Source organism: Schistosoma mansoni (genome assembly GCF_000237925.1).
Source record: "Schistosoma mansoni, WGS project CABG00000000 data, chromosome 3 unplaced supercontig 0105, strain Puerto Rico, whole genome shotgun sequence".
NCBI classification, from domain to species: domain Eukaryota; kingdom Metazoa; phylum Platyhelminthes; class Trematoda; order Strigeidida; family Schistosomatidae; genus Schistosoma; species Schistosoma mansoni.
This window is the reverse complement of record NW_017386009.1, coordinates 1,035,238-1,098,379: the sequence shown is the minus strand read 5'-3', so window position 1 is coordinate 1,098,379 and position 63,142 is coordinate 1,035,238. Positions and strand designations below refer to the sequence as shown.

The following is a 63,142-nucleotide window of genomic DNA, read 5'->3' as shown; positions in this document are numbered from 1 at the left end:
TCCTTGTGGGAAGGCAGGATCGCTGTCATGCTGGTTGTCTGAAGGAAACAGCTTACTGCCGTCACACCTCTGTACAGTGAGCAGTACGACTTCGCCTTCGGACCTTGGGTTTGCTACTTTTAGTCTTACCGCTCGTCAACCGACCTGTCTGGAATGGTAGGACGTTGAGGAGCGATTGTTCCATCCAGCTCGATTGGTTCATTGTAATAGGCAAGCCCGACCACCACGTCAAGGTAGCAGCAACGGTCGGGAATTGTCAAATTAACGACAAATGAGTGATAATAAGTCACTTTAATAATGTTTTGTGGTCAGTTAGAGTAGCGAAACGTCTGGAAACTTATAATCGAAACGAAGGTGAAATTTTTATAATTGATTAATTACCACAACTGGTTACGTAAAAGTAAGCGATGTATTCTGGTGTAGAAATAGGCTGGACGAAAGCTAGGCGCGAGCGAACCAAAACATGGTATCAATTCATGAAGTCACTGACGGTTGAACTTATCTATGTTGACAGGTATAGACTATCTGGTTGTGGTCCGCGTTATTATCGTAACCAATGGTTAGAGACTTTGAATGACATAGCTCAAAATTGTTTGCAATGGTTCAGGTGCATCCATTCTCTGTCTTTCACCGAATTCCTCATAACTTTATTTGTTCTTGTTTCACTTATTACTCGATTTTTATTCATTTAAACACAAACCTTGGTACAAGGAGCCACTAAATATATATGCGCCACACAAATCATTCCATTTGTTTAAGGGCCGGAATACTGCCGGAATCGAGGCAAGCAGTTTTCTTAAGGGGCCACTCCCCGAACCTTTGACCTAGAGGTCTAATCCACAAGGTAGTGGAGAATCGTAGGGAGATGCAGTCCCATGGTAGCCGGTGATCAATAATTGGTTCATACGCCTTTTGTTTCCTCAGGATCCTGGAGCTCATGTGGACCATTGTTTTTGAATCAGGGTTTTCCAACTCCCTAGTTGGGTCCTCCATATCCGCCAACCTGGTTGAAGTGCCGGACATTTGCTTTTCGTCCTCTCAATTCCGTAAACAACAATTATGCCACGAGAAGGCAGCGACTAGGACTTCCCTGTCAGATGCTATATACGCGTGGCCATGTGAGAGCATTTCGAGAGAGAGGGAGAGCGGACTCTCCTCACTCTCGGCCGTATCAGGGCATTTGGAAGCATGCACAAAAATATGACAATAGAAACTAATTCTGAGAAGAAAAAAAGAACTAATAAAAGAATCTGAATTTTAAAAGACGCTGCTTGTTGTGGTCTTGAATTGATACCTCAGTAACTCAGTTGTAAGTTACTCAATTTTGAACGTTTCATTTAGATATATGGATATTACATAACTTTCTAACATTATTCCGTTCTTATCGATCCTGTGAATGACATCAGTCCTTAACAAAACCTTCTTTACAAATTCTTCACAAAACTATTCAAAAAATATTAGTTTGTACGGGTTCTATTTTGGTAAATTGTTATTGTAGCATTTAAGAGCCAAATAGTTTTGCTAACCTTCAAATATACACAACTGAAATACTGCTCAAAGCTGAGTAAATAAATCAAATTACACTGAATAACTGTGATAGAAATCAAAACAGCTAGTCACTGATTCTCTCAGTACTACTTGTTTGATGAAAGGTACTTGGTTCGAGTCCCAGAGTGAACATCAACTCTGAGATGCAGGTAAATCCAGCTGACAAGTCCCAAATAGGATGAAACGCGCGTCCTGGATTTCATTGCTAGCCACTATGCATCTTTCCTTACTAGCTGGTCACTGAGTTTATATATATAAAGTGGCTAAATAAATTTACAATACAAGCACAATAGTATACAATTTTCCACTGAAAAATGGAAATTAGTTATTGTCAATTATCAATCTACGCATATATATCCTCAACAGTTTCCAACAACTGGTGTTAACATTCAACCAGCTGCTGTTCCTATGCCTGGTTCATCATATGCTGCAGGATTTCAAGTAAGTTTGGTTGTATAAGATCTACTTAAAACACTATTTTTAGACAACTAATCCAATGCAAACCGCTGTTCATCGTTCACCTACTGTAGCTTATGGTGCTCCTCAAGTTGTCAATATGGTAAATCCTTTGGTACCTCCATGTCAACGACCCAATACTTTTCTTCCACAAACTACGAATATGCCTCCCTCACAACCAAATAATATATCTGGTACATTCGAATCTAGATTTCTTCCGAATATTCCTCGAATTCCTGTTCTCACGTCTACAACAACATCGTCACTGTCACAATTTCCTATACCTGTTAACAGTCGATTCTCACAACCTAATAACTTTATTCAAACTTCCATTCGATCAACTAATCCTTTAGTTTCACCAAATTATTCATCAACGAATTCTAACCAGTTTCCTCCTCAGTCTGTTTGGCCATATCAATCAATCAATAATAATCTGACTTATCAAAATCCTCCTCAAAACTATTCAAAAACATTACCTACAGAAAATTTCAACATGGTCGGTATTCGATATCGTCAATCTAATTCACCTTTTCCAAATACATTATCATATCAGAACCCAATGCCTCATATAAATAATTCCTCTGTGAATCCTGGGCAAATTTCGATTGCATCACAACACTCCTATACGACTCTGCCTAATCACAGCCAGTCCATACATCCTGTTTCACAATGTAACACTAATGCAACAACACAGTCATTACTACCAACAAATGTAACTCAGACTTATATAAATTCACAGTATCCTGATAGTAACAGTAATAATTCGACTGAAAAAACATCAAATCAAATTAAACCATTCAATTCAGAATCATCTCTAACAGTCCTGGATACCGATGATGATGCTTATTTGTCATCTAGGTTGAAATCAATATCCCCTATTGAACCACAAGTTTTAACTAAAGTGAATTTTTAATTTGTTTATTTTAATTGGATGATTTATATCAATAAGTGCATAGGTTTCATTCATCACATGCTTGTTCATATTTTAAGCAGTGAAGCAATTACATTACTTACGCCTGTTACTCCCAATGGAGCATAGGCCGCCGACCAGCATTCTCCAACCCACTCTGTCCTGGGCCTTCCTTTTATTTCTATCCAGTTTTTGTTCATTCTTCTCATGTCTGTCTCTATTTCTTGGCGTAATGTGTTCTTCGGTCTTCCTCTTCTTCTTTGACCTTCACAATTCCATGTGAGGGCTTGTTTTGTGACACAGTCGGGTGCTTTCCTCAATGTGTGTCCTATCCACTTCCAGCACTTCTTCCCCATTTCTTCCTCTGTTGAATGGAATCTGGTTTGTTGTCTCCCACAGTAGGTTGTTGCTGATAGTGTCTGGCCAACGGATCCGAAGTATCTTGCATAGAAAACTGTTGATAAACACTTGTATCTTCTGGATAATGGCTTTCGTAGTTCTCCAATTTTCCGCCCCATACAGTAGAACTGTCTTGACATTCGTATTGAAAATTCTGATCATGGTGTTGGTTGACAATTGTTTTGAGCTCCAGATGTTTTCCAGTTGTAAATGTGCTGCTCTTGCTTTGCCGATCTATGTCTTCACATTTTCATCAGATCCACCGTGTTCATCAATGATGCTGCCCAGATATGTAAAGGTTTCCACATCCTCCAAAGCTTCTCCGTCAAGTGTAATTCGATTGATGCATGTTGTATTGTAGAAGCAATTACATACTATGAGAAAATTAAGCATCAGTCATTTATACGAATATTCGTCAATATTAGAACGAATAGTTTCACATCAGTCAATCAGTTAGTCAGTTATTCTTTTGTTATTACCTTGTGTCAGCTGAAAAGCATTTACTTTGATGCAAAAATCCACGTCATTAACGTGTTCGTTTGAATCTTGAGATTTCAATGATAGCGGTATTAACATTAGGCAATATAGATAGCTAATCATTCTGTGTTTTTTTTCTCTAAAGGATGATTTAGATGCGAAACTGAGAGAAGAACGTTTACGCGAGACCTATTCGGGCAATTCAAATTCTCCGTCATTATCGACCTCTACATCAAATCTTATCAAATCGTCGTCATCATCATCATCTAATTTTACAACTGTCAATGAAAATAAAAATTCCTCTTTAAATCCAATCCAATCTGATCCACTTGCATCTTCAATTGTTACACCGAATTCTATTAATTGTCAACCAGTCCTATCAAAATTTCCACCACCGGAATTATTATCTGATCCACTTGTGTTAAATCAATTTATTACATCGGCTGAATTGCTTCTTACATGGTTAGAAAATCCTAATGAATTAATTTCTACCGGAGATAGCGATATCCCAGTAACTTCATCAAATTTTACTACTACTACTACTACTACTACTACTAATACTAATACTAATACTACTAATACTAATACTACTACTATAACTCGATTAAATAAAGCATGGCAAAAAGTACAAACACTTGCTAATTCATTTACAACATCTATTTACTTCAATGGTAAACGACCAACACATGCAATTGCACTATGTTGTCCATCCAAAAATCGTAATCAAAATTATGTTCCTTACGATAATAATCGTGTCATATTAAAATCATTAAAAAATGATTATATTAATGCAAGTTATATTGATTTTCAATATCATTTAGGTGATTGGTGTCCAAGGTATATTATTGCACAAGCTCCAATGATTAAAACAATTATTGATTTTTGGACAATGATACTTGAACAAAATTGTGAAATTGTAGTTACATTAATACCATCTCGTATGAATTGTACTACTACTACTACTACTAATAATAATAATAATAAGTCATTTTATTCCTCGATTTCATCTGGTGAAGGAACTTTTAATGATAATGATGAACATGATCCATTACGTATTCCAGTATATTTGCCAGATAATAAAACTGGTGCTAAATTATCATTACCTGGAAGTAATTTAGAAATTCGATTACAATCTATTAAACAATCTTCTATTGAAGGGAATACCATGCTACAAGATGATCATAGGGATATTCAGATGAATGATTCAAATCGTCATTTCAATTCTTCAACACAATATCATCATCATCCATGGACTGAACGAATTATTACTGTACAAGATTTCAATACAAAAACAACACGTAGTCTAGTACATTTCACCTATCATCATCCATTTCCTTTGAATATACCTTCATCAGATGATCATAATACCAACAATTCAATGAATGATCCAAATATTGTACAATTAGTTACATTCATTCATCATGTACATAATTATTATAAACAACAACGTAATTTAATTCATCCAATAGTAGTTGTTTGTGAATATGGTGCTGAATTAAGTGGTATATTTATTACTGCATCCGTTGGTATATTACATGCAGATATATTAGGTAGTATGAGTGATGTATTTACTATAGCTGGTTATTTATGTCAACAACGTTATGGTGTATTAAATAATTCATATCAATTATATAATGCTGCACGTCTAATTGGTTATTCTGCTATTGAGACATTAGCTAAAAAAGATATTGTGATTGGTCCAAGACATCGATCATCTTCAACACTGACGACAACGACAACAACAACAATGAATAACTCGGAAGCAAATAGTTCAATCACGAATTCAACACAATTCAATATAAATAATCCATTGGATAATCTTTTTTCAAAACAATTTTTAAAATTAGATGATTTAATTTCAGTAGTTGATAAATGGTCCACGTCTAATAAATCTGGATTGACTACTTCTTATGGTGTAGAAAATGACGACTCAAATCAAGCTACATTAAAGGTAAATGGTACTTACTTATTTGTAAGAAAAAGTGTTTGATTAAGTAGCTGGACAATTTCATATCTAATTAAGCTGTCATTATAAAGTATTGTGAAGATTGTTCAATTTGGGGTTTCACATCATTAACTTCAAGTCTGAGCCATGTTAGCAGATGTAGACTACCTGGTTGGGGTCCGCGTAACTATCGTAACCAATGGTTAGAGACTCTGGGTGACATGGCTCAGAATCGATCACAATGGCGTAGGTGTATACACTCTTTATCTTCCCTTAAACCTTGAGATTAAAATTGATTCATAACTTTTTTCCTTCCTATACTATATCCTTATATACAACCTATCTTTTATATACTACCACCACTAAATTAACTATTTCTATGAATCCGGTGTTGATCTTGTTGTGCTAACGAGGTATGTCAACTTGGACCGATGCATAAATGTGCCTGGTCCTACGTTGTCACTGACTGACTGACATCGTTGGGTAACTTTGGTTAAACAACTGTAAAAAAACCAAAAAGCTCTGTACTGCTGTTTCTTTCCAGTTAGGGAGTTTTCAGAAGTGTGGATTACATCATTTCGTGCGTGAGACAACTAACACCAACAACAATGGTTGGTGTTCATCCAGTATCTGGAATTGGTCCGCAAATGGCCTGGTACAGCCGAGGATGAAGAGAGTTCACTCTCCTCGAAATACTGTCACATGACTACGCGTATACAGCCACTGTTAGAGAAGTCCCACCCACTGCCTTCTCATGGCATTACTGTTGTTTACGAAATTGAGAGGACAAAAAGCAAATGCCCGGTGCTTTAACCGGGTTGGTGGACACGGAAAATCCACCTAGGGGAGTTGGAAAACCTTGGTTCCAAACCAATAGTGCACATGGGCTCTAGGATCCTGAGGAAACAAATGGCGTATGAATCAATCGTTGGTCACTGGCTACCATGGGATTGCATCTCCTCACGATGCTCCACTACCTTGTGGATTAGACCTCTTTATTTATTTATTTAAACACATAAATATTAATTATCAGAAGGGTTTTTTCGGAGATTTAGTATGTTTCATAGTTGAAAGCATGAGTCAATTGAAGATAAACCACCATGGAAAACCTGGAAACCTTGGACGACCGTTTCGTCCTATTATGGGACTCCTCAGCAATGCGCATCCACGAACCCGCGCTCGCGACATTCGAACCCAGGACCTACCAGTCTCGAGCTGGAGCCCTTAATCGATAGACCACTGAGCTGGCATCCAATGGTGTTAATGTCTAACTTCAACTGATCCACGAAGTTGAGCAACCATTCACCAATTGTCTTCAGTGAGTTCCAATCTCACGACAGACGTGGTTTGCACTCCACTGGTCACTGCTTCTCACTAGAGCTCCTGGATGTACTTCCCGAAGTCCCATAATAGGACGAAACGGCCGTCCAGTGTTTCCAGGTTTTCCATGGTGGTCTAGCTTCAATTGACTCATGCTTTCAACTATGAAACATAAATATTAGTACAAAAGTCAAAGGCTCTGGGTATGGTCCCCTAAGAAGACCACTTGCTTCAGTCTTGGTATCCGGGAAGTATCATACACAAATCAAGTGACTTGTGTAGCGTATATGTATTCGGTGCCTCTTTTTGCCAATATTTATAAATAAATAATCTGAAAATTGTCTGAAGTTAGGAATGGTAACTGTTGAATTCAGTGTTATGAAAGGGCTAATCTGTCGCCGCGAGGAATGACGTTCCTTAGTCTTATCCACAGTGGCATCAAGAATGTTGATGGTTGAGGTGTCCTATACCAGGACGAAATATTTGTTCAGTACTTCAACAATTATCTAACCAAAGTCAGTCCATGATATTAGCTATATGTATTGAATGCATTGTATTGTATTTCGTCTATTTCACTCAGTTTTTTTCTTATTACTTCATTATCTTCTATTTGATAGAATGAAATGCCTGTTAATGATGAACAACAACAACAACAACAACAGCCAATCGATAAATCCAATGTAAATCCTTCAACTATTATATCATTATCAGATCATCAGCCTAATTTACTATCACAATCTTCAGAAATCAATAAACAAACAGATAACTCTAAACTACCTGAACATTTAATAAATTTAAATAATTTAACTAAAAATGCTACATATAATAAACGTTATACTCGTCAAGATTTTGAAGATCTTTTCAATTCTTCTCCTTCTTCTTCTTCAACAACAACAACTACTACTACTGAATTACATCATCATGAATCAGAATTGAATTCAAATGATCCATTAAATAAACTAGATCCATTATGGAATTCTAAATTCATTGAACATTCAGTGAATTCTTAATAGGCTTATTTTTCTTTATTTGGAAACAAACATTTAATTTAAAAAAAAATCTGTTTCTTTTTTTTTTATCTCTCTCTTTCATCCTTCCGTCTCATATTGATTTTGTTCATTTGTATTATTATTATTATTATTATTATGATTTAAAAGATGATTTATTTTTTATCGATTTTCATACCTTTTTTCTTTATTGATTTATTTGTTTTGGTGTTATAACGTGTGAGTGCGTTCCCCTAGTTGTTATATCGTTTGGTTCGCCTATTAGAGAACAGTGATTTATTGATTGCTCAATGATACACAAAAGTTGTATGAGCAGTCTTGAGTATTCGTCAGTTTTGTTATCTGCCTAGCCCAGCCAGTTAAGTCTAGAACATCAATAACAGTCCCTGCAATATGAATCATTATTCTCAAACATACTGGGTTTATATACCAAACAAACAGACCACATTGTACCATAAAATAGAAACTAACATTTGTACAAGATTTAGCCAAATGTGGCTGTGAATACTGGGGAACAGTAATTAATAGACTAGGTATAACTCAAGAATGGCAAATCATGTAATAATAGTCAATCAGTTAAAATAAAGTTTATAATAAAAGGAACATGAATATGAATAGTTTAGTTATTTAGCAATTATACAATAGGAAATATACAAATCATATTGCTCTATAAGTAATTCTCTAAGTCACTGATATATATATCACTGGTTGAACGCTATATTCGGATCCTAAGCTAGTCTCGTAACCCCTAAGCTAGAACTACACAGCGACTTGAACACGAGAGAAAAGGCACAAAATATGCGGGAAGCACTTTACTCCAAAGGTTCATTTGTTTACAGAAAATATATAGGTATTTTATAGTATTTTAGAAGTCCTTAGGTTTTCCTGAAAATTCTAGAATGCTACTAAACATATTAGCAGTGTAGTTATCAGCCAATCAGAATCTCTACATGTGACTTTTCATTTTTTTGATATTTCTAGCAAAACTTCTAATTAAACGCTGATTGGATAAACTGCTTCTTAATGTTTCCTGAGCTTGTCATGTAGATTGCGAGAAATTTTCACGATCATCCCAACCACTTATAATTCTCTTCGGGATACAACATTTGGCTAATGAGAAAAATTTTCACATCAACTTGATAATGATAGTACATATGAGATGATTATTAAGAAAATTCAATACAATAGGTTAACAACAATTTGTTTGTCCTTTGAAAGAATTGATAGAGGAATTATTGATATATTCAATGTAATATGAAATCAGTCACAAAGTGGAACTTCGTATGTACCTACATCAGTTCCAGATGCCATACCACATTAACACAGAGATGCAGCTGTCGATTCAAATCCCATAGTGGTAGAAGTAGTAAGAGCATAAGCAGTAATCAGAAAGATTAGGGTTTGAAGATGTTATTTAAGAAGTTTAATCCAGTGAAATAAATTTCTAAAGAGAAAAAAGATAGAGACATGAGGAATTCAGATTAGAATTTGAGAGAACACAAAGAGTGGATGCACATTCGCCATTGCAAACGATTTTGAGTCATGTCATTCAAGGTCTCTAACCATCGTTTGCTATCAACTCGCAAATCCCAACCAGGTAGTCTACACCTACCAACTTGACTCAGTCCACTTGTCTGTGACTTCATGGATTTGTGCCACGTTTTGGTCTGGCTACCCCTAGCTTTTTCCAACCTACTCCTACACCATAAAACATCGCTCGTCGGGGCAGTCGGTGGTTGGGCATACATAACACGTGTTCCAACCATCTCAACAAATAAAGTTTCACTACTTCATCAATCGATTTGCCATCCTTACCTAGTACTTTTTTCTTAACAACTACATTACTTACCCGGTGGTCCCAGGATAAATGAGCAATGCTTCGAAGACACCTATGATCGAATACTAGTAGCCTACGAATATCCTCTACTCCTATCAGCTATGTTTCACCGCCGTAAAGTAGGACGGAACGAACTGTTGCACAGTAAACCCGTCCTTTTGTTGCTAGACGGATATCTCGCCTACGCCATAAATGACGGAAGTTGATGAAAGCTAGTCGAGTTTTCTGTAGCCGTGCTGAGATTTTGTCACACACCAGACCACAATGGCTGCTGAAACTTCCAAGATAAGTGAAGCTATCAACACGCTCAACTATTTCACTCATTATCATTAGTTCAGGTGCCGATGCAACCCAATCTTGAAGTAACATTTTGCACTTCGAGGGGGAGAATCGATAATGTAAAATCAAAAACGTATTGATGAATAGTAGTAGTTGTAGTAGTACAAGAAACTGTTGAGAACGCTATTCTAAAGCTGATCAAATAAAATATTTTTTCTTAAGAATTTAAGGGGTTATTATCGTTTCTTAATATCTAATCTATCTGAAAACGTGTTTCAAGTTATTCTTGTCTAGAGAACTTGTTGTTTAATTTGTCAAGTCAATAGGTATTGTTCTAATAGAAATAGTGCTCAAAATGCAGATCAATAAGAAACAGATTCTTTTTTTCATTTATTCATAATAAACTGTGAATAATGCTAATTAAAGATTCACTGAACAGTAGATACTCTATTAGGCATCCGGATCAATATCCTTATATAGATATTTCTCTGATATAGCCGTTTTGTTGATCCTACAGGTATATTGTTAAGATTGTATGGAATGGCTGATGTATCCAAAGGGAAGCTGGTTTGACTTCACTTGTATACGTTGATCGATCATAAATTCTTTAAGTTTACGATGCGCTGGGTATCTATGATTTATGCTAAATGAACTGTTAGCAACCCATAATATTTTGAAATAAAGCAATACATGCAGGGAAAAAAATCAGTGAAAACTGTTACAAGTGACAATTGATCGATCACTGGAGGGGGGTGATCAATCAATTGTGATTACATCTCATTCCTACAGGAGGTCGGTCGCGGCCCGAATAGCTCAGTAGTAACGTCTCTGACTGTAAAGCTGAGTGACAAGGGATCAAATGCATCAGAGATGTTTTTCAATTGCCTCGAAGCATTCCTAAGTATTAAATCAATGTCCCCAGTTAAAGGGGGTGTCTTGAATTACCGTCATTACGATAAGGAAAGAAATAATTAAATTGATTTCACGGTGATATGTTGTGCTCTTCATGCAAATCAAGATTTGATACAAACACGCATTTCATAACTCTTTAAAATATTTGATACGTTTTTCACTTAATTATGTGATGTGAATTGTAATTAGCAGGCAATGGTGGGTGTTCTGGTGTTCGCTAACTCTTTCGCTTAGTTGTCTGGTAGTATGCCTAATATGTGTTTCTTCATACGTGCAGCTGAATTCGTAGATTAACATAAAATTGGTATAACCAGGTCACTTGTCTGCATTCCTTTTGACCAAAGACCACATTAAAATCGAATGTAAGATACACTTCTTATAATGAAAATGTAACTGCTCTAACAGATTCATATAAATTTATGTAGTCAGTTGGTGTTTATGAGTAGATAGTACCCATCGATCCTTGATTTTATCGAATTACACGTTTTATACAAGACTGTCAGGTTGAAGAATTAATTTTCATCAATCCAGGTTTACTGTGAAGTTGAGCGTGTTGACCGCTTCACTTATCTTGGAAGTCTCAGCGGCCATTGTGGTCTGGTGTGTGACAAAATCTCAGCACGGCTACAGATGGCTCGTCTAGCTTTCGCCAACTTGCGTCATTTATGGCGTAGGCGAGATATCCGTCTAGCAATCAAAGGACGGGTTTACTGCGCAACAGTTCGTTCCGTCCTACTTTATGACAGTGAAACATGGCCGATAGTCAGTCAGTCAGTCAGCTACAACGTAGGACCAGGCACATATATGCATCGGTCCAAGTTGCCATACCTCGTTAGCACAACAAGATCAACACCGGATTCATAGAAATAGTTAATTTAGTGGTGGTACATAAAGAAAGATTGTATATAAGGATATATAGTATAGGAAGGAAGAACGTTATGAATCAATTTTAATCTCAAGGTTTAAGGGAAGATAAAGAGTGTATACACCTACGCCATTGTGATCGATTCTGAACCATGTCACACAGAGTCTCCAACCATTGGTTACGGTAGTCACACGGACACCAACCAAATTGTCTGCATCTACCAACATGGCTCAGATTAGAAGTTGATGTCTTCAAGCACTGATGCCACGTTTTGGTTTGGCCACCCTTAACTCTCTTCCGACCATCACCAATACTAATCAGCATAGCGCGTCGTGGTAATCGGTGTTCAGGCATACGTAACAACACGCGGCCCAACCATCTCATTCGATGAAGATTCATCACCTCATCAACTGATTTACCATCATTCCCTAATACCCTGCGTCTAACCTCATTATTACTTACCCGGTTATCCCAGCAGATGCGAGCAATATTTCTAAGGCATCTGTGGTCAAATACTAGTAATCTACGAGTATCTTCTACTCTTAATGGCCATGTTTCACAGCCGTAAAGTAGAACAGAGCGAACTGCTGCGCAGTATACTCGTCCCTTAATTGATAGACGGATATCTCGTCTTCGCCATAGGTGACGTAAGTTGGCAAAAGCCAAACGAGCTTTTTGAATCCGTGCTGAGATTTCGTCAGACACCAACCCATTAGGACTGATCAGACTTCCAAGATAAGTGAAGTTGTCGACGCGTTCGACTACTTCACTCCCTATCCTTAGTTCAGGTGTTGACGCAGGCCAGTCCTGGAGTAACAATTTACATTTGGATGGGGAGAAACGCATCCCAAACACCCTGGCATTATTACTCAGTGCTAACAGAAGACTCTGCATTTTGTCAGCGTCTTCACCAAACAGGACTATGTCATCTGCGTATTCCAAGTCGCTTAGTGGTCCCCCTGGTAGAAGATCAATTCCTGAAAATTCAGTCGACGAGAGTGTTGTTTCCAGCAACAGGTCTATAATGAAGTTAAACAAAAATGGGGATAGTGGACAGCCTTGACGGACACCACTTGAGGTTGTAAAATCATATGACAGTTCGCCATAAGCTCTTACTCGACTAATAGTGTTCGAGTAAAGAGCCTTCAAAAGGTTTATGTACTTCTCAGGTACACCTTTCAATGACAGACACTGCCACAGAACCTCTCGGTCTACAGAGTCAAATGCTGCTTTCAAGTCAAGAAAAACTATCATTGTCGGACGCCGATAAGCGTGTCTGTGCTCTAAAACTTGACGAATGGTGAATATGTGGTCGATACAGCCACGACCAGGTTTGAAGCCAGCCTGATTTTCTCGTGTTTGCAGTTCACGAGTCTTAGTTAGGCGCCTGATAATTATTGAGGCTAGTATTTTAGATGCTGTGTTAGTCAGACTAATCCCTCTATGGTTATCACAGGATGATTTTGACCGCTTTTTATATATTGGGACAATCAGTGATTGTGACCAGTCGGATGGGATTACATCCGTCTCCCAGATTTTAGCCAGAATATTAGTCAACCTAATCGCTAAAATTGGACCACCATATTTAAAGACCTCTGGAGCCAATCCATCTGGACCAGCTGCTCTTCCTCGTTTCAGATTACTTATAGCCTTTTGAACTTCAAGTAGGGTTGGGGGGCCTACTTTAATGTTCCATTCAGGTTTTCTGGGAATAGTGGGTAGTTACATGGCCGATAAAAGTAGAGGATATTTGTAGGCTACTAGTATTCGATCATAGGTGTCTTCGAAGCATTGCTCATTTATCCTGGGACCACCGGGTAAGTAATGTAGTTGTTAGGAAACCGGTACTAGGTAAGGATGGCAAATCGATTGATGAAGTAGTGAAACTTTATTTGTTGAGATGGTTGGAACACGTGTTATGTATGCCCAACCACCGACTGCCCCGACGAACGATGTTTTATGGTGTAGGAGAAGGTTGAAAGAAAGCTGGAGGCGGTCAGACCGAATTCATGAAGTTACTGACAGGTGAACTGAGTCATGTTGGTAGGTGTAGACTACCTGGTTGGGATTTGCGAGTTGATAGCAAACGATGGTTAGAGACCTTGAATGACATGACTCAAAATCGTTTGCAATGGCGAATGTGTATCCACTCTTTGTGTTCTCCCAAATTCTAATCTGAATTCCTCATGTCTCTATCTATTTTCTCTTTACAGATTTATTTCACTGGATTATACTCCTTGAATAACATCTTCAACCCTAAATCTTTCTGATTATTGCTTATGCTCTTACTACTTCTACCACTATGAGATTTGAATCGACAATTGTATCTCTGTGTTAATATGGTATGGCAACTCGAACTGATGTACGTACGTACGAAGTCCTACGTTGTGACTGACTGACTGACAGTTTTACTGTCACTACGAGGTCGTCACCTCTGAATTTGAGTTGAATTTAAATATCTAAAAATTTACTGGATGCTTAACAATCAAGTGACCCAGCTCAATGAGTAAATCACCCTTAACTTTAGTTAAAGAGATTAAAGGCTGATCTTTGAGGAAAGAATCATTTATTAACAATTTCACACTGACAAAGTTTATTACACTGACAGATCAATTTTGATTTAACCGCAAATTTTTATGATTGCTTCATTGATCGTTTCAGCTGTATAACCATCTGCACAATAATTGTAAAGAGTAGAAAAGTGCCCTCCAACTTCTGGAGCCTGAAATCAATCCAAACAGATAAAATCGTTTAATGTTTAATTAGATATGTTGTGTTTAGTTTGAATATGCTAACAGGAGATACTGAAAATCTTATATTCATTTAGTATTGTTTGTTTGAATCTCCCCATCGATGTGTTAGGACTGCAACTGGTCAGTCTCTAATTGGCATATGTGCATATTGTGCGTATTGCCTCGATATAGCCTTAATTCACAAGCATGGTAAGCAGAGATGGATAACGCGATGGCGTTTGAAGCGAAAGGTACTGGGTTCGAGTCCCAGAGTGAATATCAACACTGAGATGCAGGTACATTCAGCTGACGAGTCTGAAATAGGATGATAAGCGCGTCCTGGATTCCACTGCTAGCCATTATCCATCTATGATTACCATGAGTATCTTATAGTTTTCTGAGTATATAATCATTCAAATTAAATGATGAAATACACAGTTGTCATGAAGTTCGTTGATGTAACTTGTAGAAGACGTGTGTTAAGATGAACTCCAAAACGAGTAAAAACAAATAATCCAATAAGAGCAGATAACAAACATCCATCCTCATTCATTGCTTAGCGTATAGTTGAAACAGGTCATGAGATTGACTTCAACACAGAATTCCTGTACGTAGGTTGTTCTGAGTCTTGGACGTACGGAAATTCAATCTCTTCGTGTTTGTTCAGAAACAATTAGTACTTTCGCAAACCCATCCTAACCCTAAAGCTGTCACACGCAGTGCTCAACATAAATATGTCATCCCTATACACTGAATCAAACAGATCTCAGATCAGGAGAATCGTATTTGAGGCAAAATTCATTATCGTATAACTTTTGCTGCCAATTTAAATGAAATAGATAACAACAAACATTTTGTCGTACATGTAACTCAAAGTTCTCATTCCTCCGAAAATTATTTCGGTCAGCTGTGGTTTCACTTCAGACTCTATATTCAGTAGTTCTTCGTTTCAAACAAACCTACCTGAAATCTCTGAGTGTTTACAATCCAGTAAAGCTGACATCATTTTAAATCACAATCAGTTTTCATACTAGTTCTCTTCTGAATACGCTTGTCACTAGCATTAACAGAATGACATTCTATGTCTCTCAATCGACATTGTTTAAACATTAGAGATCTCTCTTGTGGTAACATTCGAATAAAAGTCGCAAATGGCAGACCACAAGTGATACACTCATGGCTATGTCAACCTACTTAGAAAAGTGTACGCTTCTCAGTGAAATATAAAGGGGCCATCAACATATCAAAGTGAGTTTGTCATTACAGATGACACTATATAAATGAGATGTAATGTATTTGAAAGATTGATCCACTCGAATGAAAGTATTTACCTGTTGTAGTGTGAAACATTTACTTTTGAACTGTTCATAGACTGATTCTGTACAATCCAATGTTTGATCGATAGTTGCCTTGGTATTTGGTATTTCTTCATTATTCATTACTTTCACTATTAATTTCATAGTATCCTCAATGAGATCTCTTCTCTGTCAAAGATCACATTAAAATGATGTTAAAAAGTAGGTAGATAAATATACATCTAACACACATAATATACGAGGAGAATTTGTGAATGGTATGAGTGAGTTGTTCTAAACATCTTTTCACTTCAAATGAGCACCTATGAAAGAAGCGGATCAATATTAGCATCTTGTAAACGTCAAACAGGTGAAGGTAGAATGTTCAGTGTTTTGGTTTACATCACTGGATGATCTCTGTAACATAGCTTTTTCAAGAAATGAAGCAATGGAAAGTTTTTGCGTTCCACTATGGACTTCTCAACAGTGTGGATAGATGGACCCATTGACAGTCGAACCCGTAATCTTCATGTCTCTGTGTGAGCACTTAACCTTTGGAGCACTGACTTCTCATCTAATAGTTTTCCTGTCTAATTAGGATCAGTTCATGATGTAAACAGTGATATTCAACAGTCTCTACAGACCACCTATGATGAAAATATCCGTTAGCGATCAACAGATACTATGAAATAGATGAAGATAAGTTCAACAACCCTAAATGGCTTTTATACAAATCGTGTTGGTGAGAAGAGAATGATAATGATTGACGACGAGCTTTATTACTGGATAGATCTCTGGTTGCATTTTCGAATAAGGGGATGCTAAAAAGCAATCCATAGTTATGCTGTACTTTAGACATTTATAAGTAAAGAAGTAACATATATGTGAAATCATTGACATAAGAGTAACTTAACTTCAATCAAGTATTGTTTGAAACTTCGCCTGTAGCTCCTCCGGGGGCTACTGCCGGTCTGAAGCCCGGGTAAAGGAGGAGGGTTGGGCATGGGGTTAGCGACCTCATCCCGTAGAAAATCAACTCGCTAAAAAGACGCTAACCAGTAAGTATTGTTTGAGAATTCAGAAAAGCACTATGAATATGGTGGACTGGTTAGATGTTAGAATAATATTATGGAATGCATTAAGCTGCTTGTTTGAAATTGCCTTAATGTTGATTCACTTTCCATGTCTCATACTACTGTGAAATTTGATAGCAATCATCAGAGTTTTGAAGAGATACTCAATGAATTTACTTCTTAAATCACGTGGTTACGTAATGACAAACTGTACAGTGTAAAAAAACCTGTCAGAATGAAGTTGACGCTTTCTAAGAGAAAACGTTATTTGAACCTGATAGAAACAGTATACGTACTACTGTGATATGAGTTCATTTATTTACAACTGAGAAACAATATACTTAAAAATTGAATTCGTACACATTACCCAAGTTAGTAGAAATCTAGGCTTGGTACCTCAGTAGATAATACAATGGATATGTTCACCAAAGTGTACCGGGTTCCAGTTCGTTGATAAGCAACAACACTGGGATGAAGGTTAGTCCACCTGACAAGACTAGATTAAAACAACATGTTCCTCCTGGATACCATTGTTTGTCATCTTTCCAACTCTAATTCGAACTTGTGACTACATGGCATTCATGAGACAGTCTGTACAGATAGCACATTTGTCATGAGAGACTGATTAGTCAAATCAACTTCCGGAAGATACTACCACTTGAAAATATTAACATCACCATAAAAGTTGTCATTGAGGTCGACTCGTTGGAAGGACAAAATATATAAAAGATTTATCAGAATTGTCTATGTAGTTGAATATTTACATCTAGATTATTGTGATAATTCTAGGAGAAAAATTCTATAAAATATGTAGTGGTGGTAGGTCCACCAGGGTGTTTGGTACCTGAGTGGTTGCGCCACAGAATTGGGCTGTACTGTTCGGATTGTAGCGTTGAAGCCTTTATAGTGTCTGGTTCTCCTATAGGGCGGGATTGAGCTGTACTGCTTGGGCTAAGCCTGGGCAGCGTCTGGCTCTACTGTTAAACAGGATTGAGATGTACTGTTTGGGTTGCCGCGTGAACGTCTGGATGGTGTTTGGTTCTCCTGAAAACCAGTGCAAGATTACCCTGACCCATAAGGAAATATTATATAACTATGAACTGTGATAGCTTTGGATATATTGGAAATCAGTGTCATGTAACAATAAGTGGAAAAGAGTGGATACATCAACAGAGTTAAATAAGTAAAGCTCAGGGGAAAAACACCTCACCTTCAGTTTCAAACCAAGAATTTGCATCAGAAAGCTTTTGTCTTCTGCATTATTGGTCATCATTATTTGACGATGTAGAGTATGCAATGGAATATCTCTCGAAGCGATGGAATGTCTTGGCTAAATGACAATAAAACATAGAGATGTTTATCTAGTGTTTGTTTCAATTATGAAATTTGAATTCGATTGACAAAATATTGACATTTTGAAACATCAAGTTTGTTGATCGGAAATGACGGAATTGAAATCAGGAGGGGTTTTTGTGGAGGTTTAGTATTTTCATAGTTGAAAGCGTGAGTCAATTGAAGCTAGACCACCATCAAAAATCTGGAAACACTGGATGGCCGTTTCGTCCTACTATGGAATTCCTCAGCAGTGCGCATCCGCGACCTCGCTTCGCGAGATTCGAACCCAGGACATACCAGTCTCGCACGCGAGCACTTAACCGATAGACCACTGAGCCGGCATTCAATGGTGTTAATGTCTAACTTCAACCAATCCACGAAGTTGAGCAACCGTTCACCGATTGTCTTCAATGAGTTCATATCTCACAACAGACGTGGTTTCAACTCCACTGGTCACTGTTTCTCACTAGAACTCCTGGATTTACCTCTTGAAGTCAGTCACTAGTGAGTATATGATTATTATTATTATTATTATTATTATTATTATCAGAAGGGGTTTTTTGTGGAGATTTAGTATTTTCATAGTTGAAAGCGTTAGTCAATTGAATTCAAATCAACACAGTTTGTTGACCAATGTATTTGAAAGTGTTTCTACCTGAAACCTTGTTCCAAACTGATGAGTGATCTAGGTGACATTACTTGACTGTTCATTGGGCAGTTCGATCAAGGAACATAAATCATCCACTCATTTTCCCATTACCATTATATGTTGATAAGCGATGTGCCTTTGATGTCGTCTTCTCGCAAGATATCAATTCATTGTAGTCAACGATCAAATATATCGTCTTTCTCTATTCCCACACCTAACTGAAACATATGGTATTGTGGTTAACAACCGAATTTGTTTTTAGTTTATATCTTATTAGTGCAAATCAGTTTCTAGTGTCTTCATTATCCACTCAATCATATCGTTTAAACTCCAATCCGAAACAATTAATTCCTCTATGAATGGGATAAATATTAGTGATGGCTATTCGTGATAATGTATAGATTTCCTGTGTTAATGAGCCCCCAAATACCCTGGTACGGATAAGAGTGAAGAGAGTCCACTTTCCCACTCGAAATACTCTCATATGGCCACGCGTATAAAGCCTCTGTCAGCGAAGCCCTACTCACTGTCTTCTTCAACGGGAGTGTTGTTTACGAAATTGAAAGAACGAAAAGAGAATGTCCGGTGCTTTAACCGGGTTGGTGGACACGGCGAATCCACTTAGGGGAGTTCGAAAACCCTGATTCCAAACCAATGGTGCACATGAGCTGACTCCAGTATCCTGAGGAAACAAATGGCATATGAATCAATCATTGGTCGCCGGCTACCATGGAACTGCATCTCCTCACGATGCTCAACTGCCTTAGGGATCAGATCTTTCGGTCGAAGGCTCCTGGTGTGGTCCCTTAAGAAAACCATTGGTATTTGGTTAATCAAGAGTTATTTAATAATTAGACAAGCATTCTGATATTCTTGCTCTCAGTTCACCACCAGCGTATTTCGTCCCAAACAGTTGAATGCTTCAAGTATACTTGGAAGAAATCAGATGGATATTTTTAATGGAAAACCTTATTAATACCATCATTTGATAACTAAAACAATAATCAGCTGGAAATGATATTTATGTGTAACATAACGTTTGTGAGGAATCTGTTAGTCGTTCACCTACAAGATGTTGATCAAAAACATCTGGTAGATTTTTATGGAAGTAATTACATATTAATTATGACTTACTTTCATTGGAGGTTCATCGTTCTCAGTTGAAGACTTGTCTCGACTTCCTTGAAATTCACTAACGTGTAATTTACCCATTCTCTATCAAAAGCAATTAGACAAACAAGTAAACAAAAGGCATTAAATTCGATTGCCACTACTGTCCGTCATTTCCTATTTAAAGACGTCATTTCCATTTGAGAGACTATAAACCAACCAGTTTGGTAGACATCAAAACAACATTCATTAGTTCTATTAATTATTGTTTCAGAAAACATCACTTATACTGTTTTTAGTATGAATCCATTGTAGTTCCTCTCTTTGTCACCGATGCTTGCAGTTTACTGTTGAAATAATATTGAAGATCTTTAGGGAAATCTAAATAATCCATCAGTATCACACAGTGTGGAAAACACGGTGAAACTATTCAACAAGTATATTCACTGTTACAAATAATCAAGTATCATCAATCATCATCATCATCATCATCATCATCATATACATCATAATCATCAACATCTTCATCATAACTATTGAAAGCCGAGTATCGCGGTTTATCGATACTCCACAATAACTGATAGCATGTTGTTTGAATGTAAGATCATTTCATTAAATGATTTAGTGTCAAAATCACATCGCTCTGGATGCATGTGTTTTATTTCACAACAAAAGAGATGCATTACGAGATATGTTCAGAGTTTGGTAAACTTACTAGTTAATTATCAACTACTTTGATAAAGTTCTGTTTTACTTCTCCTTTACTCTCCTGAATTATTCCTACACCACTCTGAGTTTATAATCTCTTATATAGAAGTTCTACTGATCGGTTTCTGGTAGGAGGGTGTTCACATGACAATGTTAGCTCAAACACAGTTGTATAGCCCTTACGGTTGTTTCAACAACCAATTCACTTAGAACAGTTCAAAACCTACATGTTCAAACAGCTGATCTTAGAACAGTGAAGTAGTGAATAATGTTCTGAACTATTTTGGTTGACAGTTACCAATGACACGGAACCTCCTGATATTCGGCCTCTCCCTTATAGATTATACATTTGATCAAGATTTAGGAGAGTGATTACTTGTAAAACTACTTACTTCAACTTGGGTGACTAAGTATTATCTCAACCATAACACAAACTATGACAATCATGTGCATAACCTTAACTAGAAAATAATGTATTACAATTTTATCAATAATTATTCAATTGTCAAGTTAGCAGTATGACATTAAGATGGTGGTTGGAGGTGGTCAACAAGAAACCCTGGACCCGGGTTTCGTGCTACTTGGCACTCGTCAGCAAAGACTTGACACGCATGACATTGATCACCACCCAGTGATCAATCAATTGTGATTACATCTCAGTCCTACAGGAGGTCGGTCGCGGCCCGAATGGCTCAGTGGTAACGTCTCTGAGTGTAAAGCTGAGTGACACTGGGTCGAATCCGTCGGGGAGCACCAGTTCCCCAAGATTACAGATACATCTCGCTAACGAGTGCCACACAGTGATCAATCAATTGTGATTAGCAGTATGACATTGCCTGTCATTAACAAATCGACTGAGTGTCACATATTTAGTCACATATATAGTAGGTGCTTACCGTATCACCATATCTCTGAACATGACTAAGATTCGTTTCACGTTTAACCTCTTTATACTGTTGATCGAGTGTTCGTTGTGTTAAATGATGCTTCAAAATGAAGAGAAACATTAGAAACATTAGATATATTCAACAAAATGCTTAATGTATAAGTAAGTGAAAGGATTTGGTGAATAAAGATTATTGTGAAATTGTGCCTTAGTGGTTTGTCCCCTTGTCTTCCATCATTTCCCATATGGGTTCGAACTCAGTTCCAGCTACCGAGATATATGTATTATTGTCTATCCAAAATTAAGTTAACTTCTATATGTAGGACATAAGCCTGCTATTTTTCGCCTTCATAACCAACACTATTTTGATGATGAGCCTGCAATGTAATTAATAACAGTTGTGGTTCGACAACACACTACCATATATCATTCATCATAAAAATCCATGGGCAAACTAAACAACTGAATAGGTGTTTTCTACGAGGACCGTCATCACATAGGAAACAGTGATTGTTTAGATTATGCTATCCAATAGACATAAGACTAAGCGTGCATGAAAGTGAAGGCATGAGCTTTGGAAGTCGAAGCTAGTCACTTAATCTTAGAAGGTAAGACTTGCATTGTGTTGTATTTTAACTTGTACAACAAACACATGCTTGTATCCTGTATAAAACTGAGCTTCTCCAAAATTAGCTAAGATAACACAAGTGACTTTCCATTTATTAATTAGTGTAAACAATCTAGTTCTAAGAGTGGTTCAGTGGTGATTCACATCACTTAGGACTATTCTGAATTTGAGATGGTGGAGAAGATTTATAGCTCAGGTGGGTGATTTTGATGGAGTTATGCTCTCTGAGCTGGTTGGTTTGGTCGTGGAGCTTTCATCGTCCTTCTGAACGACGACATCATCAGCATAAACTTCTACCCGAATCGGTAAACATCCAAAGCTTTTTATATCGGATTATATGTCTAAAATGATTTGATATTGTACCAGTATGTTAAAGGACAGATATAGATATTTGTATAGAACCTACTGTTTGTGAGTCAACAATCCAGTCGTATGAGTATAAATCAGCCAGACAAGTAGTTATTGTTGGATCATCACAAAATGTACCATAACTAGATTCAGTTGGACTAGCAGCTGTAGTCGCATAAACTGTAAAGTAAAAAGGAAAAATCGAAGAAGTATTAGATGAAAATTTCTTCCAAATGCAACGTTACACATTCAAATTCTAAGAGACGATAAAACGTGAGTACGGTTGTGTGATTGCGAACAATTCAGAGACATGCCACATGGTCTCCAACCATTGGTTACAATTATACCACAAATCCCGACCAAGAGATCCTCACCTATATGGTTTAGTTCAATGGTCAGTATTTTCATGAACTGATGTCATGTCTTAGTTTGACTGTCCCTAGCTTTCTTCCAACCTACTCCTACAACAGGCGGTATCGTCCATTTAGGTAGTTGTTAGACGGACACACGTAATGTATGTCCTAAACATCACAGTTGAGAAGTGTCCATTACCTCATAAATCCATTTGCTATATCTGACTAGTACTCTACGTTTAACCTCAGAATTTCCCAATTTTTGCTCCTAATAACACTAGAGATCTTATTGTTCATGATCAAGTTTATTTGTCACTTCTGAGAATTCTTTCTATCCCAACAATCAACCCTTTTCTTGTGACTTTCTTTGTTAATCATACATGACTAATCACAAATCACAGAACCGATTGTTTAAAATATGTTCTTACAAAACGATTTGTGTAGTATCGAAAGGAGTGAACAATTCATATTCGACACAAGTGAATTTAGACGACATCTAGACACACCATATTACTATGCTCATTAAAGTATCCAGTGGGAATATTCAGCTATCTATCTATATCGATTGTTCCATCCACAAAGCAATGAGATGTTCTTGTGCTATTCATATCTCACTGACATCGCAAATGAAGTCCTCGAGTTCGCATACATTACATCTGCAATAATATAACTGTTCGTGGTACCTGTTCAAGTATCTGCTGAGTGTGAACATGAATTCACAATGGAATTCCCTCAGAAGAATGTCAATAAATGATGGAAAATAACAAAATTGTCATGATTCATATATCTACATCTTTGTCGATATGAAATGCTAAGTGATAGAATCTTCACAATTCCAATGAAAGCACAACCATTATGTTGTACTTAATCTATAGACAATGTCAATTTCATTACTGCTTTCATTCAATCAATATACATGCCATAATACACCTTGAACCTACACATATATTCCCACTTGAATTCTAATACAACACATAGCTAACATGTGTTATATTGAAGTATGGTGATGTTGGGACTCCTAGTTTATCCTAGAACATTTGTTGACTAATGGATTCATGATGACAGTTAACTTCCTGACCGTGTTCATGGAATTTCACTGACGACGATAATCTTAAGTAAAAAACGCAAACGGTCAACTGTACAGTGATAATTTGCACTTCTTAAGTGGACATACCTCATGAACTGTAAACCGTTACTCGTTATTCCTGAGAACTCCTCAACTACAAATCCTCACATCAGATGATACACCAAAGATAATAATCAAATAAGCTAAATAATCATATTAATTGTGTTGTGAAAAAGGGTACTGATTACAAATTGAACTCACTACTTAGATTCGACGGTAATATTCGTTGGAACATGGAACCTGATTCACATGCTTCAATATAAATCACCAATTTTGAATAACGTTTGTGACTATGTAAGTATTTCAACGTTGACATAAATTCTTTGGCATATAACTTGAAAGAAAAGTACAGAAACAGGAAATAAGGTGAATTGACTATCATGTTATAAATGTATAACACATAGCTGACTTCACAATTGATTGATTACTGGGTGGTGATCTATGTCATGGGTGTCAAGTTCACCAGAGAGCACCAGTCCCCTCAAGATCACAGGTACACCTTGCTGACGAGTGCCAAGTAGCACGAAACCTGAGTCCAGGGTTTCCTGTTGACCACCTCCAACCACCATCTTATCTCAACATAGCCGACTTACATTTTGAGTGACATAGCTCAACATCGTTCACAGTTGAGCAAATACGTTCACTCTTCATCTCCATCCAGATCTTAAGTCAGAGTATACTTTCATTAATATCCATTCATTTTGTCTTATCGAATCCTTTCATTACAGCTTGAACTGTCTAACTATCAGCTTCTGTTATTCATCTTTTTGTGAAATACCATCTTGAAGTAATGTACATTCATGACAGTCTTACTGTTGATTACTACTGACTAGCAAACATATCATTGACATGAAAGATGGATAGTGGCTAGCAGTGGAATTCAGTTTGACGCGCGTTTCGTCCTATTCGGGACTCGTCAGCTGGATGTGCATGCATCTCAGAGTTGATGTTCACTCTGGGACTCGAATCCAGTACCTTTCGCTCCAAACGCCATCACGTTATTCACTCGGTCACTGAGTCTTGATAGCCACTTACTTGTGCGATGGGATGAAGTTTAAATTCATTTAGTATTGTTTGTTTGAATCTTCCCATCGATGTGTTAGGACTGCAACTGGTCAGTCTCTAATTGGCATTGACAGCTTCAAGTGTTTACATATTGGTTAAATATGAAATTTTAATCATAATCACCTTTCAATCATCCTTATCATCAGCCTCTACAGTTATAAGTTCATATTGATTGTGATCTCTTTTAAAAAGGCCAAATTGAGGCACGTATTAATGTATTTGACAATGTTATATGTTAAAAAAGTTGTGAAACGTTTACATCTTCTATTACGACAGAGATACTTCAAAATTATGTTATTTGCCAAATTAGAAAGGTCATTGAATAAAGGTCAGAAGTGATTACGGAGTAAAGTGTTCAGTCATATGCAGTATAATAAGTAATATAACAAAAATGTAAATGCGAAAAAATATTATAATTATAGACTTATAACTAAAGCTTGACGAAGTGAAACGACATTTCCTACATATACAACTATCATCACCATTCAATATTACTGGTAGATAACAGTTCGAATATCGTTGGAACTAAATTCATAAGTCACTGATTATGTATTTGAAACATTTTAGAATCCACGTTGACGATCGTAGGTGGAGTTTTGTTCTCTGAGTTGGATAGTTTGATCATGGGGCTTTCATTGTTCTTCTGAACAATATCATCAGCACAATCTTCAAATGAAAATGAAATGTTCAGATTTTACCACATGTGACTCACAAATTGTCCTGTTGACCTCGATCTTGATTGGTTATTGTTTACCTTTAACCTGTCATCGCCTACTTTTCCATTTCGACTGTATCTTCCATTGATGTGATTCTTGGTCCTATATTTGTTCACCATTTTTCTGGTTAGTTGATAGACTGGATCGATTTCAACGTGTTTGTTGATTGTTAAGTGACCTGAGTGTCAAGCTGCTAAAAAGTTTCTGGTGCTTTTAGTATTCCCTCTGTCCAAGATCTCAACAATTCGTCAGTCGAATGTGGGTCGGCAGTTGTCCACATTCATTGATATAAGGAAAGATATTTCATGGCGTTTGACCTCTAATTGATGTTCGTGCAGGCGATGATGAATGGGCGTCAACTTTGTCGAATGTTGTGTTTTTCGCATTTGGAACACTTTATTTTGTAGATGATATTCGGTTTTTCTTCCTTTGTCATTTCGTCCTTCGGTTTGCATAAGATTAGTTGGAGTAATGTTGCTGGTTTATGTGCTACACCTATTCCAAATAGCTTCAACAATCTTGCTGTAATTTCTCACATGCCTTATATATATGTGGTAGGATGATCCGTTTGTTGGTCTCCGTACTTGACTTTGTTCCCAATGATGAGTTGTGTTGATGAGTGGGTAGCAATTCTTTTGAAGGAAAGTCTTCAGATATTTCCGTTCATTTTTCCGTGCCCTAAGTGTGCTGCAGTGTCTTCTTGTGCTCCTGAGTTAAGTTTTTATGTAGTTGAGTTTTTGCTTTACTATCACTGTAAGTGAGAATTCGATCTGTGTGCGTCTGCTTTAGATATACTTGAATCGCCAGTTTTCTTTTGTTGATTTCGTTGATTAGTACATCTGAGAATAGTAGTTTGTTGTTTGACTGCTTTTCCATTGTGAGGTTTATGTCATCGAAGACGTTGTGGACTAAATTGTAGGTGTTTACCAGTTCGTCCTTCTTCACGATGACGAACGTGTCATCTACATAAGGAATCCCAATTCTTGGCTTAACCACTGGTAAAATCGAGTCTTTCAGTCTCTACATCTACACTTATGTAATAATTCTTCATATTAGAGTCCCATTTTGATATGGAACAGCGACCAATAGCTACCCTGACCATCAGTGGTTGTCTAATTGAGATCAGTCCGTGATGTCAATTCTAAAATTCAACAATCTCTACAATGGCTATTTTAGCACTGATGAGGAGTTCCATACTAGGATCTCCACCAATCACCATTCTGAAAAGGTTTCATTATTTGGATTATTTCGACAGTCAAATATTTACATTTTTCAGGTACTTGTTGAACCTCATTAATGTATATGAAATGTATTGATCACCACGTGCAGTTTCTAATACATGACGTACTATAAATTAGTTGATTAGTGTATCTAATGATCATGTGAAATCCATTCAATTCATACCGTTTCATCCATAAATCTATAGAGTTTTGAGATAACTAATGTAACTTCGTTGCATGTATCGATTTAACTAGTCGAATGGTCACGATACACATTGATTGATTGGTTGATTGATAGAATCTCACTAGCACATGACGTGACTGATAAGTGTCACCTCTGAACGGATTAGATATCAATTACAGATTGCGATTATTCTAATAATCAATAGCGATACTGGAGTGTATATAAGTTATGTTGACAAAATAATTAGTAGGTAACACCAATCGGAAGTGAAAAGCCTGTTAACAAATGTCTAAGAAGATCGAGTTGAAGAGAACAGAAGAAAAATGGGAAGGAATTGTGAACTGGAAGAATCATACACAATGTGAAGGGAGAATGATGGAACCTTGCTTATGAAGTATTCAGTGTATGGTTCTCATATTTTGCCAAAATATTCTGTACGATAAGTATAGAATCGGATATACCCAACTGAATGTTCGTTCATTACAATACTACTCACAAATATTGAGTAGACGTTTCATATTTGCGAAACATTTCAGCTAAACTTTTATCAACATAAATTGTGACAATTCCGTTTGCTGTCTCTTAATATAAGTGTCATTCGTTGTTTCCTGTCCATTTGTCCATTTTGCTCACAATCTGAATTGACAAACAGAGTTTTCAGATTCTGTGTATCTGATCACTAACCAGGATAGAACAAACTGTGATTCTGACTTTCGAGTCACTATCATCCAACGAACATAATCTACTGTAGTAAGTGACTGAGCATTTGATCTCTTTTACATACATTAGAACATTATCAACGAATCAGGCCGATTGCTAGTTCAGAAGGTTGGTGGATCTAGTAACTTGAGATAATTGGAGACAGTTGGAATCAGTATCATCTGTGTGGAAATCGTTCCAAACTACTACATAAGTTAGGACTTTCTAGTCAATTAAATAGGGAGATATGATCCATTCTACATCACAAAGTTATCCGAAAATCACGTGATGAATTTTAACCACTTCCTACTTGAAAGACACAAATACCAAATTATAAATACAATTGAACACTGATATACACTTACTTCATCATCAGGGAAAGCAATTAGACCCGGTGCACCATGATCAGTGAAGTATATGAATACATCATCATTTTTTCCACTATGAACAGAATATAAACAAAGTATCTGATTAGTAGATGGATAAAGATCACTTAGATCGACAACAGTTTGAATGTCAGTTCAAACCACTGACTACTGGATAACGGTCATGTATCAAGTTGATGATTTTAGACATGAAACCACACTACTAAATCACATTATTCACGTTACTCTACTAACGTTCTTATCAAATCGATGGAGCCGAACATTCATGATTAGACGACAAAAACTTTTCAGATAAGTGGTCGGAAAAAAGTCACAGAGAAAAATGTAGTATCTCGAGACTGATATACTACACCAATCAAACTAGTGTATATGTATGTCATTCATTTCGAAGTTGCATGTCATCATGTAAACTTAGAATTCGTGTTAGACTACTAATTCTCATCAATAGGGAGCCAACATTCAGATTCCTCTACAGTTATTAATCATTTTCAAGGCTTCTTTCAAATTGAATGGAATCAATCCACTCTAACAGTTTCAATTCTACACAATTTGGAATCAAATTCAGACGATTTACTACAAATAGTGTTCATACAGAAAGTGCGATACTGTAGAAATAAGACGATGAGTGCCCCCCAATGCACTGGTTCGATCGAGAGTGGGGAGAGTCCGCTCTCCCTCTCAAAATGCTCTCACATGGCCACGCGTATATAGCCTCTGACAGGGAAGTCCTACTCACTGCCTTCTCGTGGTGGAGTGTTGTTATTTACGAAATTGAGAGGACGAAATGCGAATCTCAAGCGCTTCAACCAGGTTGGTGGACACGGAAGGTCCACCTAGGGGAGTTGGAAAACCCTCATTCCAAACCATCGGTGCACATGGGCTCCATTATCCTCAGGGAACAAATGGCGTATGAATCAATCGTTGGTCACCGGCTACCATTGGACTGCATCTCCTTACGATGCTCCACTGTCTTGTGGATCAGACCTTTTGGTTAAAGACTCAGGGTGTGGCCCCCTAAGAAAACCACCTGCTTCAGTTTGGGCACCTGGGCAGTATCACAGCCCTCACACAAGTCGAATGAGATTTGTGCGGCGCATATATATCTGGTGCCCATTTGTACCAATATTTATGTATTTATATAAATAAATAAATAAAGTCTATGAGTACCAATCCATGGAAAACGTATATTCTATATTTCCTCTGTGGAAAGTTGATAGTTTTGATCCTAAAGTAAGCACACTGTGATGTTGAATCACAACTAAGTGAACACACTAAGAAAATCAATACTGATCAATAAATAACCGTTAAGAACTTATTATCCAGTAACCAAACAGTGAAACTGAGAAATTTCTCACAACCCACAAATGACATTACACTATTAGACCGATGAATTTCATGGTTGGATGTAGTCAATGAGAATTGATGAATGATTAGGAGAAAGTGTCATCATTTCTACGGTCCAAATTAACGCATTTCCAACTCTGAGTTGATTCGTTAATTCAGAGTATTTCGAAATTCTATCTGACTCTAGTAACTATTTTCACGAATTACAGTTTATACGACAATAATACAGATCCAGACATCTGATTATAATCAATACTGATGAATTCCAATGCAGTTTGTAATACAATACGAACGTCAAGATAGTCAGTTATACTGTACAGCGCTGAAACGTGGAGAACTACTACATCCATTGTCATGAAGGTACAAGTATTTATAAACAGTTGTTTACGCAAAATACTCAACATTCACTGACCAAATACTATCAGCAACAGCGTTTTATGGGGGAGGACAAACCAGCTTCCATCTGAAGAGGAAATTAGGAAAAGACGTTGGAAGTGGATAGGACATACATTAAGGAAATCACCAATGTGCATCACAAGGCAATCCCTAACTTGGAATGGTGAAGGGAAGCGGAAAACAGGAATCTCAAAGAACACATTACGTCGGGGAATAGAATCAGATATGAAAAGGATGAATGTTAACTGGAAAGAACTGGAAAGGATTGGCCAGGACAGGGTTAGATGGAGAATGCTGGTGGGTGGCCTATGCTCCTCGACGAGAGGTAACAGGCGTAATTAAGTAGGTTGTAATACAAATTATAAATTTTATTACTGAGTAATAGCTTCCTGTCAACTGTATCCAACTATCTTACATCGAAGTATTCTGGAATTGATATTGAATGGATTAATCTAGTGACCACAATGCAACTTCATTGATAGAATGCTTTCATCACTGAGAAGAAACAAACATGACATTGACTATTGTTGAATTAAAACCATCGATGATGGTCAGTGGTTACTCTGTCTACTGGTTGGTAACCACTCTGACTGCGAGAATGTGTGATATTTGTTCACATTCAATGGATAGTACCAGTTCCCTCAATATTCGACAATCATGTTGCTGACGAATGAAAAGTAATATGCAACCAAGACCAAGCAGATCTCCATACTGATCTTCTTGAACTATTCAAGGTGCATTAAGATTATTAACGTCATTATTTATGTTAAGTAATACAAAAGTGTGACAATAAAAGCAACTTACCTTTTCAAAACTTTCCCACCAGCGCTTTTATCTCCCTTCAAAACTTTCAGAAAAGTTTTCGAGTTGACTTTCTAGAAATATAAGAAAATTATTTTCTATTTGTTGAATCAGAGTGTGGAAAGACGAAATTCAAAATGATCATCTATCAGACGTTGATGAATCATAAACGCATTTTATTCTGTCTTGTATATAAGGACAAGTAACACTATCCATTAATTCAATATTTTAGGATAGCAGAACAAACCTATTTGTACAAAACTAACTAGAGTAAATTTACTTTACATACTTAGTTACTTACTTACGCCTGTTATCCCTCGTCGAGGAGCATAGGCCACCCACCAGCATTCTCCATCCAACTCTGTCCTGGCCAATCCTTTCCAGTTATTTCCAAGTAACATTCATCCTTTTCATATCTGATTCTATTTCCCAAAGTAATGTGTTCTTTGAGATTCCTGTTTTCCGCTTCCCTTCACCATTCCAAGTTAGGACTTGCCTTGTGATGCAGTTTGGTGATTTCCTTAATGTATGTCCTATCCACTTCCAACGTCTTTTCCTAATTTCCTCTTCAGATGGAAGCTGGTTTGTCCTCCCCCATAAAACGCTGTTGCTGAAACGCTGTTGCTGATAGTATTTGGTCAGTGAATGTTGAGTATTTTGCGTAAACAACTGTTTATAAATACTTGTATCTTCTTGACGATGGTTGTAGTAGTTCTCCACGTTTCAGCTCTGTACAGTAGGACTGACTGTTTTGACGTTCGTATTGAAGATTCTCACTTTGAAGTTAGTTGACAGTTGTTTTGAGTTTCATATGTTCTTCGATTGTAGAAATGCTGCCCTTACTTTGCCAATCCTCACTTTTACATCTGCATCCGATCCTCCTTGTTTATCGATGATGCTTCCCATGTACGTGAATGTTTCCACCTCTTCCAGAGTTTCGCCATCAATTGTGATTGGGTTGGCGTTTTCTGTATTATATTTGAGAATCTTGCTTTTACCTTGGTGTATGTTGAGGCCTATTGAGAGTAAATTTAGCTCAGATAAAAATGGAAAAACACACAAGCCAACAATATGGTTTTGAGTTAGATCATCATTAGTCTTCATTGTACGCCATAGCTATAGCCATCTTCTCAGGAGTAGTTGAATTTGTAGATGCTCATTGAAGTGGCAAACTTTGAAAACTTTTTCTTTGTTTCAGTATATATCACTGATCTACTGGTAAATACCAACGCAAAATTAGCTGTATAGAAAATCTTATTAAGTGTCCTTGCTAATCTATTGGGTAGGACATCTCTAGCCACGTCCTAGTTGAATTGTAATTTTAAGAATAGACTTTTCTTATCAGTAGTCAGTGACTCTAACTTATTTTTCCCCACATGCATGTACATCTTTAGAAGACTTCTAGGATACCCGATCTTCATCAGTATGCTATTAATAAACTCCAAATCCTTCTTTATGATATCATCTGAGATCTTTTTGCTCTGCTCGTGAGACATTTAACCTGATTTCTTTTGTAGCGGGTGGGTATACAAGTGTAGAAGTATGCGTATTGGAATGAAGAGGAGCTTTTTATATACACTCTACCTAATTTGATGTCCAGAAAATTAAGTTTATCTTCTCACATCCTCACCGTTGCAAATAATTGTCAGGTGTATACTGTTGAGACGATGTAGGAGTTCTTTTTTATTAGTATTCCGCACTACGATGTGGCTGCAGTGTAGATCTGGTTTGTTGATAGTCTCGTTAGGAGTTCCATTTTCTAATTTAGCTGAGAAGATATCAGCTAAAAATTGGGCTTAGAGGTGAACTCAGAGCTATTCCATAAATCTATCTACAGTAAGTATTGTTCAAAACAAAATGAACGTTCACCATACACCTTAGGAGTAAGTCTTTCAAACTATTTCAGGAAAGTCAATGTTGATGTGATTTGTCGATATTTACTTACATAGAAACTTGATTGTCTCGACTAGTGGTACGTTGGCAAATGAAGATATGTGATCTGGTGAGATCGTGTATTTTCTATTAACATTCATATCTTGCATTTCGGAAACAAAGTTGAGAACGTCTTTGACGTCCCTTCTTACGGCCGATTTCTTCACAGGCTCCAAGATTCTAATTAACTACTTTGTAGTGTTTTTTGAGATGGAGAATTGTACAAATTTAGAAGTAGATATAGAGGAGGAAACTACTTATGAACTTTGGGCCAACCGTACAGTCGTGATGTATGTGAATCATTAGGCTCGGACAAAATTTTGCTCCATTGCTTTAGTTCCTTAAGAGATTGATCAGTTGCTGTCCTTACTATCATCAAGAAAACGTCACAAAATTATCAGGTACTAAACAACAGTTAGTCAGTCGTGGATGCACACTACTGAGGAGTACCATAATAGGTCGAAACGACTGTCCAGCGCTTCCAGGTTTTCCATGGTGGTCTAGCTTCAATTGACTCATGATTTCAACTATGAAAATAATGAAATCTCCACAAAACCCCTTTTGATCTGTAAATATAATTACTTACTTTACCGCGATAATCTATCACCACTCCTTTATACCAATCTTTATGGTTATAATCATTAAAAAGTTTCCCAGGAAATGGATTCCTAAAAGATTGATGCAAAACAACGTGAAGATAACTGACATGCACAAGTTACAAATTAACATTATAATCCAAATGTACATTGATGGAAACTATCAAACTTTGATGCAGTTGTATTCTGGAAAGTGGATGTTATACTTGTGATACTTATTAGACAGCTAGTTCGTCGACAGATGTTGATTGCCATTCGAAGAAAAGATCAAAAGTTGAGATGTGCCATTATTTTCAACAACTGAACTATAGACAAAGATGGACAGTGGCTAGCAGTGGAATTCAGGACTCGCGTTTCGTCCTATTTGGTACTCGTCATCTGGATGTACCTGCATCTCAGAGTTGATGTTCACTCTGGGACTCAAACCCATCCTGTAGACATCCTGTAGATTGTGTTGAGGCTTTAGATGGGTTTCCAGTTGACTACTTCCAGCTACTTACAAAGTGTAAGACAGTCGTTTGAATTTCGTACAGAAATTCGACTGGAGATACATTTAAATACTTTCGAGAATGTAAACATTCTAAGTGTAACTTCAGTTGGAATCAATTCATCTTCATGATGAAACTTCAATTCTAAAATAAGTTTCATGACAGACTGACATCAGATGAAGGATGATTGAAAGTCACAAAAGGAAGAAAAGAGGTTAAACCCCATTTAGTAACCCTTAATTAATGTTCATGCACTCACTCACAGTTCCTTAATGAATCAAAGATAGAATTTCCTATTTTTCGACCAGCATATTTTTATTCAGTTTAATGTGTGTGTGATTTCATCGTTTATGGAATCCTTCAAGAATCCAACTGCCTATAATTTGGTAGATGAAACAGATTTTAAGAACTGTAATCTAGTGGTGGAAATACGAGTGATTAAATGTGAGTCACTCTTTGGACCACTGAAACTTAATGATGTGATGTGTTTAGATTACTCTTTATATTTCACGTATATGTACTGGTGCGGGTGCGGGATCGTGGATGCACACTGCCACTGAGGAGTCCCATGATTTGGCGAAACGGCCGTACAGTGCTTCCAGGTTTTCCATGGTGGTCTAGCTTCAATTGGCTCGTGATTTCAAATATCAAAATATTGAAATATCCACAAAAAACCCCTTCTGAAAAATAAATCTGCAGTATATTATCTTGGAATAAGAACAAGTTAGCATTATAAATAAAGTACGTATGTGGTGTTTTCTTCAACAAAGTACCTCATGACTGTGACAAATCCGAAGTATACTGAATGTTCAACCCAAAACATAGACTCTTCAACGTGTTCACTATATAAGACCTGAATATTTTCCTTCAATAATGTATGGGTATCAAAGGATCATGGATTTCTAATTAATTACTATGGTAAGTGAATTCAATACATTATGTTTCAGTACATATTTGTCCCATTACACCGAGAAATGGAGACAGACATGAGAAGAATGAACAAAAATTGGATAGAACTAGAAAGGAAAGCCGAGGACAGAGTGGGTTGGAGAATGCTGGTCGGTGGCCTATGCTCCATTGGGAGTAACAGGCGTAAGTAAGTAAGTAGGTAAGTACATATTTGTCCCTACTGTTGCCGCTACTTTGACGTGGTGGTCGAGCTTGCCTATCGTGATGAACCAATCGAGCTATACTGGCTTTAACAATCGTTCCTCAAGGTCCTACCATCCCAGACAGGTCGGTTGAAGAGCGGTAAGACTAAAAGCAGCAAACCCAAGTTCCGAAGGCGAAGTCGTGCTGTTCACTGTACAGAGGTGTGACAGCGGTAAGGTGTTTCCTTCAGGCAGCCAGCATAACAGCGATCCTGCCTTCCCACAAGGAGGGGTGGGGTTAGAAAAGGTCGACCCTAAAAATGCAAACCTCACCTTATCTCACGGATATCCGTCTCCGGTGGTAAAGACCCAACAAGTATGGAGCTAACACAAAAACTACCCACAAAATGGTCGTGTGTGACCGACCTCAAGCAATTGTCCCTTGGGCACTGCGGTCATGCTCTCGAGTTGCTAAGACCACCTCTAACCCAATTTCCTTTTCAGGTACCTCAAGAAGAACCCTTCCACGGTGTGGGCAACCGGGAAGTGATAACTGCCCTCATACCTCTAACAGCACTCAAGACCACTGTATTCATAATCAATCTGCTGTCCAATTATTGGGAATCAAACTTATCGAAAATCTAAACAATTCGAAGTAGACACTAATTACTGATAATTGAAATGGATTCTAGTCAGCTTGTTCATTTCCTTATAAGTTGCACTATACAAATCATTCAATAAACAGTCCATAACTACACTAATTTGTACATCAAAACAAAAACAGTTTTTGGTTTATTACTTACATCAAATTATAAGCGATATCATCATACATCATTGTGATAATATGCTCAGGTTTTATACCCTTTGAACGTAATACATGATAAGCATGACAGACATCTGCCTATAGTTTTGTAAAAAAAAAATAAAATTTCAATGAATGAGAAATTATTTAAACAAACACAGATTATAAACAATGAGTTGGAGAATACTGGTCGGTGGCCTATGCTCCATTGGGAGTAACAGGCGTAAGTAAGTAAGTAAGTAAGTAAGTAAGTGAGTCAGTAAGTAAGTGAGTCAGTAAGTAAGTAAGTAAGTAAGTAAGTAAGTAAGTAAGTAAGTAAGTAATACTGATCAGGCACGTCAAAGTTTCAACGTCTTCCACAGCTCCTCCATCAAATACGATCGGGTTAATGTTCTCCGTGTTTTAATTCAAGATCTTGATTTTTCCATTGTGTATACTGAGGCCTTAGGATGGAGAGGCTTATGATAAACTGACTACCTTGACCTACATTTGTTGTTTATGAGACAAAAAAGCTAGATCATCTACGAAGTCCAAATCATCTGGTTGCATGGAAGCTGCCAATGTTTTCCGGATTATGTTGACGATCTTCTCAGATATACTGTGGTGTCAAAGAAGACTTCACAAGGTCATACTATCCAAACTGTCAAACGCTTACTCATAGTCAATGAAATTGATGTATACTGACAAATTACGTTCAATTGATTCCTGAACAATGATCCATAGTGTCACGATTTGGTCTGTGCAACACCGTTCCTTACGGAATCCGACCTGTTGATCTCGAAGCTGGGCATCTGCTGAATCTTTTTTTAGTTTGACAACACTTTTGAAAACTTTATCTGGTGCTGATATTAGTGCTATGCTCTGTAGTTTTCGCATTTATTAGCGTCTTGATGAGATACCTCTACTTCCGATCTCTCAGTACTTTCTGAAGTTCACATCGAACATCTTCGCAGTCGCATCTACATCTGACTTCAGTCCCTCAGATAGTACACTGCCCGGTACCGCGGCCTTGACATTCCTGATTTGCTTAATGGACTTACTGGTTTCTCCTATTAATGGTGTGATATCATTTGAAGGTAGATCTGTATGCGCTGCTTCGATGCCCCAGGAGTTCACTGAGGCTAGTTTATTCAAAAGCTCTTAAAATGTTCTACCCACCTATTAAACTGCTCTTGAATCTCAGTGATTGACTTACCTTCTTTATAATCAATCAATTCTGTTTGATGATACAGTCAAATTAACTAAAAAAGTAACTCACTTCATTTGATGCTATCTAGGTGATTGAAAAATATTTAAACTGAAGCGGAATAATTTTTTTAAAAATTTATTTAAACACATAAATATTGGTACAAGGAAGCACCAGATATAAATACTCCACACAAATCCCATTTGATTTGTGTAAGGGCTGTGATACTGCTTAGGTGGCCAAACTGAAGCAGATGGTTTTCTTAGGGGACCACACCCAGAGCCTTTGACCTAAAGGCCTGATCCACAAGACAGTGGAGCATGGTGAGGAGATACAGTCCCATAGTAGCCGGTGACGCCATTTGTTCCCTAAGGAATATATTTAGTTGTAGTATATCTTTATCATCTTTCTTGTACTATGAATCATATAAGATGTTTTTGAGTTATAGAGAGCCCATATCGATTAAATAAAGATCTAGTTTGAAATCCTTCAATAATTCATGAGTACGAAACTTTACAGATGATTACAAAGACAATTTAACAATATAGGAAGTTAGGAAGTTAGATATTAACACCGTTGGACGCCAGCCGGCTCAGCGGTCTATTGGTTAAGGGCTGTGGCGCGAGACTGGTAGGTCCTGGGTCCGAATCTCGCGTGTGCGGGATCGTGGATGCGCACTGCTGAGGAGCTCCATGGTAGGACGAAACGACCGTCCAGTGCTTCCAGGTTTTCCATGGTGGTCTAGCTTCAATCGACTTATGATTTCAACTTTGAAAAATACTGAAATCTCCACAAAACCCCTCCTGAATATAGGAAGTGTTTTAAAATCTGGTAGGTCAGAAGCACACACATTCTACTTCAGTTTACTACTTACATTAAGTGGCTGTTACTCATTATAATCTTTATGTAGTTTATAAAATTCAATGAGGCTTTATACACTTTCGGATTGATACTTTTTTAATAAACGTTAAGATCATGAATCAATTCAAACTAGCCCATCATAGAAAACCAGAAAACAATGAACAGCTGTTTCGTCCTATTGTGGGACTCTTCAACAGTACACATCCATGATCCCGCCCCATGAGATTTAAGCAAAACAAAAACAAGCAAACATTATTAGATTTATTTACTTACTTGATGTCTATAATTGAAATAACCATTAGATCCAGCTACTAATACAGCCCATTTATTATTATCACTAACAGTTTCATCGGATACTTCATAATTTGTATCTAATTGACATTTGACTAATAGAATATGTAAGATGCTAATAAGAAATAAAGAGAATAGCATCATATCAATAATGGTGGTGGTGTTTTAATGTATTTGAATATTGAGAAAATACTATTGAGAATTTATAGTAAAAACGTAATGAACTACTTTATTATTCAATAGACTATACCCCCTTCATAGACTTTGTATCTAAGACGAAGAAATCATTCTATCACTATGTCATCGTCATCATCACCAACACCATTAACTTATTTGTTTGTTTGTTTGTGCGTGCGTGTTTGTTTGCGTGTGCGTGTGTGTGATTGTGTTTTTTTTGTTTTTTTTCTAAATATTTATCAGAACAGGAACAAGTTCAATGTACAATAGTCGTTTTTTGGTTGTTGTCGTTGTTGTTGTTGTTTATATCGTATCATTTGAGTTAAAATGAACATGAATGTGAATCAGATTAAAGTGTAAAACTGGTTGTTGTTGTTTCGTTTTTTTTCTTGTTTTTTTTGGTTTTCTTTTTCAAACAGTCAGATTGTATTATATGAATGAAATAGATTCTAAATTCATTTAGTATTGCTTGTTTGAATCTTCCCATTGATGTGTTAGGACTACAACTGGTCAGTCTCTAATTGGTATATGCGCATACTGTGCGTTTTGCCTCGAAATAGCCTTAATTCACAAGCATTGTAAACAAAGATGGATAGTGTCTAGAAGTGGAATCCAGGACGCGCGTTTTGTCCTATTTGGGACACGTCAGCTGGATGTACCTGTATCTCAGGGAAGATTCAAACAAATAATACTAAGTGAATTCAAACTTCTCCCCATTGAACAAGTAAGTGGCTATCAGGACTCAGTAGCCAAGTGGATAACGTGTTGGCGTTTGAAGTGAAAGGTACTGGTTTGAGTCCCGGAGTGAACATCAACACTGAAATGCAGGTACATCCGACTGACGAGTCCAGGATAGGACGGAACGCGCGTCCTGGATTCCACTGCTAGTCACTATCCATCTTTGCTTATAATGCTTGTGAAATAGATTCTTCCTTTTTTTCATTTTTAAAATTTTATCAGTTTATTGTTTTAAACAATTTTAATCTTTAATTATCAGAAGGTGTTTTTGTGGAGATTTAGTATTTTTCATAGTTGAAAGCGTAAGTCAAATGAAGCTAGACCACCACAGAAAACCTGGAAACACTGGACGGCCGTTCCGTCCTATTATGGGACTCCTCAGCGTTGTGTATCCACGATCCCGCGCTTGGGAGATTCGAGCTCAGGACCTGTAAGTCTCGAGCCAGAGCACTTAACCGATAAACCGATGAGCTGGCCGGCATCCAATGGTGTTAATGTCTAACTTCAACCAATCCACGAAGTTGAGCAACCGTTCACCGATTGTCTTCAATGAGTTCATATCTCACAACAGATGTGGTTTTGAACTCCACCGGTCACTGCTTCTCCTTAGAGTTCCTAAACTATTCATATTCATGTTCCTTTTATCATAAGCTTTATTTTGATCTATGAACTATTATTATACGGTTTATCATTCTTGAGTTATACCCAGTCCATTAATTACTGTTCCCCCTATTCAAAGCCACATTTGGCCAAATCTTGTACAAATGTTGTTTTCTATTTTATGGTACGATGTGTGTGGTATATAAACCCAGTATGTTTGGAATACAAGGATTCATACCGCAGAGGCTGTTATTGGTGTTCTGGACTTAACTGGCTGGGCTAGGCAGATCGCAGGACTGGTTAGCACTCTAGACTGCTCGTACGGTTTTCGTGTGTCACTGTTCCAATCGATAATAAGCTGCTCTCCGATTGGCGGTCTTATCAAGTCATACATTAACTAGGCATCCACTCGGCCACAAGATATAACATAAATTCAATATAATCATAAAACTGATGATATGCACATTTATGCATTCAAATGTTCAAATGTCATCCTATTACAACTATTCTGTTTGCTTCTTCTTAACTAACACTAGTCTAAATATCATATGATGCTTTACTCTTCTTTAAGCAGAGACTTATCAGTAGTTTACCAGGAAAAATAGAACTTGTTCAGTGGAGACATATTCAGATTCTGTGATCCTCGTTGATTGACACCTATGTTCTGATAAGAGTGTATCATGAATTCAATAAATAACCATATCAACAAACACAATGAACTGATGAGTCAGTGGGTAAAACCAATCAAACTAGATGTATAGATAATGAGAAGATAACTGTCAGCGAAAGACATCAAATCGAATTCAATCTCGATAGAATAACGTGCAAGTCAAATTCTGAATTATATCTATCAGTTACTAAGATTCTAAAGTTTATACTAAACAAACATTGGAAACCTCAAGTTTCTTCACCACAAGTACTATCATCAACCTATTTATGCTATAAATTGATTAGATTCTTGCTATGCTAGACTACTTGAATGATCAGACCCGCGACGTCTCAAGAGAGAAGATAGAAAACTAGTAAGTTATTCTTAACACAGTGTCAAATATAGGACAAGAATCTCATGTATTTATAGTTTTTGGCTGAAGTAAATCATCATTTCGGACAGTCAATAGGCACATAGGGGATCTTGCTTATCCATCCAATAGGGAAGACACATCGACATTCTAGAATGTTCCCCTAGCGGTGATTGGATGGGATGCCTTCAGCTCTTTATGGGCTTCTTGAGTTTACCAACGAACCATCCTTACACAAACACCATAAAATGTATTCAAATTTTATTTTCATTTTTTTTTACATTAACACTATTTACTAAACCAAAGTTCACAATTTAACACTTTTAGAGATTCTGATAAATGCTGTAATTTGTGTTCAATTCAAGTGGATCAATGTCCATTGTTAAATAAAGTTTAATTATGCTTCTCTTGTCAGAAGGGTTTTTGTGGAGATTTCAGTAAATATATGCTTGAGATCATGAGTCAATTGAAGCTAGACCACCACATAAAACCTGGAAGCACTGGACGACCCCATACGGTATAATTGTCTTGACATTCGTATTGAAAATTCTGATGTTGGTGTTGGTTGACAATTGTTTTGAGTTCCAGATGTTTTTCAATTGTAGATATGTTGTTCTTGCTTTGCCGATTCACGCCTTCACATCTGCATCATCTGTTCATCGATGATGCTGCCCAGATATGTAAAGGTTTTTACATCCTCCGAAACTTCTCCGTCAAGTGTGATTTGATTGACGTATGTTATGTTGTATCGGAGAATCTTGCCTTTCTCTTTGTGTATAATGAGACCTACTGCTGCTGAGGCTGATGATACACTGGTCGTCTTCTCCTACATTTGTTGTTGCGTGCGTGATATAAGAGCCAGATCATCTGCGAAGTCTAGATCGTCCAGCTGCATCCTAGCTGTTGACTGTCTTCCGTGTTTCTCCCCAGATGTTGACGTCTTCATGATCCAGTCGATCGCCAGGAGGAGGAGAAAGGGTGAGAGTAAGTAACCTTGTCTAACACCGGTCTTTACTTCAAACGAGTCGGTGAGTTGTCCTCCGTGGACGATTTGGCAGTTTAATCCATCATTGGAATTCCGTATGATATTGACTATCTTCTCAGGCATTCCGTAGTGTCGAAGAAGCCTCCATAGTGTTTTCCTGTCCACGTTATCAAATGCTTTCTCGTAGTCAATGAAGTTGATGTAGAGTGATGAATTCCATTCGATTGATTGTTCCACAATGATACGTAGAGTTGCGATTTGGTCTGTACACGATCGATTCTTACGGAATCCAGCCTGTTGATCTCGAAGTTGGGCGTCCACGGAATCCTTCATTCTGTTTAACAATACTCTGTTGAAGACTTTTCCTGGTATTGAGAGAAGAGTGATGCCCCTGTGGTTATCTCACTTGCTGAGATCGCATTTCTTTGGTATTTTGATCAGAAGTCCTTCTTTCCAGTCTGTTGGTACTTTCTCTTCATCCCAAATCGTACTGAGTAGAATGTGGAATATCTTTGCAGTTGCTGCTACATCTGCTTTCAGTGCCTCTGTCGGGATGTTGACTGATCCTGCTGCTTTGCCGCTCTTGATTTGTCTGATGACCATGCTGATCTCTTCAACTGTTGGTGAGCCAACATCGATTGGGAGGTCCGTGGGTGCTGCTTCGATGTTGGGTGGATTCAGTGGAGCTGGTTGATTCAAGAGTTCTTTGAAGTGTTCTACCCACCTGTTTCGTTGTTCTTCAATGTTGGTGATTACCTTGCCTTCCTTGCTTTTCACTGGTCTTTCTGGTTTAGGGTAATTTCCAGCAAGTTTCTTTGTTGTATCATACAGTTGTCTCATGTTTCCCTCTCTAGCAACCTTTTTCGCTATCATTGCTAAGTCTTCCACATATTTACGTTTGTCGACTCTGATGCTCCTCTTCACTTGCTTGTTTACTTCTTTGTATTCGGCTTGTGCCTTGGCTTTTTATGCTCTTGCTCGGCTGATATTGATTACTTCCTTCTTGTTCCTTCTTTCTTCAATTTTATCCAGTGTGCCAACAGTGATCTATTCCTTGTGATGGTGCTTCTTGTGGCCCAGAACCTCCTGACATGTTGAAACGATTGCTTCCTTGATACCTTTCCAGTTGCTCTCCATGGTAGTTCCCTCTCCATTGAGTAGATCATGAAAGGTCTGGAACCTGTTGCTGAGCGCTATGTCGAATTTGTTGAGTTTGTCAGCATCTCGAAGAAAGACCGCATTAAACTTTTGTGATGTTGTCCGCACCGTTGTCCAGTATTTCTTAAGTTTTAGTTTCATCTTGGCGACCAGCAAATGATGATCTGATGCTATATCAGCTCCTCTCTTGGTTCTCACATCCTCCATCTACCTTCTGAAACTTTTTGTTGATGCAGATATGGTCGATTTGGTTCTGCGTAGTGTGGTACGGTGAAGTCCATGTGGTTTTGTGAATGTGTTTCTGTGGGAATATAGTGCCACTTATGGCCAGTTTATTGAAGGCACATAGGTTTGCAAATCTCTCACCAATTTCGTTCCTTTCTCCCAGTCTATGTCGTCTCATGACGTCTTCGTATCCAGTGTTGTCCATTCCAACCTTGGCATTGAAATCTCCCATCAGAATGGTCAAGTCCTTTGTTGAGCACCTCTCGACGATCGACTGCAGCCTATCGTAGAATTGGTCTTTATCATCTTCATTGTAGTCGTTGGTAGGCGCATAGCATTGGATGACGTTCATTGTAATGCCCTCTCTCTTTGTTTTGAAGGAGGCTTTGATGATCCTTGGTCCATGAGATTTCCATCCTATATATGCATTTTGTGCTTGTTTGCACAGCATCAGTGCAACTCCTTGTGTATGTGGGGCATTTTCCTCTTCATCACTGGAGTATAACAGGAGCTCCCCTGAAGATAGTCGTTGTTGTCCAACCTGAGTCCAATGTGTTTCACTGACTCCAAGCACCTCCAGGTTGTATTTTCTCATTTCTGCAGCGATTTGGAAGACTTTTCCGGTCTCCCACATTGTCCAGACGTTCCATGTACCTATGAAAATTGTTGCTCTGGTTGTTACGAGGTGCATCGGCCTCATGACTTCCGAAGGAACTCGGCTTTCATCATGAGACGTCATAATTATTCCTTCAACTCCCAGGGCAGAGTTTAAATGGTTTGAATAATTTTTTCTGGTTAGCGTTTCTTTAGCGATTTGGTTTTCTACGGGATGGGGTCGTTAACCCCATGCCAACCCTCCTCCTTTGCCCGGGCTTGGGTGCAAAGCTGAGTGACACGGGATTGAATCCGTCAGGGAGCACCAGTTCCCTCAAGATTACAGGTACACCTTGCTGACGAGTGACAAGTAGCATGGAACCCGGATGCAGGGTTTCCTGTCGACCACCTCCAACCACCATCTTATCTCAACTGTTACAAGTGAATGCATATCGTCATGACGGAGTGAAAATTCCAATAGAGTTAGTAGGATTGAATAACAAGTGTAGCAAATAAATGCACAATATTCTAGAGAAGTTTCTAGAATGTGGAAATAGTAATCGAGGTTCATAGGGCTAAATATTAGTTAATCATATATAGCTAGACGTAAACTGATGATAATTAAGAATAACAGGATTTTTGGTTACTTCGTTAAGAATAGGGAATTAGAATGAACTGAAAGTTGATGGAAACGAAGTAAGGGGAAACAAAAATACAACGTGATCAATTTAGTGTGGTGAAACGATTTACGACTATTGAGTATCTTCTAGCTTCAGTGAAATTCAGTAGACTAGAGCTTAGATGTTTTTCAGTTACCTCGAAGCATTCCTAAGTATTAGATTAATGTCCCCCGTTGAAGGGGGTGTCTTAAAATGCCATCATTACTAGTCTATTCCGTCCGACCATTTTAAAATGTGCCCATAGGATCGAACGTAAGACACACTTCTTATAATTTACATTTAACTGCTTTATCGAGTTCATCTAAATTTATGTAATCGGTTGGTGTTGATGAGCAGATAGTACCTATCAATCCTTGATTCTATGGAATTGCACGTTATGTACAAGATTATCAGTTAGGTTGAATAATTACTTTTCATCAATCCAAGTTTACTGTCACTACGAGGTCGTCACCTTTGAATTTGAGTTGAATGTAAATATCTAAAAATGTACTGGATGCTTAATAATCATAAGTTTCATTAATATTATCCACATTCTACTTTTGTCACAGTCCCGGCTACTAGGTTTGTCAAAATAATCCTGGCTAACTACTTTGACTCCACTGTCAGAATATGGCTAAACTTCCATAAAGATGCTAGAATAAACGATAATAAAAAGAAATAGTTGAATGGATTTCGAAGCGAAACGTTGTGGTCTTTATGAAAACGAAGATTTGATACAAACACGCATTTCATAATTCTTTAAAATATTTGATACGTTTTTCACTTAATAATGTCATGTGAACTGTAATTAGCAGGCAATGGTGGGTGTTCTGGTGTTCACTAACTCTTTCACTTAGTTGTCTGGTAGTATGCCTAATATGTTGTAGCTGTAAATAATTCCCCAAAATCAATAGTTCATTAAGTGTTCGACATTGGATGCTGACCATGTTGTTTAAGTGGACTTGTTTAGCTGAAGGCTTTCGGTCATGCATCCGCACCAGATCACGTTTCAACACAGCGTGGGACACAGCTCCTACGTTTCATTAGCCAGCTTATAGAAAAGGTCCTCGATATATTGGTAACGAATCAAATATATCTTTCCTGCCTCTTCTCGTCTGACTTCTGATTTCTATCTGACTGGGAACGATCGAACATAGAAGGTGCTACTGGTATCCAGTTGTAAAACTAGAATATCCGTTGCATCATCAATGTGTTTCTTCATTCGAGCAGCTGAATTCGTAGATTAACATAAAAGTGGCATAATCAGGTCACCTGTCTGCGTTCCGTTTGACCAAAGACCAATTTAAAATCGAACGTAAGACACACTTCTTATAATGAAAATTTAACTGCTCTAACAGATTCATATAAATTTATGTAGTCAGTTGGTGTTGATGAGCAGACAGTATCCATCGATCGTTTATTCTATCGAATTGCACGTTTTGTATAAGACTATCAGTTAGGTTGAATAATTAATTTTCATCAATCCAGGTTTACTGTGAAGTTGAGCGTGTTGACAACTTCACTTATCTTGGAAGTCTCAGCGGCCATTGTGGTCTGGTGTGTGACAAAATCTCAGCACGGCTACAGATGGCTCGTCTAGCTTTCGCCAACTTGCGTCATTTATGGAGTAGGCAAGATATCCGTCTAGCAATCAAAGGATGGGTTTACTGTGCAACAGTTCGTTCCGTCCTACTTTACGGCAGTGAAACATGGCCGATAAGAGTAAAGGATATTCGTAGGCTACTAGTATTCGATCATAGGTGTCTTCGAAGCATTGCTCGTATATCCTGGGACCACCGGGTAAGTAGTGCAGTTGTTAAGAAAAAGGTACTAGGTAAGGATGGCAAATCGATTGATGAAGTAGTGAAACTTTATTTGTTGAGATGGTTGGAACACGTGTTATGTATGCCCAACCACCGACTGCCCCGACGAGCGATGTTTTATGGTGTAGGAGTAGGTTGGAAAAAGCTAGGGGTAGCCAGACCAAAACGTGGCACAAATCCATGAAGTCACAGACAAGTGGACTGAGTCAAGTTGGTAGGTGTAGACTACCTGGTTGGGATTTGCGAGTTGGTAGCAAACGATGGTTAGAGACCTTGAATGACATGACTCAAAATCGTTTGCAATGGCGAATGTGCATCCACTCTTTGTGTTCTCTCAAATTCTAATCTGAATTCCTCATGTCTCTATCTATTTTCTCTTTACAGATTTATTTCACTGGATTATACTCCTTGAATAACATCTTCAACCCTAAATCTTTCTGATTATTGCTTATACTCTTACTACTTCTACCACTATGAGATTTGAATCGACAATTGTATCTCTGTGTTAATATGGTATGGCAACTCGAACTGATGTACGTACGTACGAAGTTCTACGTTGTGACTGACTGACTGACATGTTTACTGTCACTACGAGGTCGTCACCTCTGAATTTGAGTTGAATGTGAATATCTAAAAATGTACTGGATGCTTAACAATCAAGCGACCCAGCTCAATGAGTAAATCACCCTTAACTTTAGCTAAAGAGATTAAAGGCTGGTTTTTGAGGAAAGAATCATTTATTAAAAATTTCACACCGACAAAGTTTATTACACTGACAGATCAATTTTGATTTAACCGCAAATTTTTATGATTGCTTCATTGATCGTTTCAGCTGTATAACCATCCGCACAATAATTGTAAAGAGTAGAAAAGTGCCCTCCAACTTCTGGAGCCTGAAATCAATCCAAACAGATAAAATCGTTTAATGTTTAATTAGATATGTTGTGTTTAGTTTGAATATGCTAACAGGAGATACTGAAAATCTTATATTCATTTAGTATTGTTTGTTTGAATCTCCCCATCAATGTGTTAGGACTGCAACTGGTCAGTCTCCAATTGGCATATGTGCATATTGTGCGTATTGCCTCGATATAGCCTTAATTCACAAGCATGGTAAGCAGAGATGGATAACGCGATGGCGTTTGAAGCGAAAGGTACTGGGTTCTAGTCCCAGAGTGAATATCAACACTGAGATGCAGGTACATTCAGCTGACGAGTCCCAAATGGGACGAAACGCGCGTCGTGGATTCCACTGCTAGCCATTATCCATCTATGATTACCATGAGTATCTTATAGTTTTCTGAGTATATAATCACTCAAATTAAATGATGAAATACACAGTTGTCATGAAGTTCGTTGATGTAACTTGTAGAAAACGTGTGTTAAGATGAACTCCAAAACGAGTAAAAACAAATAATCCAATAAGAGCAGATAACAAACATCCATCCTCATTCATTGCTTAGCGTATAGTTGAAACAGGTCATGAGATTGACTTCAACACAGAATTCCTGTACGTAGGTTGTTCTGAGTCTTGGACGTACGGAAATTCAATCTCTTCGTGTTTGTTCAGAAACAATTAGTACTTTCGCAAACCCATCCTAACCCTAAAGCTGTCACACGCAGTGCTCAACATAAATATGTCATCCCTATACACTGAATCAAACAGATCTCAGATCAGGAGAATCGTATTTGAGGCAAAATTCATTATCGTATAACTTTTGCTGCCAATTTAAATGAAATAGATAACAACAAACATTTTGTCGTACATGTAACTCAAAGTTCTCATTCCTCCGAAAATTATTTCGGTCAGCTGTGGTTTCACTTCAGACTCTATATTCAGTAGTTCTTCGTTTCAAACAAACCTACCTGAAATCTCTGAGTGTTTACAATCCAGTAAAGCTGACATCATTTTAAATCACAATCAGTTTTCATACTAGTTCTCTTCTGAATACGCTTGTCACTAGCATTAACAGAATGACATTCTATGTCTCTCAATCGACATTGTTTAAACATTAGAGATCTCTCTTGTGGTAACATTCGAATAAAAGTCGCAAATGGCAGACCACAAGTGATACACTCATGGCTATGTCAACCTACTTAGAAAAGTGTACGCTTCTCAGTGAAATATAAAGGGGCCATCAACATATCAAAGTGAGTTTGTCATTACAGATGACACTATATAAATGAGATGTAATGTATTTGGAAGATTGATCCACTCGAATGAAAGTATTTACCTGTTGTAGTGTGAAACATTTACTTTTGAACTGTTCATAGACTGATTCTGTACAATCCAATGTTTGATCGATAGTTGCCTTGGTATTTGGTATTTCTTCATTATTCATTACTTTCACTATTAATTTCATAGTATCCTCAATGAGATCTCTTCTCTGTCAAGGATCACATTAAAATGATGTTAAAAAGTAGGTAGATAAATATACATCTAACACAATTGATTGATCACTGGGTGGTGATCAATGTCATGCGTGTCAAGTCCTTCTTTAGTGCTGATGGAATGCTATCGATCAAGTTTCAATGTGGCCACCAGTCTAGGTGGCTCGACACTGCTTGCACTATATATATATATATATATTGTGATTACATCTCAGTCCTACAGGAGGTCGGTCGCGGCCCGAATAGCTCAGTGGTTACGTCTCTGAGTGTAAAGCTGAGTGACACGGGATCAAATCCGTTAGGGAGCATCAGTTCCCTCAGGATTACAGGTTTACCTTGCTGACGAGTGCCAAGTAGCACGAAACCCGGGTGCAGGGTTTCCTGTTGACCACCTCCAACCACCATCTTACCTCAATACATCTAACACATATAATATACGAGGAGAATTTGTGAATGGTATGATTGAGTTGTTCCAAACATCTTTCAACTTGAAATGAACTCGTACTAAATAAACGGATCAATATTAGCATCTTGTAAACGTCAAATAGGTGAAGGTAGAATGTTCAGTGATTTGGTTCACATCACTGGATGATCTCTGTAACATAGCTGTTTTTAAAAAGGAAGCAATGGAAAGTTGTTGCGTTCTACTATGGACTTCTCAACAATGTGGATAGATGAGCCCATCGACAGTTGAACCTAAAATCTTCACGTCTCTGTGTTAACACTTAACCTTCAGATCACTGATTTTTCATCTAATAGTTTTCCTGTCTAATTAGGATCAGTCCATGATGTAAACAATGATGTTCAACAGTCTCTACAAACCATCTATAATGAAAATGTCTGTCAGTGATCAACAGATACTATAAAATTAATGAAGAGATGTTAAACAACCGTAAATGGTCTTTATGCAAATCTTATTGGTGAGAAGAGAATGATAATGATTGACGACGAGCTTTATTACTGGATAGATCTCTGGTTGCATTTTTGAATAAGGGGATGCTAGATAGAAACACTATACGTACTACTGCGATATGAATTCATTTATTTACAACTGAGAAAAAATATACTTAAAAATTGAATTCGTACACATTACCCAAGTTAGTAGAAATCTAGGCTTGGTACCTCAGTAGATAATACAATGGATATGTTCACCGAAGTGTACCAGGTTCCAGTTCGTTGATAAGCAACAACACTGGGATGAAGGTTAGTCCACCTGACAAGACTAGATTAAAACAACATGTTCCTCCTGGACACCATTGTTTGTCATCCTTCTAACTCTAATTCGAACTTGTGACTACATGGCATTCATGAGACAGTCTGTACAGATAGCACATTTGTCATGAGAGACTGATTAGTCAAATCAACTTCCGGAAGATACTACCACTTGAAAATATTAACATCACCGTAAAAGTTGTCATTGAGGTCGACTCGTTGGAAGGACAAAATATATAAAAGATTTATCAGAATTGTCTATGTAGTTGAATATTTACATCTAGATTATTGTGATAATTCTAGGAGGTTTTGGATATATTGGAAATCAGTGTCATGTAACAATAAGTGGAAAAGAGTGGATACATCAACAGAGTTAAATAAGTAAAGCTCAGGGGAAAAACACCTCACCTTCAGTTTCAAACCAAGAATTTGCATCAGAAAGCTTTTGTCTTCTGCATTATTGGTCATCATTATTTGACGATGTAGAGTATGCAATGGAATATCTCTCGAAGCGACGGAATGTCTTGGCTAAATGACAATAAAACATAGAGATGTTTATCTAGTGTTTGTTTCAATTATGAAATTTGAATTCGATTGACAAAATATTGACATTTTGAAACATCAAGTTTGTTGATCGGAAATGACGGAATTAAAATCAGGAGGGGTTTTTGTGGAGGTTTAGTATTTTCATAGTTGAAAGCGTGAGTCAATTGAAGCTAGACCACCATCAAAAATCTGGAAACACTGGACGGCCGTTTCGTCCTACTATGGAATTCTTCAGCAGTGCGCATCCGCGACCTCGCTTCGCGAGGTTCGAACCCAGGACATACCAGTCTCGCGCCAGAGCATTTAGCCGATAGACCACTGAACCAACCGGCATCCGATGGTGTCATTGTCTAACTTCAACCAATCCACGAAGTTGAGCAACCGTTCACCGATTGTCTTCAATGAGTTCATATCTCACAACAGACGTGGTTTCAACTCCACTGGTCGCTGTTTCTCACTAGAACTCCTGGATTTACCTCTTGAAGTCAGTCACTAGTGAGTATATGATTATTATTATTATTATTATTATTATTATCAGAAGGGGTTTTTTGTGGAGATTTAGTATTTTCATAGTTGAAAGCGTTAGTCAATTGAATTCAAATCAACACAGTTTGTTGACCAATGTATTTGAAAGTGTTTCTACCTGAAACATTGTTCCAAACTGATGAGTGATCTAGGTGACATTACTTGACTGTTCATTCGGCAGTTCGATCAAGGAACATAAATCATCCACTCATTTTCCCATTACCATTATATGTTGATAAGCGATGTGCCTTTGATGTCGTCTTCTCGCAAGATATCAATTCATTGTAGTCAACGATCAAATATATCGTCTTTCTCTATTCCCACACCTAACTGAAACATATGGTATTGTGGTTAACAACCGAATTTGTTTTTAGTTTATATCTTATTAGTGCAAATCAGTTTCTAGTGTCTTCATTATCCACTCAATCATATCGTTTAAACTCCAATCCGAAACAATTAATTCCTCTATGAATGGGATAAATATTAGTGATGGCTATTCGTGATAATGCATAGATTTCCTGTGTTAATGAGCCCCCAAATGCCCTGGTACGGATGAGAGGGAGGAGAGTCCACTCTCCATCTCGAAATACTCTCATATGGCCACGCGTATAAAGCCTCTGTCAGCGAAGCCCTACTCACTGTCTTCTTCAACGCGAGTGTTGTTTACGAAATTGAAAGAACGAAAAGAGAATGTCCGGCGCTTTAACCGGGTTGGTGGACACGGCGAATCCACTTAGGGGAGTTCGAAAACCCTGATTCCAAACCAATGGTGCACATGAGCTGACTCCAGTATCCTAAAGGTACAAATGGCGTATGAATCAATCGTTGATCGCCGGCTACCATGGGACTGCATCTCCTCACGATGCTCCACTGCCTTATGGATCAGATCTTTCGGTCAAAGCCTCAGGGTGTGGCCCCCTAAGAAAACCACCTGCTTCGGCTTGGGCACCCGGTCAGTATCACAGCCCTCACACAAGTCAAATGGGGTTTGTATGGCGCCTATGTATTAGGTATTTGGTTAATGAAGAGTTATTTAATAATTACACAATCATCTTGATATTCTTGCTCTCAGTTCACCACCAGCGTATTTTGTTCCAAACAGATGAGCACTTCAAGTATACTTGGAAGAAACCAGATGTATATTTTTAATGGAAAACCCTATTAATATCACTATTTGATGATAATTAAAACAATAATAAGCTGTAAATGATATCCATATGTAACATGAAGGTTGTCAGGAATCTGTTAGTCGTTCACCTACAAGATGTTGATCAGAAACATTTGGCAGTTGTTTTATAGAAGTAATTACACATTAATTAAGTATGACTTACCTTCATTGGAGGTTCATCATTCTCAGATGAAGACTTATCTCGACTTCCTTGAAATTCACTAACGTATAATTTACCCATTCTCTATCAAAAGCAATTAGACAAACAAGTAAACAAAAGACATTAAATTCGATTGTTCATTGTAGTTCCTCTCTCCGTCAACGACACTTTGTAGTTCACTGTTGAAATAATATTGAAGATCTTCAAAGAAATCTAAATAATTCATCAGTGTAACATAGTTTGGAGAACACGGTGTAACCATTCATCGAGTATATTCATGAATTAAAATGATATCATCATGTTTTGAACACGAGTTATTCTGAAACAGTCAATCATTTGATTTCATTCACTGTTACAAATAATCAGGCATCATCATCATCATAACTATTGAAAGCCGAGTATCGCGGTTTATCGATACTCCACAATAACTGATAGCATGTTGTTTGAATGTAAGATCATTTCATTAAATGATTTAGTGTCAAAATCACATCGCTTTGGATGCATGTGTTTTATTTCACAACAAAAGAGATGCATTACGAGATATGTTCAGAGTTTGGTAAACTTACTAGTTAATTATCAACTACTTTGATAAAGTTCTGTTTTACTTCTCCTTTACTCTCCTGAATTATTCCTACACCACTCTGAGTTTATAATCTCTTATATAGAAGTTCTACTGATCGGTTTCTGGTAGGAGGGTGTTCACATGACAATGTTAGCTCAAACACAGTCTTATAGCCCTTAAGGTTGTTTCAACAATCAGCTCACTTAGAACAGTTCAAAACCTACATGTTCAAACAGCTGATCTTAGAACAGTGAAGTAGTGAATAATGTTCTGAACTATTTTGGTTGACAGCTACCAATGACACGGAACCTCCTGATATTCGGCCTCTCCCTTATAGATTATACATTTGATCAAGATTTAGGAGAGTGGTTACTTGTAAAACTATTTACTTCAACTTGGGTGACTAAGTATTATCTCAACCATAACACAAACTATGACAATCATGTGCATAACCTTAACTAGAAAATAATGTATTACAATTTTATCAATAATTATTCAATTGTCAAGTTAGCAGTATGACATTAAGATGGTGGTTGGAGGTGGTCAACAAGAAACCCTGGACCCGGGTTTCGTGCTACTTGGCACTCGTCAGCAAAGACTTGACACGCATGACATTGATCACCACCCAGTGATCAATCAATTGTGATTACATCTCAGTCCTACAGGAGGTCGGTCGCGGCCCGAATGGCTCAGTGGTAACGTCTCTGAGTGTAAAGCTGAGTGACACTGGGTCGAATCCGTCGGGGAGCACCAGTTCCCCAAGATTACAGATACATCTCGCTAACGAGTGCCACACAGTGATCAATCAATTGTGATTAGCAGTATGACATTGCCTGTCATTAACAAATCGACTGAGTGTCACATATTTAGTCACATATATAGTAGGTGCTTACCGTATCACCATATCTCTGAACATGACTAAGATTCGTTTCACGTTTAACCTCTTTATACTGTTGATCGAGTGTTCGTTGTGTTAAATGATGCTTCAAAATGAAGAGAAACATTAGAAACATTAGATATATTCAACAAAATGCTTAATGTATAAGTAAGTGAAAGGATTTGGTGAATAAAGATTATTGTGAAATTGTGCCTTAGTGGTTTGTCCCCTTGTCTTCCATCATTTCCCATATGGGTTCGAACTCAGTTCCAGCTACCGAGATATATGTATTATTGTCTATCCAAAATTAAGTTAACTTCTATATGTAGGACATAAGCCTGCTATTTTTCGCCTTCATAACCAACACTATTTTGATGATGAGCCTGCAATGTAATTAATAACAGTTGTGGTTCGACAACACACTACCATATATCATTCATCATAAAAATCCATGGGCAAACTAAACAACTGAATAGGTGTTTTCTACGAGGACCGTCATCACATAGGAAACAGTGATTGTTTAGATTATGCTATCCAATAGACATAAGACTAAGCGTGCATGAAAGTGAAGGCATGAGCTTTGGAAGTCGAAGCTAGTCACTTAATCTTAGAAGGTAAGACTTGCATTGTGTTGTATTTTAACTTGTACAACAAACACATGCTTGTATCCTGTATAAAATTGTGCTTCTCCAAAATTACTCAGTTCAATCCAAATATGAGATAGGATAACACAAGTGACTTTCCATTTATTAATTAGTGTAAACAATCTAGTTCTAAGAGTGGTTCAGTGGTGATTCACATCACTTAGGACTATTCTGAATTTGAGATGGTGGAGAAGATTTATAGCTCAGGTGGGTGATTTTGATGGAGTTATGCTCTCTGAGCTGGTTGGTTTGGTCGTGGAGCTTTCATCGTCCTTCTGAACGACGACATCATCAGCATAAACTTCTACCCGAATCGGTAAACATCCAAAGCTTTTTATATCGGATTATAGTCAGTCAGTCAGTCAGTCAGCTACAACGTAGGACCAGGCACATACATGTGTAGTGACCGGCCAGTCTCGATAAGAACACGATTGGAATAACAGAAACAATTATTATTATTGTAACCAATTGTACCAGAGATTGTTTTACTGTATTTGTTTAACTGTATCAGTTTCACTTCTTGTTTCGCTATCCGCCTTGTTTGGCTCGAACTTGCTCACGCACTGCCCATTTCGCCTGTACCCTTTGGCACGTCTCGGTATTATTTCGATACCACGAGATCGCCAATAAATATACTTGATCTGGACTAGTAAAGCCTTCTGATTTACGGGCTATCAAGGGAACCAAGTCGTTTTTGGACGCGTAATCGAATAGTAGTGGTGATCATAGTCCGTCCACGACTCGACATCCACTACAACTGGTGAGCCGTATTTGGAACACGCAATACAGCTGGTAACCCAATCCATCGAGCACAAGTCAAACTTGGCCAATTCTCCAAACCAGATCAATCCGGTGAGTCTATTTATCTATCCACATCTGTTGCATATATTCGTATTGATATTTTTCAATATATAATATTTTGGCAACTTAATATGGTAGATAACGATAAGAATAACATAAACATGATAGACTCCGAGATACAGGTTATCAGTTTTCGACCGGTTCCTTTCATCCCTCATGATCCAGAAGTCTGGTTCGCGGCACTGCAATCTCAATTTGAGATCCGCCGCATAACCAATCAAAGGCAGAAGTACGCCTACGCTTTGGAATCATTGCCCGGGGATCACCTAACCGCTGTCCGTGAGGTTGTCCTCAATCCGAACGTTCCGAACGTTTATGACCGTCTTAAGGATGCCATCCTTCGACATTTCCTCCCATCTAGAGAGGAACGATTGAGGACACTATTAGCACGTCATCCTATGGGTGATGCTAAGCCGAGCCACCACCTCACGCGCCTGCAATCCCTTGCAGGAAACATGACTCTGAGATAGTCAAAGAGTTGTGGCTAGAAGCCTTACCAGTCAGTATCCAGCCAACCCTTACGGCTCTGATCGAGGACACCCCGCTCAACAAGGTGGCCTTCATAGCAGATAAGATTCTAGCACGAGTTAACACCAAAGACGACTATTTGGTTGCTAGTACTTCCCGTTCTAACGTTGATCTCGATGCTAGACGACCTCCGGCTCATGGGGATAGGGACAGATGTATCCATACTCGTCTCAGTTTCCGAGACCGCGCAAATGTGCCAGCCCCCTACGCCCCCCGACCCAGGTCACAATCTCGAAAAGCCGTAACGACTCGCCCCAAGCGGGCATCTTCCAAGCCACGCCAGAAGGCGGTTTCGGAAGCGAGTCCAGGTTGGTGCTGGTTTCACCGTGCTTTCGGGGCCGGTGCCCGTCATTGTCGAGCTCCCTGCTCATACAAGGCAGGAAACTCCTCAGCCGGCGAGTAAATGCGGCTGTACTCGCCGGTACTTCACCTCAGGTTGGCCGTTTATTTTACGTGCACGATTATCGCACCAACGCTAGGTACCTTGTGGATACGGGTGCCCAAGTTTCTGTCGTACCTATCGGTAACAGTAAGTCTCAAGCCACTATGCTTCGACTACGCGCTGCGAATGGCTCAGTCATTCCCACCTATGGTACACGACAACTTACGGTCAACCTGAGCAACCGACGACAGTATCTGTGGACGTTCATCATTGCCGATGTTCCCACAGCTATACTCGGTATCGATTTCCTACAGCACTATGAATTGCTAGTCGATTCACGTAGGCTGCAGCTAATTGATACTTCGTCGAACAGCAACTTTATGGGCTCTAAAGTTCACACAAACGCGTACCGAATCACAGGTGTATTTCATTCGCGTGACGATTTATTCCACGCTTTATTTCAGAAATTCCCCAAATTAACTAAACCTCTCGAGGAGACTCTATCGGTGACCAATCGTGTGGTACACCACATAGTCACCCGCGGACCACCAGTCACGGCAAGACCTCGCCGACTGGCACCGGACAAATCAGCTTTCGCTAAACGTGAGTTTGACAATTTACTAGCTACTGGTATTATTCGTCCTTCTCACAGTCCTTGGGCCTCACCTCTCCACATGGTTCGAAAGAAGGATGGGGTTAGTTGGAGACCATGCGGAGACTACCGAGCGTTAAACACAGCTACACGTTTCGATAGCTATCCCATCCCCCACATACATGACATCACGGCATCACTCAAGGGCACGACAATTTTTTCCAAGATCGATCTGGTACGAGCATATCACCAGATCCCAGTCGCTCTTGAAGATATAGAGAAAACTGCTATCACGACTCCTTTCGGTTTATTTGAGTTCCTACGAATGCCATTTGCATTACGGAATGCTGCTCAAACTTTCCAAAGGTTTATCGATAGCATTGTACGAGACCTAGATTTTGTTCACGTCCATATTGATGACCTGCTAATCGCATCATCAAACGTAGATGAACATTACCAACACCTGACGCTACTATTCCAGCGCCTTTCGGATAATGGAATAATAGTCAACCCCGACAAGTGTGAACTCGGGAAGAAGGAAATAAAATTCTTAGGTCATGTTATTAAGCATGAGGGTATTCTACCTTGTGAGGATAAAGTACGTACTATAATGGAGTACACTGCACCGTCCACACTCAAGGAACTGAAGGCATTTCTCGGTTTGGTCAACTTCTACCGACGCTTCATTTCGCACGCGGCAGAACAGTTACGACCGTTAACCGATTTACTTCGCGGTAATCCACGCAAACTGGAATGGAACTACGCCGCACGTACTGCATTTTCAGATATCAAAACGGCCCTAGCTCAAGCCACACTTCTCGTGCATCCTGACCCATCAGCCACGCTTAGTATAGCGGTTGATGCATCGGATTTCGCCATAGGAGCCGTTATGCAACAGAATATCTCCGGTAGTTGGCAGCCCCTCGAATTTTTCTCACGACACCTCACTCCCACGGAGACGAGATATAGCGCTTTTGGTCGCGAACTGCTAGCAGCCTACTGCGCCATCAAACATTTCCGGCACGCTGTAGAAGGTCGTAATTTCATCTTATTCACCGACCATAAGCCCTTAACGTATGCTCTGCATACCAAGTCTGACCGCTACTCACCACGAGAGTGCAGACATTTGGACTATATCTCCCAGTTCACGACAGACCTTCGTCACGTCAAAGGCGAGTCGAACTGTGTTGCTGATGCTTTATCACGTATCCAACTTAATGCAGTTACTTTGCCAATGCTTGACCTACCTGCTATAGCCGCCGCCCAAGCAAACGATACTTCATGCACGGAAGCACAACAGTCTACGTCCCTTCAGTGTCGGGAAGTACCCCTAGCTACTAGCTCAGGTACTATCCTATGCGATACTTCCACGGGCCTCCCTCGACCCATCGTACCCTCCGCTTATCGCCGTCTCGTCTTTGATGCCCTTCATGGTCTATCTCATCCTGGTATCGCAGCCACCTTACGCCTCATCGCTGCACGATACGTCTGGCCGTCAATGAATAAAGATGTCCGTATGTGGGTAAAACAATGTTTACAATGTCAACGATCAAAAGTGCACAGGCACGTAGCTGCCCCTATTGGCACTTTCGCTACGCCTGATGCTCGCTTCGATCACGTTCACATAGACATTGTAGGACCATTACCACCATCGCACGGGTATGATCACATACTCACGTGCATTGATCGTTTCACAAGATGGCCCGAAGCTATTCCCATCACGTCTATTACGGCGGAGACAGTCGCTCACCGCTTCGTAGAACGATGGATAGCTCTGTACGGTTGTCCCTCGACTGTCACGACTGACCGAGGACAACAATTTGAGTCCGCATTATTCTCCTCACTAACACGGCTGCTTGGTACGGAACGCATACGCACTACCGCCTACCATCCAGCATCAAACGGTTTAGTTGAACGGTTTCATCGCCAACTTAAAAGTGCTCTTCGAGCACACGAAAACAACAATTGGTACGAAACCCTTCCGCTCGTCCTCCTGGGAATCAGAACGAGTCTAAAGGCAGATATTCAATGTTCCGCCGCTGAACTTGTTTACGGCACGACATTGCGTCTGCCTGGGGAATTTTTCACACCACGGAGCAGCACTAAGTTCGGCGAATCAGACTACGTCCAACGACTGTCCGCATTCATGCGAACACTGACTCTGGTGTCAACTCGTATACAACATCGACAGGTCGCTCTCCCTCGAGAGTTATCTACCTGTTCACATGTTTTCATACGAGTAGATTCGGTACGCAAACCTCTACAACAGCCTTACGAAGGACCTTTTCACGTGATTTCCCGTCACGAAAAGACCTTCAAGGTTGATCGACGTGGCCGCATCGAAACAGTCAGCATTGATCGTCTCAAGCCAGCACACGTCGATGACAGTGCTATACCTGATAAGCCGAGACCCAATGTTAGACCCATCAGAGCTTCTAGCGGGATTTCTACATCTACTTCGGATCCCACGCTAGATGCACCTGAGACCTCATTCTCACGTCCCAGTCAACAGCACGTGTCATCTGCCCCGTCTACGGACGAGACTTCCGTCTCACGTCCAGACCTGCAGACCACACCGCCCTTGACTGCGGATGAAGTTGCAGGCTCACGAGGTTCGAACGAGACTACCGTCTCACGTTCTGGTCGCCGAGTACGTTTACCCGTACGCTTTCTCGACTAACCTCATAACCAACTACGGACACAGTATAGGAACCTACCCCTATACTACACGAAAGCTACACTTTTCTCTTTTTTGTTTCATTATTTTTGTTTACCCCGAGCCTACGCCTCTGACCATCGCTGTTCTGGTATTGTCGACGTCAGTCAATCTTGGCGAAAGCTGGCCTGATCACCCACGCTATAGTCAACGCACTCAGTCGATCTCTCTGGCTCCAAATACGTATGATATACATTTGGTCCCGAACATGGTTATCCTGGTCGCATCTGGCTCCTTGGCTCAATCTGGTTTCGTCCTACGTCTGCAGCGTTTCTGGTCCGGACCTCTACGAACGCAACCTTCAGATTCTGGATACAAACCACTCTGGTGTAGCATGCTAATCCAAGCAATCAATACAGCACGTTCCTTCTGGTACCGTTCTACGTCAAAGACTTTTGGTGGCAACTCGAGGATCAACGATCACTTCCTGTTCTGCCAACGCCTTCGTCCTACAATTGCACGTTTCGCGATCGGTCCCACGAACGAAACCGCTACGTATCGAAAGTGTAAACCCTTTCTAGCGGGGGGCTCCTGTAGTGACCGGCCAGTCTCGATAAGAACACGATTGGAATAACAGAAACAATTATTATTATTGTAACCAATTGTACCAGAGATTGTTTTACTGTATTTGTTTAACTGTATCAGTTTCACTTCTTGTTTCGCTATCCGCCTTGTTTGGCTCGAACTTGCTCACGCACTGCCCATTTCGCCTGTACCCTTTGGCACGTCTCGGTATTATTTCGATACCACGAGATCGCCAATAAATATACTTGATCTGGACTAGTAAAGCCTTCTGATTTACGGGCTATCAAGGGAACCAAGTCGTTTTTGGACGCGTAATCGAATAGTAGTGGTGATCATAGTCCGTCCACGACTCGACATCCACTACACATGCATCGGTCCAAGTTGCCATACCTCGTTAGCACAACAAGACGAACACCGGATTCATAGTAGTTAATTTAGTGGTGGTACATAAAGAAAGATTGTATATAAGGATATATAGTATAGGAAGGAAGAACGTTATGAATCAATTTTAATCTCAAGGTTTAAGGGAAGATAAAGAGTGTATACACCTACGCCATTGTGATCGATTCTGAGCCATGTCACACAGAGTCTCTAACCATTGGTTACGATAGTCACGCGGACCGCAACCAGGTAGTCTGCATCTGCCAACATGGCTCAGACTAGAAGTTAGTGACTTCAAACACTGATGCCATGTTTTGGTTTGGCCGCCCCTAACTCTCTTCCAACAATCCCCAGTACTAGTCATCATAGCGCGTCGTGGTAATCGGTGTTCAGGCATACGTAACACATGGCCCAACCATCTCATTCGATGAAGATTCATCACCTTATCAACTGATTTACCATCGTTGCCTAATACCCTGCGTCTAACCTCACTATTACTTCCTCGGTGATCCCAGTAGATGCGAGCAACATTTCTAAGGCATCTGTGGTCAAAAACTAATAACTTACGAGCATCTTCTACTCTTAATGGCCATGTTTCGCAGCCGTAAAGTAGAAGAGAATGAACTGCTGCGCAGTATACTCGTGCCTTAATTGATAGACGGATATCTCGTCTTCGCCATAGGTGACGTAAGTTGGCAAAAGCCAAACGAGCTTTTTGAATCCGTGCTGAGATTTCGTCAGACACCAACCTATTAGGACTGATCAGACTTCTGAGATAAGTGAAGTTGTCGACGCGTTCAACTACTTCACTCCCTATCCTTAGTTCAGGTGTTGACGCAGGCCAGTCCTGGAGTAACAATTTACATTTGGATGGGGAGAAACGCACCCCAAACATCCTGGCATTATTACTGAGTTCCAACAGAAGACTCTGCATTTTGTCAGCGTCTTCACCAAACAGGACTATGTCATCTGCGTATTCTAAGTCGCTTAGTGGTCCCCCTGGTAGGAGATCAATTCCTGTAGATTCAGTCGACGAGAGTGTTATTTCAAGCAACAGGTCTATAATGAAGTTAAACAAAATGGGGATAGTGGATAGCCTTGACGGACACCACTTGAGGTTGTAAAATCATATGACAGTTCGCCATAAGCTCTTACTCGACTAATAGTGTTCGAGTAAAGAGCCTTCACAAGGTTTATGTACTTCTCAGGTACACCTTTTAATGACAGACACTGCCACAGAACCTCTCAGTCTACAGAGTCAAATGCTGCTTTCAAGTCAAGAAAAACTATCATTGTCGGACACCGATAAGCGTGTCTGTGCTCTAAAACTTGACGAATGGTGAATATGTGGTCGATACAGCCACGACCAGGTTTGAAGCCAGCCTGATTTTCTCGTGTTTGCAGTTCACGAGTCTTAGTTAGGCGCCTGATAATTATTGAGGCTAGTATTTTAGATGCTATGTTAGTCAGACTAATCCCTCTATGGTTATCACAGGATGATTTTGACCGCTTTTTATATATTGGGACAATCAGTGATTGTGACCAGTCGGATGGGATTACATCCGTCTCCCAGATTTTAGCCAGAATATTAGTCAACCTAATCGCTAAAATTGGACCACCATATTTAAAGACCTCTGGAACCAATCCATCTGGACCAGCTGCTCTTCCTCGTTTCAGATTACTTATAGGCTTTTGAACTTCAAGTAGGGTTGGGGGGTCTACTTCAATGATCCATTCAGGTTTTCTGGGAATAGTGGGTAGTTGTGCAGTAGCTGAAGGCCAGCTAAACTGCTCCTTAAAGTGTTCCGCCCATCGTTCTAAACGTTTGGGTTGAGAACAGATAAGGGTTCCGTCTTTTTCCGAGATTGTCTCACTTACACTTGACTTCTTAATTCCGGTTTCTTTTATTAGTCTGAATAGTTGCCTGGTGTTGCCTACAGCCGCTGCCTTTTCCATCTCTTTTGCTTTCGTTGCCCACCACTGCTCACGATCGTTCCTTAGACTTTTAGTTAACCTAGATCTAATTTGTTTACGCTCTTCGTCATGTTCAGAGCCTGATGGGATGAGTTTACGCGAATCCATCAGTGAAATAGACTTAGAAGAAATCCATTGGTTTTTTGGAGCCCTATGGTTTAAATAACTAATAGATGTTACTGCTGTTTCCACAGCTGTTCGTATGTCTTTCCAAGCGGCATCTGGGTCAGTCTTGTTTACAGAACTGCCTAGATGTGAACTCAGTTGTTTCTGGAATTCGCATTTGGCTTTCTCGTCCCCCAGTTCAATCCTAATGGGTCTTCTTAGTGTAATTTTCCTGCGTCCATTGAGGCGCAGACAAATTCGCGCTCGTATTAAAGCGTGATCAGAGTCTAAACAAGTATTCCAATACGAGCGACAATCTTCTATTGAGCCTCTCCAACGATGACTGATGACAATATGGTCTATTTGAGTCCATCGTTGGTTTGGTGCAGGTGGTCGCCGTGTTAGACGATGTCTCTCCTTATGCTTAAAATTAGTGCTTGCTGAAAATAAACGATTGTCTGAGCATAGTTGCAACAGACGATCACCATTATCGGTTCGTTGAGCCGGAATACTAAAACACCCACCTAAATGTCTTTCTGTTTGATTTAAGCTGCCTACCTGGGCATTAAAGTCACCCGCTACGACTACTATGTCTGAGCGCTTAGCTTTCTGAAGAAGCTCAGAGAGCTTTCTGTAAAAGTCATCTTTCACTTCATCATGGCTGCAGTCAGTGGGAGCGTAGGCAGAAACGACGAAAAGGCAACGACGTGTGTCCCTATCCTTCCGAGTTCTTACGGAGCCATTTAGCCGGACAGCACA

The 63,142-nt window shown here is 38.8% G+C and overlaps 3 protein-coding genes and 1 non-coding gene across 4 annotated transcripts in view; 2 read left to right on the top strand and 2 right to left on the bottom strand.

Annotated features, from left to right (window-relative positions):
- Positions 1–8,255, top strand: part of Smp_075810 (pcd6 interacting protein-related) — a gene marked incomplete at its 5' end in the record, with an annotated part of 33,570 nt that extends 25,315 nt beyond the window's left edge. Inside the window, 4 exon segments of the mRNA XM_018791315.1 lie at positions 1,874–1,989; positions 2,033–2,905; positions 3,936–5,741; positions 7,673–8,255. Coding sequence (XP_018645527.1) covers positions 1,874–1,989; positions 2,033–2,905; positions 3,936–5,741; positions 7,673–8,065 — 3,188 coding nt within the window. The 3' untranslated portion in view covers positions 8,066–8,255.
- A 6,247-nt stretch (positions 8,256–14,502) lies between these two features.
- Smp_075800 (hemoglobinase (C13 family)) lies at positions 14,503–38,400 on the bottom strand (the record flags this gene model as incomplete). Its single annotated transcript, XM_018791314.1, has 12 exons — positions 14,503–14,677; positions 16,019–16,171; positions 18,266–18,385; positions 20,174–20,254; positions 21,754–21,843; positions 22,778–22,899; positions 24,400–24,532; positions 28,448–28,523; positions 31,013–31,083; positions 33,528–33,609; positions 35,920–36,017; positions 38,239–38,400. The coding sequence occupies 12 exons, from the start codon at positions 38,398–38,400 to the stop codon at positions 14,576–14,578; spliced, it is 1,290 nt and encodes a 429-aa protein (XP_018645526.1). The 3' UTR covers positions 14,503–14,575.
- On the top strand, positions 14,893–14,965 carry Smp_tRNA_00105_Pseudo_TTG.1.1. Its single transcript has one exon. It is a non-coding gene (tRNA).
- An 8,552-nt stretch (positions 38,401–46,952) lies between the features above and the next one.
- Positions 46,953–53,811, bottom strand: Smp_179170 (family C13 non-peptidase homologue (C13 family); the record flags this gene model as incomplete). The annotated part of the gene is made up of 5 exons (XM_018791313.1): positions 46,953–47,127; positions 48,469–48,621; positions 50,246–50,365; positions 52,240–52,320; positions 53,692–53,811. 5 exons carry the CDS (start codon positions 53,809–53,811, stop codon positions 47,026–47,028), a joined length of 576 nt encoding a protein of 191 aa, XP_018645525.1. The 3' UTR covers positions 46,953–47,025.
- Between the last annotated feature and the right edge of the window lie 9,331 nt (positions 53,812–63,142).